This window comes from Perca fluviatilis, chromosome 18 (genome assembly GCF_010015445.1).
Source record: "Perca fluviatilis chromosome 18, GENO_Pfluv_1.0, whole genome shotgun sequence".
Lineage (NCBI taxonomy): Eukaryota > Metazoa > Chordata > Actinopteri > Perciformes > Percidae > Perca > Perca fluviatilis.
The window spans coordinates 29,437,962-29,510,050 of NC_053129.1; the positions used below are offsets into that span (position 1 = coordinate 29,437,962).

A 72,089-nucleotide genomic window follows, 5' to 3' on the forward strand; every position below is an offset into this window, starting at 1 on the left:
ACTGTTGAAAGGTTTCATTGTACATTTCCACTCCACACCAACTAGTTTGGGGTATCCCTTATTATGGCGAATATTCAGATGGAGACAGTTAATAGTGCTAGGGTGTAGAGGTGTCATTGGGATTGAACCATACACATTAAAGGTGCCTTGCCACACAAAACCGTTTACTTGCATTTTTTGAAACATGTTAGGTACATATTTGTTTGTGTTATGTCGTGAATGTGAAAATGAACTGCTACCTCCTCTGTCAGCTCTAGCCACTGAAAAGAAATAAGCGGAGAAATCAGGCCAATCACAAAAGCTGGTCAGTCTGACATCATGTTGCCTGAGCTCATTACTATTCATGAGCTCGCCGAGTTGCGCTGGGTAAAGGATGCTGATAGCCAGGCTCTCATTGGCTAGCTGTTAGCCAATCAGAGTCAAGCAGCTTAGCTCGTTGACTATTGACAACTGGCAGAAATCGAGCTGAGTCTTCCTGCGGGCTTTCTATATCACTCTAGAATGGCTTGAAACAAGGTAACCAAGGCATTTTTTCCACAAAAAATGTTACAGAGTCCATGGTAGGACTTCAGACATTACCACAAAGTAATGAAATACGTGTGGCAGGGCACCTTTAAAGACAATGTAATCTAACCTTTTCTACTAATTTTACACATCTAGGTTTACCCTAGACATCTAGACATGTTTTGACCTGCAAACCACCAATTAATGCTCATTGGATCTAAAGTAGTAGTTTCTCCATCTAATTAACAAAAGTTCATGAGAGGTCTTAATTAGCTACTTAGATCCCTTAAGCTTTAAAAAGGTTTCAAGAGAATCAACTTTAATTGCAACGTTTACTCAGGATCAAGACCTTTGTGGTGTCTACTTCCTTTGGAGTGATTACATTCATTTGAAGACAGGGAGATGCTTAATTTATATATATATATATATATATATATATATATATATATATATATATTCTATCTCTCCCTTATTCCTTCTAGTGTGAAGTCATATATGCCACAGGACATCAGCAGGTTAGGGCTAAAGTATGACTCTAAAACTGCAGGAATGAAACTAATTAGATGGGAGATCACTGGTTATTAAAACTTAAAGAGAGGGACAGTGTTTGAATCTTGAAGATGTTAAAAGGGATTAGGTGAGCTGGAAGGCTGAAGGGTAATGGTACACACACACAGATTCCAGCTCCCCAGGAGAGGGCAGTTGGATGGCTATACTGTCCTGACAGTAATCCTCAGATTAACTGGTTGTGGGGCACCACCACTCAGCCACCAGTCAGTCACCAGTCAGACAGCCAGTCGGCCAACTGGAACAAAAGCAGAAATGTATGCAAACCTGAACATGTGGGTCAGTCAGCCAAACAGAGAGCCGGCCAGACAGACAGACAGTCATTAAAGAAGACAGTCAACCAGCTTATAATAATGTTTTTAAAGGATCTCCTCTCTTTGACCCTTTGGCAACCGTCTCCTCAGTTTTTCCTCTAAATATCATTTAATGCCATTTATATTTCCCTTTTTCAATGGGAAATGTGTGTACCTTGTTGCTAATACTTCCAAACTGTGTGTTACTTTTAATGGACTATTTTCATTTGGATAGTAAAGCTCCAACTCCAGTGTAACCTTCTGAAAGATAAACTTCAAGCAGGTTTCGGGAACATGATGCATTTAGATTTAATTTCCGCCCAGATCCTGACACACTCGCAAATCTGCATTAACAAAGACGGGGATCTTTTTCCAGCACGTTAAAAACCATGTCTTGAATAAATTCAGGCTGTTTAGAGGCAGAAAGATAAGTTCATCTGGCCACTCAGTCAAAATGTATTGAATTTCTCTTACAATTAGTAAATAATATATTTTAAATACATGCATAATCATTACAATTTAACAATTCTGACCATTATGCCAACTGCATATATTCTTTCTACCTTAAACTTCATACTGTTAACTTTTGCACGTCCCCATGTCAGTATGTTGCACATTCCTGCACAAACTGTACAGCCTTTCCAATTTAAAAACACACACACACATACATACACATTCATATATATATATATATATATGTATATTTTTTTATGTTCTCTCTATTGTAAATGTTGTCTATTTTATATTATGTCTCTTGAGTTTTACATTCACTATGCACCAAAATGGCAAGACAAATTCCTGTGGGGGGCGAATTCTTTTATGTGACTATTTTGCAGTGGTGGAAGAAGTACTCAGATCTTTTACTAAAGATAAAAGTAGCACTACACACTGTAGAAATACTCTGTTTCAAGTAAAAGTCCTGCATTCAAAACTTTACTGGGTAGCTTTCAAATTTCCCCCAAGGATCAATAGTCTTACCTTACCTTCATCAGAATTGATTTGCTCATTACATTTTGTATTATTTTCCTCAAAAAGCTGTTTGTTTACATGTGTGTATGCATGTATATATACACTTTTTTATATATACACTTAAAGTATGTCTGTACATAGTAGTCAAATGTTTATGTCAACCTTGTTCAGGTCAAATTACTTGAATGTTCACACTTACTTGGCCATTAAAAATTATTCAAATTAGTCTAAATCTCCAAAGTAACTATAACTGAAGATTACCAAATAAATGCATTGAAATTAAAAGTACAATATTTGCCTCTGAAACGTAGTGACATATAGAAAATGGATGGATACATACAGTAAGTATAAGTACCACATAATTGTAAATACAGCACAGTACTTGAGTAAATGTACTTAGTTACTTTCCACCACTCCCTTTCAAAAACTGGATGGTCATTCAATCACTGCCGTGACAGCGTGTATATAAAAGTGCTTGCAACTTGAATGGAGTTTGGTTGAAAAGCTTGAAATAACTTGTTTTCATTATATTGTTTTCGTTAAATAATAGCAAACAGTGACCTCAGAGGAGGATTCAGAGCTTTACTGCTGTTACCGTGGCGATGGAGTCCAGGACATCGTCATGCTCACCACCGACTCGGTCTCCACGGTTACGTTCTGTCAGGCACCGAGAGGAGGGAGGCCAGGCATAATAATGGCATCGGGGGCACATGAGGGGAAAGATTTGAAAACACACACACACACACACACACACACAGAGCGTGGCACTATCTTTGTGGGGACCCGTCATTGACATATTGCATTCCCTAGCCCCTTACCTTATACATAATGCATTCCCTAGCTCCTTACCCTAACCTTAACCAACTAAATGCCTTACCCTAACCTAACCATAATCCTACAACCAAGTCTTAACCCTCAAACAGCCTTTTAAAGTTGTGGGGTCCAGCATTTTGGCCCCACAAAGCTGTCTGGACCCCACAAGTATACTGTATTCCCGGTTTTTGGACCCCACGACTATAGAATCACACACACACACACACACACACACACACACACACACACACACACACGCACACGCACACACGCGATTCACTGCTCGAGGAACTTTTTCTAAACCCAGTCTCTCTTTTCTCCATCTTAAGTTTTAAATAATAGACAGTGACACCTGTACATATTAAAATATATAAAGTATCATTACACTTTTGGGATAATTCTGAGTAGTTTAAAAACGTCACATGTTATGTAAATGCCAAATTAAAAGAGGTTTAGCTACTATTATTTAGCATAGCTTTTCTCTGGTGGCTCCCGGCCTCGGTGGCGTGTGACCACTTAAAAAAGGGTTTATGTTTTCTTTGGATCCCCGGGCACATGTTGCTATGGTATGTTCAGGTTGTGACCACTTTAACAAAACCTAATTCTTCACTCAAAGTTTGGTTAACTGGATTAACTTGAGTGGTCTAAAGGAATGAAATGATCCAGTAATTCACAACAAATGCAGTAAAGACGCATGAAAATAGACTATATTCTTTGGAAATGTGTTTTTCCTGCTTGTCCGCCTCACAACCCCTAACATTTATACTGCAGCACCTTGGTGGCTTCCTACTCCTTTCGGCCAAGAGCTTCTATATGCCAAAATCTAATAGGAACAAAACATGGCAAGTCTATTTCTGTTGCAGACCAACTTTTGGTGATTTGGGTGGATGGATTTTTTACAAAAAATAGGACTTTCCAGTGGAGCTTTAAGGGAGATGTGATCAACATTTGGGAAGGGAGGCACAGGGACAAAAGAGCTGGGAGGGTGGAGGGGGAGAGGAGGGGAACGAATGCTTGGAGTGGTGGCTAAGAAACAAGTGGAGTTACTGGAACGTTTGAACAGGAGAAGAATAAGATCAGGGGGCTGACGGTGGGAGGGAGTGAAATTGAAGTGCGAGGGTCAGATGAGGTTAGTCGCTGTTCCTTTGCCTCCCCTGCAGAGACGAGCCAGCCTGCACACGTTCTACTGTGACTTTCCATTTAGCAACTCTTACAGTGTTAGGTTTAGGAAAATGGCAGACCCAGAAATGCAGAGACAGCAGGGCAGTGGTGAGCTTAAGGATTTAATAAAATAAAAAGCAATATACAACAAAAGGAGTCCTGAAGACAAGCAGGCGAAAATAGTTCCAAAACGTTGAGGAAGCCAAAAGACCAGGAATTAGAGATGCACCGATAGACCGGCCGGTGACCGGAATTGGGCTGTTTTCACGTGCTAGGCCATGACCGGCAACATAAGTTCTACGAGTTACAGTTCTCAAGAACACACGCACACAACAGCACAGTCTCTTTTCCCTTTCTCTCAACTTTTCCGCTGTGTAAAGCGCGTGTCCGCGCTATTCTCGCACATGTAGGGAACCTTGTGAATTAACCTGCAACATGTCAGCTGTTTGGAAATTCTTCAGCGTGTGTGCAGAAGATAACAAGTTTGCAATATGCAACACATGCAAGGAAAAAGTAGGGCGTGGTGGGACGACACCAAAAACCAAAAAAATTTTAGTTGGATATTGGATGTGAAAAGAAGGAAACGGTTCTAACATTGCACTTTAGATGTGTGTGAATTTCCCACACCAGGAGTAATTTATATAGTTCTATTTTATAGTGATCCATTATCTGTTCAAATAATGTTCTATGTTCTGTAAACAATGTTCTATTAAAGAAAAGATAGAAAAATATATTTGTGTGTGCTGTGAAGTGGTTAGAAAAAATGAAATCGGAATCTGCTAAAATCGGTATCGGCCGGCCTAACTCAAAGAAAATCTTTATCGGCCTAGAAAGTTGTAATCGGTGCATCTCTACCAATATCTATAACAAAAAATCTGGAACACCAAGGCAAAGGGGGGTAGACTTACACACACTCACAATACAATACAATGATCTGACCACAGACAGAGACAACACAGAGACCAAATACACAAGGTAACGAGTCAACCATGACACTGGGTAGTTTAGACACATTCTTTGAATAAAGATCTTTTATTTAGTAGAAAAATAAATTGCAAAATTAAAATTGATACATTCTCACTGTGATATGTAACATGTCGTCTTCCATTTATTTATTCTTTAGAGAGTGAAAAACTGGCCGTTTTTCTGGCTGTACCTACCTCTGCACTAAAGAAAATGTTTCTTCTGGTTACTCAGTACTCACTGACTGTAGAGTCTGTAGGAGTTGCACTTTATTGGGTTGACTGCTGTATGTTAATTTAACCGTTTTGGGGTCAATTCTTCATGTAAACATTACTATTTTTAATCTGATCGGATTTAAATCCATCTTGTAATTTAACCCACCGCACATATTGAAATATGTTATATTACGGAAGTTAAAGACGCTCCCACCGCCATTTTTCTGCGGCTAAATATAAAATACTGTTCAGTACTTATGTTTAATCAACACCATCTGCTAGGGTTGGGCATCGTTTAGATTTTTTACAATTCTGATTCCAATTCTTCCTTTAGATTCCCATTCATATCGATACTCGGTTCCGATTCTTTGAGGGGTGGAGTTAAAATGGGTCACACGCTTATTTCACAAATAATAATATATATAATATTTTTTTCCAATGGTGATGTACAGCGAATGCAGAAGTGCCATTCACCCTGCTACGAGTTGATGAACTACTGTAACGATTTTGGAAGGTACAAAAGAATCTTTGGTTCGGCTTTAAATTTGGAACCGATGATCAGATTCAAAACGATTCCAACAAAGAAACAATTCGATTGGAATCGTAATTTTGGAAACGATTCCAAGGTGGAACCGGTTCTCGATGCCCAATCCTAGCATCCGCTCAAGTGATGGTCGACATTTGGCAGCAATTAGATCATTCCAGAGATTAGGTTTAAACCATTGGTGCTGGGAAAACAGAGACTAATGGGCTCAACTCAATCTGTGAACGGATTTCAAGTGAACTACTACACCTTAATCTGTTTTATAAAGCACACTGAGGAAGAGTATCCAGCTAAAAGCCATCACGCCTCAATGATTTCCTTAATAAAGTCGACACTCTCAAAACTAACACGCAGACGAGTTGGAGATTCTTTTTAATGCTTTGTATCAGTGCATTTTCTCTATTTTCAATTACTTATGGATAGGTTCCCATACCAAAATGTAATATTTTAGATGGAATATCCAGTAATAGTAACATACAAGTTATTGTATTGCCTTTCATCCCAGGATAAATAGGAGCACTGTGTGCCGTTTCCATCGTCATGACTCTGTATTACTGAACGTTCCTAAAGTTAAACTACAAATTTACCCTGAAATTGTGCAATTTATAGTCTGGATTGCACATGGAGGACTTTTAATACCAAAAAGTAATAATTCTCAGATTGAATATCACCCGATGAAGAACCATCTTGGAGAAAAAAAGTTAAAGTAAAATAGTTTAATTTATAATTGGTGGCGGCAGAAACAGTCCATTGTATTTCCCTTTTTATGATTCCAGTATTCAAGTAAAAAATGTATCATTTAAAACATTTTAAAAAGCTCAATGTGACTCCCGAGACACATATCTCGGGAACACTCGAAACGCTGGAAGGCAGATGAGTTAGAGGACTTTTTATACTTTAAATGCTGCTCAATTAAGATATTTATAAGACTTCTGTCAAGTGTATTGAATATTTATCAATTACTAGAGATGTTCCGATACCAGGACAGGTTCAAATCTGGGTGGGGAAAGTGAAAGAGCAGCGCTTGTCTCTCCCTCATTACCACCACTGAGGTGCCCTTGAGCAAGGCCCTTAACCCCCGCTCCAGTGGAGCTGCTCAGTGGCCAGCACATCAGACTGTGGTTGTACTGGGCAGCTTCCAGGTATGAATGTGGAACTGTGTGAATGTGATCAGGGCAAAGGAGAAGTTTCCTCTCAGTGAACCTTCCCTGAATAAATAAAGGTTAAAAAAAAAAAAAAAAAACTTGTGTTGTCTTTGGGTCAAATTTGATCCGTTGTCTAAATGTCTATATCAGAAATATGGGTTTCTTTTTAACTACCTCATTTGGATTACCCAAAAAATAACACAGATGATCCCATACAACGCAAGTACAACAAAAGATCGGATCTCTACTTTCATTGAATTTTGGGTGCATTTTTTGAAAAAAAGTATGAAAACAAAAAAAAAAAGTTTGATACAGTATCCAGGCTGAACGTTGACCCTTCTGTGACTATCCTTCCTTTAATATTAGTCTAAATAATTCATAATTTCTGCTTTTTTAACTCAAGAATTAGGTATAATTTCCTATAAACAAGGTTTTTTATTGACCATGAATTCCAAGTAAGTAATAAGCGTAAAACTTATGAGTTGAGTTATGAGTTAGTGTTGGTGGTGTTTATACATGGTAGAGAAAAGAAGCATTAAACGTAAAAAAAAAGCGCCAAAAAACATTGAATAAAAGCGCCGAAAGTGTCAAAAAAACAGACAAAAATGTCAGAAAAAGTGTTGATTTTCAGTTTTGACCGGGAGCACGATGCATGGTCGAATGGCAACACAAGGGTTAAAAAAAACTCCAATACTGCCTAAAATGCTGGTATTGGAAAGAACTGGAGTTCAAGCACAGATCCGATACCATGTAATTTAGCCCTGAATATTTATGTTATGTTCTTTTTCCGTTATAATTGACTGTCAAAACTGGGAAAAAAGAAGGTTATGTAGCATTCATTGCTTGTGTTTGTTCATGTTTCACAAAAAGTTCATCCTAAACTAGTCCACAAAGCAAAAGACAGAAATCATATCACATCCATACAGGGATGGTAGTATACAGCCTTTTCCTGTTCACAGTCCGTGATGGGAGTGCCACTTTTGTGAATGAATGACGTCAATCAAGAGCTGGACCTGATTGGTCCTGGTTAGTCAACCAAACTATTTAAGGCTATGGTTGGGGTGAATGTGTGAATTTACCTGATGAAGGTCTGAGACTGAAACGTTGTATTTTTCTTCTAAATAAATTATTGCTTGCGTAATGGTCAGTGTGCGGGATTTTCTCAAAAAAAATAAAAATAAAAAAAGTATATAGTTAACATAACTATATACTTTTTTTTTTAAGAAAAATATATGACACACTGGTATTGGATCAGTACTCGGTATCGGCCGATACTCAAGTTCAGGTATTGGAATCGGTAAGTGAAAAATGGTATCGGACCATCTCTAGAAATGACTGATTCACTGTGAAATTGTGCAATTTGTAATCTGGACTGCATGTGGAAAACTTTCAATACCAGAAAGTAAAATGTAAGTTGAAGTTAAAATCGTAACAGTAAAAAGGTAGATTCATATTTGGGAGCAGCAGAATCAGTGCATGTCATTCCCCTTTTCATAACTCAAGCAGAGTCCAAAAATAAAATGATTCTAAAAATCATAGACTAAATGGGACTCCTGAGACAAAGCCCTCATTTTTTGGTCCCTCTCCCTGCTACCATTCTGCCTTAGCGACACATTTGGAGTAGGACAGTTGGTCCAGGCAGAGCACAGCACACACCTGGCTGAGCTTACAGTCACCTTCGCAGGTGATGCTGCTGTTGTAGTTGACCATGAAGTGGCTGAAATACAAGTCGAAGGCTTTGGTCTGCGGCAGCCTGAAGCTCAGGCCCAGCTGGAGCAAGCTCTGTGGCTGCAGGTCAGTCAGTCCAAAAGCCTCGGTCATGATATATTCAAGCCTCCAGTCAGATCTTTGTTTCTCGTTGGCTTCCGTCAGGTTCAAATAGTACTGCCAGATATCCTTCAGAGATAGAGAAAAGCCCCGACAGAGGGGGAGAGAGAGAAAAAGTCTTTAGAGTCTTTTTTTTTTTTGAATGCCAGAAACCGTTTTTGTGCGCTGATTGACACCGTGATTAATCACCAAGAGGGACTTCTTTCTTTAAAGTATTCAAAGTGCTGCACGTTTTGAGGTTGCACTTGAATTTGATCAGAATGCTTTCAAACCCAATCATCTGTCTTCTGTATTTTTTCAAACTTTTTGAAAAGGTTTCATTGGAAAATAAAAATGAGGGAGGAATTTATGATCTACAGTCTGCTTTTAATGAAGCTTTTACAATTCCTAATCCTAATATGGCCATGACAGTGTCCACATATTTTTGGGGACTTTTGGGGCTGTTTTTATTATATGTTGGGCTGCTTTGTCCCCTTAGTTCCAATATAAAATGTTTTCATGTTAAAGTGAGCTGGTTGTGCAGCAGCAGAGCTCCTTACCAGCAGCGCGTAGTCCCCGGTGTTGTACAAGTACATGCGGAAAGCCGGGTTGTTAGAGTAGGGCTCCAAAACATACTTGATTGGTGTGACAGCCGGTGACACGAAAAGAGAATTCACTGGTTTACCTACAGAACAAAAAAAACAAACACAAATACCACATCATAACTAACTGAATCCTGAATATCCATATCTGTACATGTTGTTCATATTACATAGCCATTTTTATTCTGCTCTTATAAGGTAACTGCTAATACACTGCACATATTTATATTTATATATTCATATTTTATAATTTATATAACTCTAAACCACCTTCTGTAAACCAACTGTATACTACTGTCTACACTGCACTGTATTTCTTGTCCTGTCTATGCACCACCTGTCTATACTTTTTATATCGCATTGCACTCTTCTGCTTTTTTTGCACTTCTGGTTGGACGCAAACTGCATTTCGTTGTCTTTGTACTTGTACTCTGCACAATGTCAAAGTTGAATCTAATCTAATCTAATTTGGTTGCACAGAATACTGAATGCACTCAGGTTGTAAGCATGTGTGTGTCTGGGATCCCTTTTCTAACTTCTTTTACAAAGTCTGTCAGCAGATCTGTACGTGTTCTCACTCATTCCTCGTAGACTGGATGGGTGCTATAGTTTCTAGAAGCTGTAGTTGTACTACTAATATATGTGCATGTAACCGACCACAAGTACAAAAAGAGCTTGTTTCATATGTTTCAGTCTGGTTTTTAAGAAATATATTTAACTGAAAATACTCTGGTGGAGGTTGTAAATGATCTCAGAATCAATTAGTGTACTCCAAACCTTAAGCACGGCTTGTTTCTGTTTTGCCCATCAGAACTGCAACTTCTCTTGACTCAATCAAAAAGCTTTTTAAGCTTATCAAGCTCAGAGATTTATAGATGGAAGATATAATAAATATATATATATATATATATATATATATATAAAAATCAGCGTCATGTTTTTAGTTTTGTTGCTTTTTGGTTTACACTCACTAACGACCTCAGCAATGCAAACTGCTTCTGCTGATTGAGTGTCTGTGTAGCTTTAAGGTAGAGCTGTGCATTGTGCTTTATACATAATGATCCTACTATTATCTTCATTTAATCTGCGACTCCGTATCAAAAGGGTTGGTGCTTTAAAGAAAGAAGTTTTTTTTCCTCTTCATCAGAATGATACCTTTTGTCTTTCTAACTTTCTGTTTAGGATGTACATCTGCCTTCATTTTCTATCTATCTATCTATCTATCTATCTATCTATCTATCTATCTATCTATCTATCTATCTATCTATCTATCTATCTATCTACTTTTGGAAGCGTTGTGTCCAATTTGTGGTTGTAGGTCAAGCGCACATGATCAAAGTTAACTTTATTAACAGGAAATAAGTTGTACCCTGTTGGTCCAACAGCACCATGATGCTGTCACGGTGGGTGTGGCCATAGAAGTGTCCCGCGATGACATGACTGAACTCCCTGAAGATGGCGACCAGCCGCTCGTTGTAGCTCTCTCTTACAGCAGTGGTGTTCCTGGCAAAGGGCAGGTACCCCACTGGCACATGAGCTATGATGTACACCTGGAGCAGGGACAAAGACACATTCAAATCCCAGCTCAGTGCAAACTGAACTCAGAGAATAGGGCTCAGTGATTTCGAGAAAATCAGACTATTGGTGCTTTCACAAAATATTTACAAAATGAGATTTGTGATAAATAATCTCAGTAATGTGGATATAATGACTAAGTGGGTAAAGGCAAATAAAACAACTGCGAGAACAGTCTGGAAAGTTCAGATAATGATCACTTTACTGTAATGCAGCCTGTAAAACCAGGAAACGTGTCATAATACGATATCCAAAATCTAAGACGATATCCAGCCTCATATCACAATATCGATTTATGTTGATATATTATATTTATATTGATATATTGCCCAGCCCTACTGGCAAACAGTTTTTTTTTCCCTATACTGTTTGTACGATTGTTTAACTTTTTGATTCATGTGCAAAGAATAACCTTTGGTTTCAATCATCAGTCCCTCCAGGATTTCGCGGCCTTTTTTTGAGATTGTTGCGGCCCAAAATTCCTGATTTTGCGGGAGCTTTTGTGAAAAAAATGGAATAAAAGTTGCGATGTCTTTTGTATTTTTGTTGCAATGAAGACGCGAGAGACAGTCAAAAAAATGTTTTGTGTACTTCTTTAAAAATAAAAGGAAACTTATTTCGGGGAGAATAAAATTACTCTGGGCCGAGTTTTTTTAATGGCTGGTGGATTTAAGACAAAAAATTATAATTTATTGAATGAATCAAATTTGAACATATGTGTCAGTGGCTTGTTGATCTTTACATTGTTAGTTAATTTCTTAACCTGGGCTGGGACACACATTCATACGGTTTGATAAAGTACTTATCGGACTTAACTTATCATTGCACTTACAATAACGAGTAGCTGTCCTCAACTGAGGTCATTGTGTACGTCTCATCTCCGGTTTTTCCTGCATGCACCGTGTGTGTCTGTGTGTGTTTGGGCGCGTCAGTCACGGGGGGAACTGAGCAGCAGCCCCGCCCGCTGCAGAGAGCCGACAGGATTGAAACAGCAGCAGCTTCCAGTGACTTTAGAGTGAAAAAACGTTACAGCGTACATTGATGTTAAAATGTATACAGGTTGGCAGGACGGTCTTTCGCTGTACATTTTGTTGGTAAATGTGAGACGTTCGAGTTACACACGTCTCGTCTTCATATTAGAAACAAGGAAATTACGTTACATCAACCCGTTCTCACTCCAGCCTTGTCAGTGGCTCTCCGCCATGAATTGTTGCGATCGCGACGTTGCGAAATCCTGGAGGGACTGACTCATGTCCAATGTACCAAGCTATAGTAATTAGTTTGGCAATGATACTGTACACAGACTTTAAGGCAAGTTCTCAAAAGTCAGGTTTCAACTGCCAAAGATAAAAAAAAAAGGACCCCCTCCCCCCCCGCAGCGCCTTCTTTTTTTTCCCCCCCCCCAAACCGTCCAGCAGGGTCCGCCGCGTTTCTTGTGCGACTTTATGCGTGGGCCGTATTAAGTAGTGTTGAGACTAAGCACCCGCAAACCAGGCTTTACCAGCTGGGAGTAGAAACCACCTGCAGGAACCGGACAAAGACGCTTACTTGAATAGAGCGCAATGGTTTCAAAGAAAATGAAAAGAAATATGAAGAACTTGCATTATAACGTAAACCCAACGAACATATTCTGCAGGCTTGAAATGCGATAATGTGACAGAAACCCCTTCGCAGCGGCTGACCCACTAACATGTTACCTTGTGAGAGTGTGAGCAGAGCTTCGGTCTGCAGCCAGGGTTTCCACAGCAGGGCAGCAGCTTTGTAGATGGCGTTAGTGGAGCTCGGCATCTGGTCCTGAAACAACGATGCAGCAACACTTAGCCTGGGCATGAATGCACGTTGTTATGCAGCAGCGCTTTACGTAACAGCATGTCATTACAAACATGAAATAAAGTCTCACATACAATGATGGTTATGATTAAATAAATCCCTTAAATTACTATTCCTAAAGAAACACACTGTATTATATTCATCTACAAAGCCTTGCTTAAAAAATTGACTGTATACTTAAGGATAAGTAGGGCGCAAAATGAACCTAGGGGTTAATAACACATTTGTACCAAGTCGACTGTTCTATGGAATATGTTTTCATGCTAATCGAATGTTTTTGCGCAAACCGCTAATTAGCTTATAATGCTAGTTGTCGGGGCACGGGTAAAGTAAAAAGAAATAGCTATTTCTATACCACTAACAAGGCTCAAAATAGCATCACACTTCCACGGTAGCATAATGAGGGTCCCTACATGTAAACCGAAGCATTGAGAACTTTGTAAGTGTACACACAGTTTATTAAAAAGGCAGATTAGAAAGACAGTACCGTTGACGTATACAAGCAGGCGGCATCTTGGGAAAACAGTCACAATCAGTCGAACGACAAATGCCATGCCTGAGCTATGTTACTGGTTGCACGGTGTTCATTGTTCGACTTCTCGTTATATATATATATATATATATATATACACATATATACATACACATACATATACATATATATATATATATATATATATATATATATATATATATATATATATATATATATATATATATATATATATATATATATATATATATATATATATATATATACATACATACATACATATATATATATATATATATATATATATATATATATATATATATATATATTATATATATATATATATATATATATATATACATACATACATATATACATAATACAATATTATAATACAAAATAACCAAAGTTTGGACACACCTTCTCATTCAATGCGTTTCCTTTTTATTTTCATGACTATTTACATTGTAGATTCTCACTGAAGGCATCAAAACTATGAATGAACACATATGGAATTATGTACTTAACAAAAAAATGTGAAATAATTGAAAACATGTCTTATATTTTAGATTCTTCAAAGTAGCCACCTAGGGAGCGGTGGATTTTTGCAAATCGCACTACAGGCTGTAGGTGGTGCCAGAGGAGCCGTATTGTTTTTAATTACCTGCTTCATGTAGTTCTACTGGAACATAGGGTCAGTTTCAGACAGAAAGTTAGTTTTAGAAGGCTTACCTACTGCATCTTTAATCAACAATGAAAAACTTGAGTTGCGACCCTACTTGAGGCTCAACAGAAATATCCTAAATACTAGCCTCTTAAATAAATGCTCAAATTAAAATATATTCATGAATACTGAAACAAAATGTCACCCCGGCCCCTAAATAAGTCAAACTGATTTAGAATTTAAAAAAAAAAATCTAAAAAAGCTTCCCTCTACTTCTGTAAAAGACTGGTGGTTCAGAGTGAGAAGTAATGAGAAGGTTACACTTTCAGTTCCACTGTGATATGCTAACACCCTACAATCATTTCTCCTGTGATCTAAAGTTACCTGTGGCCAGTAGTCATGGTTACCCAGAGCAGGATAGACTGTCAGGTTGGGGAAGTGTTGTCTGATGGTCTGGGTCATGTTACTGATCACCTGGATCACCGTGTCCGTAGAGAGCTCGCCCGCGGGGACGTGAGGTGGACTGTCACTGGTGGAAGGGGGAGGGGGGGGAGACAAGAGCCACGGTCATTCACCCAGATTCTAATCCAAAAGCCACATTCAAACAAACATTCAATGCTAAGGTTTTGGATCTATGCTTGTTTGTTTACTTTCAGTGGTTTAACTTTTCTTCCCCTTTTTTTTTTTTTTAAAAAGAGTCCTCTTTTTTTGTTATATTTCTTTTTTATTGTCTTAACCAGCATCCACACAGGTCCTTTCTCTCATTTGTAGTGTGGGCACCTGTGCTTCTGTTAAATCCTTTCTAACCCTTGTGCTGTCTTCCCGTCGACCACCTTTTTGCTTTTCTCGGTCAAAATTTAAAATTTTTCAACGTTTTGGTCGTCTTTTTTGACACTTTTGTCACCTTTAGCCATGTTTATTTGTCACTAATTCCAATGTTTTTTTGTCACTTTTTTAGTTTTTGTGGTTTTTACCCCCGCGTTTAAAAGGATAATTCCGGCGTAAAATGAACCTAGGGGTTAATAACATATGTGTACCGAGTCGAACATTCTCTGGGATCTGTTTTCATGCTAATCGAATGCGTCTCTAGCTTTTAACAAGCTACCGCAAACCGGTGGTTAGCTGCTAACGCTAGCTTTCGGGGCAGAGGGTAAATCACTGTTTTCTACCACTAACAAGGCTCAAAATAGCACCACACTTCCACGAACGCCGTGCAACCAGTAACCAGTAACGTAGCTCAAAAACAGCGTTTGTGATTCAACTGCTCATGACTGTTTTCTAAGATGCTTCGGTTTACCTGTAGGGACCGTCATTATGCTACCGTTGAAGTGTGGTGCTATTTTGAGCCTTGTTAGTGGTAGAAAATAGTGATTTACCCTACACCGGAATTGTCCTTTAAGAAGCTTTTTCTGACATTTTTGTCACTTTTTTCAACGTTCTTTTATAAAAAAAATTTTTTTTCAAAAGCTATAAAATTAAATAAAACATCAAAATTCAACAAAAATATTAAACTGATCATTTATTTTACTTATGAAGAGCGTTGTAGGGAGCCATCCACGTTAATCTTTTTTGAAAATTTGGTTGAAAGAAAACCCACATTTCTGATGTTGAAACTTTTAGAAAATGGGTCAAATTTGACCCGAGGACAACAGGAGGGTTAAACTCTTGAGGTGATAAAGAACTATAATTTACCAAAAACACCTGGCTTTATGTTGCTGCCCTTTACGTAACGAGCTGGGTCGTGACAAAAGCCACAAAACAGGAACTTTTATTTTTATGCTTTCTAGGTTTTACTGACTTGATTTGAATTCATGATTTTGGTTTTTTCAACCACCAAAATCATTGAGTTGACAAGAAAATATAAAGACAAATGTGTACAATGAGGATAGTGACTACTAGGTCTTATCTTTGTACTTTCCATAATGTTGTCAGACACTTAGAATATTAATATGACTCTGTCAGTGGCAAAACGAGCACTTTTGTGAAGGTAAATACATCCTGCACAATTGCCCTTTTACATTGTAGCTTGTTTTGCTGCTGCCGACTGCAGCGATCTCCCTAATACTGAATCGATGTCAAAGATTGTTGTTCCCATCAGTCACTTAGGCACAAAAATATAGGAAAATAGGGTTGAAAAACGGTAGTTACCCTTTAAAGTGATGGTTCGGAATAATTCACCCTAGGGTCCTTTGCACCATGACCTCGAGCCAAACACCCCCCCAGAAGCTTTTTTCACCTGGGTCTAACATTGGGAGAGTTAGCTAGAGTAGCGTTATCAGCTGAATAGCTTAGCGCAGGGGGTAATGGATCCACGTTTGTATCTTGTAAGTTACCCCACTAATAATGCCCAAAATGATACCAAACGTCTACAGTAGTACAAATAGGTTATGCTCTCATAAAACGATGGATTGGAAAGTTTGTAAGTACACCAGAAGTTTATGTAAATAACACTTGCCTGCTGGCTTCTGCTCTCTGCTGTTGTTGTTGCTGCTGTAAGACGAGTGCTTAGGGACGTCTACAAAATTACAACACCGAAAAGAGATGCAACAAAAATATTTTTTAATTTAACTTTTTTTTTTAAAGTAAGTGCTGTAGTATAAACTAGCAGGAGACAAGTTATAATTGAGGTAAGTTTGGAGACATTACCTTATTTAATCATTAAATTAATACATATTTTTGTTGTATCTCTTTTCGGTGTAGCAATTTGTAGACGGCCCTAAGCACTCGTCTAACTGCAGGTAGCAGCAACAGCAACAGAGAGCAGAAGAGAGCTGTCGCAAACAACTGTGTATCAAACACAACAAACTTATCCAATCCATCGTTTATATTACATAACTCTATTTGTACTGTAGAAGACGTTGGTATTTTCAGGCATTATTAGTGGGGTCATTTACAAGATACAAACGTGGGTCCATTAGCCCCTGCGCTAAGCTATTCAGCTGATAACGCTACTCTACGCTAACTCTCCCAATGTTCGACCCAGGTGAAAAAAGCTTCTGGGGGAGTGTTTGGCTCGAGGTCATGGTGCAAACGACCCTAGGGTGAGTTACTCTGAACCATCACTTTAAGTATGACTTTAAATGTGAAGTGGTTGCAGTAAGTGAAGCAGTCAGCATAACAATTAGTAATCAAGGAAAACCCTGATTTCTCAACCCTGCTGTATCTCCTGTCTGTCCAGTCATACTTGTACACTGTCTAGCTGTACACTATTGCAGACATAGTGGGAATTCCACTGTACAATGGATTTCCCCTTTAAGTAAAGAAGCAAACTCGTGCTACAAAGCCCAATAACAATAGAATAAAGCACAAATCTGCTTGCAAAGTAACTTAAACCTGGAAAAGACTCCCTGGGGGTGGAGGATTAAGTGGCAAGGCGTTCTCTTAAGCATGTTTAATAAGTATGAATTTCTGGCTAAGCTGCTGATTAATGGAGGGCTGTGTGGAGGCAATGCTGCTGTGATTGATGTTTACAGTTTTTCCTATGGCATTATCACAGCGTAGTGAACATTAGTTTTCAGTTTCCTCAGGAGAACGCAGAGCTGGGGGTAAGCAGTTTTTGTTTGGCGTCACTGGATAAAATTCCCATTACAAACTTTCAGCATATTTTAATTCAAGAGGTCCAAGATCAAACTAGACGCTAGACTTGAGATATTTTGGTATTATGGACATCTGATGAATGAGAGTTTGATGGGAATGTGATTAGTTTTGCAGGTATTTGGTAACAAACCATGACACTGAATAAATTCAAATTTTGAACTGATGAAGCCGCTATAAGAAAAGTCAGAGGTTTATTAAAAAGTTATTACAATGCATTCTGTGGGAAACAATGTCTGATCCATCCTGTTTTTGTTTTTTTTAGACATGGCTAAAAAGAATTAGAAATAGGAAGTGAGGGCCATCTAGAGTGACTTTACTTCACAAAAACTTCCTCATTCCTCAAGTCTAAAAGCTCAAAGTAGTTTCACATAAAAGTACAGACAGCACACTCACTTAGTGGTGAGAGAACAGGATATGAAACTACTGTAAAGCCTCCGTATTGCTTCTATGAGCTTTTCTACGAGATGGCACCAGTGTCCCATCGAGGCAGAACAACAAAACCGTTATATCTCAAAGAAAACGAAAAGCAGTAAAATCCCAACATCCGTCATTATCACTCTCCCTTCCATCGGCGTACTGACCCGGTCCATATGATGAAGTCCTGTGGCTGTGTGAGCGGCGCCATGTGAGCGAAGGCTGACTGGATGAGGCGGTACGGAGAGTCACACAGGAAGTCCCCGAACATGCCGGCATGGGTTGCGGGGGCTCCTTTGGAGGAGTAGCAAACCTTGGTGGGGTCCGGGTTCAGGTGGTAGGTGGGGTCCAGGTGGAGGTCCGTGATGTGCCAGAACCTGCCTGGAGAGATGGGAGTGACAGTGAGCAAGATGAAAAGGGTGAAGGAGACAAAGACGGGTTAGACAGGTATCTACATAGGAGTGACATGACACTGTCATGAACGTGTCATAGACATTATAAACAAGTCATAAACGTTTATGACATAACGCTTCTTTTAGTAAGTGTCAATTCGGTTTTTTTCATGACAAGTTAGGGTTAGGGTTAGAGTTAGGGTTCATGTGTCATGACTGTGTTCAGGACAGTGTCATGTCACTCTTATGTAGATACCTTCAAGTGTTACCCAAAGACGAAAGCCTAAAATATACTTTTTTAGAAATGACAACACATGCAATATATACAAATATATATACAAATATATATACAAATATATATATATATATATATATGATGTCTCAATATGTGTGTGCATGGGTTATTTTTCAGTCCCTCCAGAAAAACGCGATTATGCGATCGCATAATTCAATGCATAATCAACCAAAGTCCGCATATTCATGCGGGGGCCGCATTTTTTCAAATATGCTGCACTTTTGCCGCATAAATTGCCGATTTCCGCGCAAAATATGCGGTGCTTGCATGATTTCATAATCCCCGCATTTTTGTTGCAAAAAAGTCACATATCTCTTAGCAGAAAGTTGAAAAATTTTTGTGTTTACTTCACACAAGAGCAGCCATTTTCACCTGTTGCCATGGGAACGTTATGAAGTGACGTAATTACGCGACGTGATCATCGAAAAGCAGGTGTTAGAGGTTGAATTTGACATGTACTTTGAGTCTCTTAAGTTGGTATCCAATAAGAAAGCTATCTTAATATCTGATGTCTACTCAAATTTCTTTAAGTGCTCCTGCTGTCTATATTATTAACGATTTTTGAAAGTCTGTCTCTTTTGTATCTTTTATTTCCCTCAGTTTAGACTATTACTTTTATTTTTACTTTAATATTATATATTTGTATATATTTTTGTATCTTATTTGTTTACTTATTGCGATGACTGAATATCTGTAAACACTTTTTGGAAATGAAGTTTAAAAAAAAGCAGGGTGTTGGGGGAAACACTTTTACTTCTCTTTTTCATCAAACTGCAGTATTTGCAAGTTCCCGCAATTTCATCATTTTTAAAAAAATGTGCCGCATAATCAAGGATTTTTGCCCGCAACAATCACAAAAAAACTCAGTAGTACTGATTTTTGACCAAAGACATGCAAATGTGTCTCAATTTCATAATGCATTTCTCTTTGTAGGCTTTTATCTAATGTATTATGGGGGTGCTAAATTCACGTCTTTTTTGCTTGTTGTGTTGTGAGGTAATGGCCTATTAGGAGTTCTCCTTGGTTTAGTTTTATGACTATTTCAGCCTTTTTTATGCTAGGTTACGAAACAAACTCCCAACCTGTTTTGCAACTGAAGTAAAAACCCCATCAAAAGGTGCTCTAAAGTGATGGGACGCGTTTGTTAGGCTACAACATTTTTTGTCACACCTCACTATCCGCTATCTGCCTGTCCCCTGAACACACTGTAAAAAAACGCGGTGTGGCTCAACCAGCTCCTTCTTGTCGGTTATTGTCTGGAACACTGTTTGTTATGTTTGGTGGTGCAGGTTGGCGCAGTTTGTTTTTGTTGCCGTTTGTGGAGCCTGGGCTGTCTACAGAGACCGTGTTTTTTTTTTTTACAGTGTGTTCAGGGGACAGGCAGCTAGCGGATAGTGAGGAGATGTTTGCTGTATGTGACGAAAAAGCTTGTAGCCTAAAAAACGCGTCACATCACTTAGAGCACCTTTAAATGTAGCCTATGTGAGGAGTGTGCGTTTCTGACCAAACTCCGTTGAAAAATCTGTCAATTCATATGTTTCTGATTACCTGCAAACAAAATGTTACTTTCAAAGCCATATTGAACACTTAACATGAATCCACAATTCCTTAGGGTCAATTCGGCGCGCATGGCATCCACCAAGCAGTACTAAACATAACAAAAGATCGACATTTATTAGCTGAATCACACAACTCCCAACCGCACTCGTTTCATGTTGTTCAATCCACTTAGCAGATAGACCAGAAGTGTTGACTCACGCTAGGCATTTTAGCCGGTGTAGTTATGTAAATTATGACAAGAGGCAGGAATAAATACATAACAGAAGTAAACTGGCAGAGTTCCACCTGTGTTCTTATTACCAAGGAGTCCACTCACCTGTGGCGGCCGACAGGTAGCTTCTCCCGGCGGGGGCCGCCGCAAGAGGAGCCGCGCCGCACAGCAGCAACACGAAACACAGAAGTTGTACCATGTTTATCGTGTTAAAACACGACAGTATGGTGCATCACATGGACTACATATGAGCTAAAGTAGCCGACCTTTGTAGTTCATTCTCCTCTGACATAAACAGGAAGTGCAGCGGTCATGTGACTTCCACTCTTTTGGAGCTCAGGGGGAGGAACTTATGAAAACAGAAGTGCAGTTTGAGCCGGACAGTTGATAAGATATAACAATAATAAGAGATATACTTTATCTATCCCACACTGGGGAAATTCCTGTGCTACAGCAGCTCAAAAGAAATGTACAAGAAAAATGTACACACATCATAACAAATACACATGAAGTAGACATAGGAGAAAAAATAAACAAAGTAATTTAAAATAGAAAAAATATGAGTTTTAATAATAATAGTAATAAAACAAACATATTTACACAATAAACACCCTTATATAAACAGACAGTATATAAACACAGATATACAGATGACTAGAAATGAAATATTGCACAGTTGGAGATAACAGTAATACATAATTTTACTTGATTCACATTTCCAAAGCTGGACTTTTACTTTATGGATGTTTTTACAGTGTGATATTGCTACTTTTAATGTAGTAAATGATCTGAATACATACTAATAATGAACCGATACTCTTCATGACTGAACAACACCCACCCAACCTTTTTGGCTCATGACCCCTTGATATCTAGGGTCGACATGTGGTCCCTCGTCACAGCTTATAGATTAGTGGACATGAGCAGTTCCACCAAAGGGGGGGGGGTTACTTATTGGATTGTTTCATTTTAACCCTCGTGTTGTCCTCGGGTCAAAATTGACCCGTTTTAAAAGTGTCTATAGTCTGATAGTTCCATACACGAAACAGGCTGTAATTATGCCTCAACATACGTTCCTCTGATCTTAACTATTAGCTAAAATAATTCATAATATCAGGAGTTTGTAACTAAAGAATTAGGCATTACTTAATACGAATTAGGTTTATTGACCATGTACTCTAAAAAGATAAGTGTAAAACTAGCTGTGATGAGTTGGAATAAAGTTAGCCAAGAAGATGTAGGCCTAACACAGAATTGGGTTATGATTTATACTTTATGCTTTATAAAACAGGCAAAACGGACCAGGTCGGGCACCTGGGTAACTCACCTGGTAGAGCAGGCGCCCATACATAGAGGTTTACTCCTCAACGCAGGGGCCGCAGGTTCGACTCTGCCATGCAGCCCTTTGCTGCATGTCATTCCCCCTTGCTCACCCTTTTCATGTCTTCATCTGTCCTATATAAATAAAGGCCTAAAATGCCCCAAAAATTATAAAACAAAAAACAGGCCGGGTCAATTTTGACCATGGTTGATGGAAAGACAACACAAGGGATAAGGATTTCAAGAAGGCCAAAGATGTAACCAGCCAAAAGGAAAACAGGAGAAAAAATCTAACACACTTAATAATATTTTTGTGCAACATAAATCTTCTTTTCTTTTCTGTCCGTTTAGTTATGACCCCTCAAATTTATGTTGGCACTTAAAGGGTCAGTTCACCCAAAATGGCCTATAGGGGTGTCTAGGCAAGCACTTTTGGTTTCATTTGTTTCAGATATTTAGATATTTCTCTCTGTTTCCACCCTCTGCATTGAAGGTGAATAATGAACAATTTATTGTGCTCACAAAAACGCTTTTTAAAAATTCAGCAGGAGCATCTCGCGCATAATCCACAGACAACGCTGCTGACAGATTTAATAGCGACTATTTCTTTGGTAGAAAGTAGTTTCAATAAAAAAAAAAAATCTTGACAGTGAGGTCTGTGGCTTAATCATTATTCAAAATTATGTGTTTGTCTTTATCGCTATAGTAGTGTCTCTGTGTGTGCTTATGTGTTGTTGATAGGTCCTAATGTGTGTCTATGCACTTTTACCTGTGTCTACTGTGTATGACACTTGTTATGTTTTTCTCATGCCATCAACCTGCCAGTTGTCCAGATCTGAAATAGTGGTTGTGTCATTTTACTTGTCTATGCCTGTGTCTTTTGTGTTTTATGTGTATTTGTTGTATTGTTGTAGTGTATCTATTGTTTTAAGCCATCAACCTGCTAGGGACTACAGATGAAAATTAGCCTGTATGGCTAAATCTGGCACATTTACATGTTGGACTTTGTACTCATGTTGATTAATGTGCGTTGTCCCTTTTAAATAAATAAATAAAAAATAAAAAATAACCTGGGCAGGTTAAACCAAAGGCTGGATACAAATAGATGTGAGTGATAAGATATTCTTGGGTAAACAGATCCTTCTATTACAGAAATCAAATACACGTACTGTCAAGGTATAACTCTCTAGCGAGGATTGAAGAGTGATTTGAGGCCTTAAAAATGAGATATAATCACATCAGAGACCAACTTTTCACTCTGAGGGGAATATTTGGCATATTGATGCAATTCCTCCAACTTGGTCCCAGAAAATAGTTCCACAAAGCCACCAGGTCTGAAGCTGGGGAGGGAAATTGTGTGGGCTTTGTTTCTTAAATTGACATCTCATATAGTGACACTCTACGGCCTCATGCAGAGAAAGTTTTTCAGTTCCCCTCCTAAAAGATAGAGATTCAGTGTCGGAAGGGTAAATAAAATTCTTTTGACCGAGACATATTTATTCTCTCGTCGACCACATTGAAAGATTGACCCAGTGGTGTAGTCTACATGATACGCAGGTATACGCAGTAGCCTATACCCACTAAGAAACCTCCGGGATTTCCATATACCTACTTAAAAATGCCCAATGACACGCAACAACATACTTTCCGTTATATTTTTTATCTATTTTGTTTTTCGTCTTCACATAGGCTAAATAAAGGGATTTCCATCGTAAATTGGTGCATAAAAGTGTATACGGAATACAGGAATACAGGAAATTAAGTCGTTGATGCTCAAAACTTCCCTGGGGGAGGAGAGCCTGACGCCCCCACAATGATATGCCCCCCCTCCCCCAAATGCAGATTCTGGCCAATATTTATATACAGTACAGTATACCCACTACAATACATTAGACTACACCACTGGATGGAACCATTACAAGATAATATCAAAACAAAAGAGAAGAGACCAACATTTACTCTCTGTGTTTTTATTTTATTTCATGTTTCACACAGGGTACCAAAAGACGATCCATCCATCACGACAGAAATGTTTTCATATATAAAAAAAAAAAATCTTACAAAACATGTGCAGCCTGCAGGCCGTGGACATGCGGAGGAGGATGAAGTGCAAAGAGAGGCATACAGTCAATAATAATTATAAAATCAACACTTCTTGGCCGGAGTGGGATGATGTCAGTCGGAGCGCTCATGCCTTCTCATAGCTACGCACCGCATGGACATCTTCAAAGGTCAAATTCTGCAGGGGGGAGAGAGACCACAGTTACCATGACAGCGAATTACATCTTCCCTAATCTAACATTTAACCAGCGGAAAACAAAGCGGCGCTTGAGTGGGGAATCTGGCGAGGCAGCTTTTTGGCAGCCGCCCCGTTGGTACTTTACTTTGTTTGATACAAGCAAGCTAATTTGACTATTACCGCGTGAAAAGGCATACTCATTCATCACAACAAAACAAAAGATAAACGGGTTCTTTGCTGCACTTTTAGAGCTTCAGAAAGACAATAAAAACTGTCCATAATGTGTGTTTTAGTACTAATTTATTTGCTACTCTACATCTGTGTTTTTGAATGTTTAAAGACTACTGGCAAAAGTTTTACATGCACAAATTATTCCTGAAAAATGCCGAACAATGTGCATTGCCCTCACAACTTGAAGACAGCAAAGTTAATTGCCCAATACACTACATTTTTTGCATTTCATTTCTTTTCATTTGAGATCTCCCATTGTCTGAATGGGAAAGACAACAGCTCTTATAGAACCAGTGCTTCCAGTGAAAGGATATTGATCTCTGAGCTTCTGAAAAATCATGAATACTTTATAAAAAAATTATATATATTATATTCCAATAATGCACAACAAAATTGTATCGTCACTTGCAGCTAACCAACAGGCATTTATTGCCACATGGCTACACAATCAAACTTTCATAGTTTAAGTGTCCGTTTCTATTTTGATATTAAATGTAATCCCTTTAAGGCATGTATGTAAGTTATGTACTGTATACTGCTGTCAAACAAGACAGGGATATGTGTGATCTGGGTGCATTTTTCGTACCATGATCATCTTGCCATCCTTGATTTCTCTGACCAGCTTGTTCTCCTTGCCGTCCCACTTCTGGACGTGGACCAACTTGTCTCCCTCCATAGTCACTGTGGACTGAAAGACAAAAAGAGAAGAATGTTTTTAAGTGAGGTGGACAATCAGTTCATTAAGATCCTGCCAAATGTTGGTCTATATCGGGACATCTCCAGATGTCAAGTCTCGTCACTGACCCACAAATAGAAAAAAAAGGAACACCCTCCCAACCCTGACTCAAAGTTTAATCAGAACTGCATTTTTAACGTTGTTTTTTTTAATTAAACCACTTCTAATATTGCAGGACACTTCTTGGACACCATTCAAGCACTCCTGGTGTCTGAAAGTGAGTGGTTTTAATGGGTTGTTCAGCATGATCTGGTTTCAATTACTGATATTTCTGTCGGCTTACTTTGCAGTTCCTGTCGTCGGCAGTGGCCTCGTCGAACTCCTCTCCCAGCTTGAAGGAGATCTCTGTGTTTTTGAAGGTGCTCTGGGTGCGAACCACCACCTTGTCACCCTCCTGGCTGATGATTATAGTCGGCTTGGTCACATTACCGACCTGCCGGGTGGCAAAGCCCACACCTGATCAGGGCACAGGGGGGGGGGAAACGTGGCTGTTAATGGTCTACACCTCTGAACATTTCATTTATCACACAGGCACACAAAAGACATTGGACAAGATGCACAGTTATTGTTCAAGCTTGATCTAATGCATCCATAAAAAGGAAAAGAAACAGGCTGTTACTCACCGAGTGCTTTCATGTACTCATCAAAATTCTCACTGTCGACCAGTTTCCAAGTGGCACAGAAGGCGTCGACCATGGTGAAGGTTTTCAGAGAGGCAAAAGTAATCTCCAAAGCAAACTGAGCAAGCTGCAGCTTTTGCAAGTTTCCCCCCTGGTGTTATCATTCCGCTTCTTATTATTATGCATGCAAGGGGGTGGCGCCAAGCGTCCCATTGGCTCAGGAGATTTACTCTGAGTTGTGATTGGCTATTTAAATTGGGTCACGGTCTCACGGACCCTTGGACAAAAAAAAAAAAAAGAGAAGCTAAATTAGCCCATTTGTATGCTTAATGATGTAATTACTCTCCTTCATGGGTGTCAGTCAGGTTTGGTGAGATTATGTGTGGTGCTGATTTATCTCAGAAAGACATTTTAAAAGTAAGAGAGAGCAAAGACCAGAAACCTAGACATTCATTTGCATTTCACCAACATAAAAGTTTGAATTAAACGTTAAAAGCGTATGTTTTTTTATCATAAACTTCGCAATTTTAATGTCGATAAGACTTTTATGAGTTTTATTGTTGTTTTATTGAAACTATTCTTTGTTATGCCTTTGTGAGCTGGTTTGGGTCCCTCACTCTTAAAAACAAAAACAGGCTGCAATACATTACTAAAGTGTGTGGAAAAAAATCCCAGAACTCTCTGACTGACTTAAAATCTCTATATGAGAGAAGGACCCTGAAGAAGGCCCAGTCAGTCCTGGCTGATATAAGCCCCCCCCCCTGAACAGCTACTTCATGTTGTTGCCGTCTGGCCGCAGATTCTGTCTGCCTAAATGCAGGACAAACAGACACAAACACTCTTTTGTTCCTGCTGCTATAGGTTTTGTTAATAATTCAATGTGAGATGTGGACTTCTGTGTAGTATGTATTTACTTGTGTCCTCCATCGATAGTGTCTGTATGGCTTATGTGTTGTTTATGTTGCACTTTATTTGCTGCAAAATTAATTGCCCCTCGGGGATAATAAAGACTCCTTGACCTTGACCTAAAAGGGAAAGATTCAACACCAAAGTTCCCTCTGAACTTACAGTTTTCTGTCTGAAAATGGACTTCAGAGAGTTGGTGGTGAAAGACACAGTTAGTGATCTTCAGGAGCTAATCCATATTAATGTTTGAAATTAATTTCCTCATCTTAATCCGCTGTTAGCTCTGTGTTAAAGACAGGCCTTCTTGTGTCTGGAACGTGTTCATGTTCTGCAGCGGCGCACCAGTGAAGCAGAATCAGTTTGTTTGACAGCCCTTTGTCCTGAACTGCATTAACAACCCCCCCCCCCCCACTCAAACTACAATTTCTTCATGCTCAACTCACACACTAATTATTATGTGTGTGTGTGTGTGTGTGTGTGTGTGTGTTCGCGTGTAGGTTCTGCTTTCTCAAACAATGGAAATGTATGCGACAGTCATATCTGCTTCAAAGTCTGAAGGAAGTTTGTTTTTGTCGTTGGAAGCATACTGACTTCCATTAGACAAGTTACAACTACGCTTTAATTATGCTCTCAGCAATATCATCATGTTTAGGTGACTAATATACATTTAAAGACACTGTATTGTTTCCTTTCTCCCCTCAAAGCCACATTTCTAGGACAAACAGACGGACAGGATGTTTAAGGGGAATCTAAGAGCTAAGAATTTTTTATTAGAATTTTTTAAAAGTCAAAAACTTTTTTGCAGAGGTGGAAATTGGAAATTGAAGTATTCTCAAATATTTTACTTGGTTACCAATTGACTTGTACTAACTGTGTTTTTCCATAACAAAGAGCCATATTATACTACTACTCTTTACTCTTTTTAGTTCCAGTTCAGAGATACACCCTGTGGTGCAAATGGGATTTAGTTCATATGCACTTTATTCATCCCTTTTTACCTTCCTCTACTTTATCTGATAAAAAGCGAAAATATTCTCCCCCAAGAGCAGGGGTACTCTATTCTTCACAGTCAACATTTAGATTGCAGGACTTGATTGGATAATGATTTCAGTCCTCTGAGTTTAGTCTGCGTGGGCAGTGTCAGCAGCATACAGTTTTACACCCACAGTGTTTGGAATAAGATTGTCAGCAATCACATATGAGTTTATGCAAGGGCCTAACTTTCAGTTCAACAATTAGGGGTTAAGATTTGTGTAGACGTTTGGGCAAAATGGAAATTTTGTGCATATCAAACACTTCATTTCCTGCATTCTGGTGAATTTTTCTGCAACAATGTGTGCCTTTTCCGCATTAAATTGCGATGGAAATGTCTTAATTTATGTAAAGGGAATTGTAATTAGATATTTGGGGGTGCACTGACCAGTTTTGATTATTGGGGGGGGGGTTGTAAATTACACATACTGTATGAGTGTATGTTTGGGTGTCTGATGCTGTGCAGCGTGAGCTCCACATGTTGTGAAGGGTCTCTGCTGCCGCTCTCTGGTGAGAAATAGAACAGTGTTGTGTTTGAAATAAAAGAGAGTTAAGCAAGAAACTGTCCAACAGAATTTGAATAGCTTGAGACCGTTTTTCTGCTCATAGAGAAACAAAAGTGAAAAAAAAATACATCTTGCTCAAAATGTGTTAACTGTACAAAGGCATACATTTGCAATCCTGTGGGATTAATCATTTATTCAGTAAAGCCTATAATCAGATTTACAGAACAATCAGCAATATTCACTTAAATGACATAACAACACAATAATTAATTGTGAAAAACATTCATTGTGCCCATGCAGGAACACAGTACTAAGAATAGAGAATATATCCAATATGTCTGCTTCCTTTTCTCACCCACTCTGCGCCTCTAGAGTCTCAACTCTGTCAATGGCTTTATGTATTATAATGAGCTGCTTATTATTAATTAAGCCAAGAAGGAAGGAACAGGGGTCATTATAGTAACCTAAAACACCTTAACCCTAAAACGAAAAAAAGCAATTAAACATATTTTTTGTAAACTGAAACTTAGAAAAAACAAAAACCTTCAAGAAAAACTTAAAGTAAACTGAATCTTTATTGTCAGGTTAAAAAGAAAAATGTTTTCTATTATTATTAAAGGTATATTTAGATAGGGACAGATACAAAAAACATAAATAAGTCTTCTGATGTATGTATCAGTGTTTTTAGCCAAAGCTAATTCTCGACACTTGTCCCTAGTAGGGCTTTTGGTTAAAAATTTAAATACAGATTTACATTATTTATAATACGAAAAGATGAAATAAAATGGAATGAAATGAAGAAGGAAAGAAAGTATACAGAGAGAGCACAGTGTAAAAACTAAATATGAGAGCAAGATTGTTCCCGAATTAGCCGCAATTTGGTATTTTTTTTGAAGGTGGCTAATGTTGGGATATATTTCAAGTGGTCTGGCAGAGTTCCATAATTGTGCCCCTTTTACTGAAAAGGCAGTTTGGGCAAATGATGTTCTACAAAAAGGGACACTTGCCTTTTTGCCTAAATTGCCTTTTAACATAGGCACTGCGTATGTCTCAGTCTGCCAGCCTAGAAATCTAGACGCAACCAACAGATCCCGTGTCTCTGGACGGAGACCAGTGAAGGATATTAGAAACACTTTTCCGGTGAGCGCTGAGCGTTACTGCGCAGCCTCCAACTGAAAGAGACGACGTTGATGTGACATGAGCAACCTGTCTGAAAGTGTGAAGTCTTCTGGTAGCTGTGCCAAGAGAAATCTCAATCATTCCCAATCTTACAGAGACGGAGAGGGTAGGTATATGTAAGGAGATAACATAGGCGCAGGCTAATTATTGCTAACTAACATGCTAGTTAACATTAGTAATTAAACCTAAACAGCTAATGGAAGTCCAAACTGCCTGTGAGCTTCTCCTGTACTATACGGTAATTCCTCTACTCTGCGACAGTAAGTCGCGTGGTTATGACAAAATCGTTAGCCTATTTTTACAAAAACGTCTGCTACGGAGCCATAACGTGAGGTACAAGGTAATGGAGCCTTTTATACATTGTCGTGTTTCTTTAGAAATAAACAACGGACAAATAGAGTCTTTAAACGCTTCAGATGTAAAGTTATTCTCTGTCAAAGTGACGCCAAAATGAATGCTAGTCAGTGGAATGCTAACAGAGGTGATATTGCTGTAGCATCAAAATGGCGCCATAGGAGTTTCGAGTTCTGAAACGAAGCTTACCCCCTTGGTTCAATGGTATCAGTATTTTGGATAGTCACCATGGAAACATTAATCATGTGACAAGATTGGCAGAACAGACAGCCAAGTGACAGTACTCTGATCCAATGGAAATCACAATAGTCAGATTGACAGCACTCTGGGGGGGGTGTCAATCATATTACGGAGGGGGTTGCAGTGCCCCCCCCCTAGCCCTGCCCCTGGATGGTGCTGTGCCATAACTGCTTTAAATCACACGCTAAAGTAGCACAAATATTAAACATTAAACATCATGGCTATTCTCCAATCATGTATTTTGCATGTACATGTTTACAGCTACATTCTTCTGAGACATTATACCCGACCATAATAAAAACAAACTAAAACCAAATATATAAGGAATACTAAACCTTTTTGGAAAAACTGAAGCTAAACTAAAACAAGCAAACACACTCTAAAATAATAACTAAACTGAAATGAAATCGAAAAGTCAAAACTAAAATAAAAACTAATCGGAAATTCAAAACTATAACATTGAAAGGAACAACATGACCAACTATTAAGATCAATCATTTCTAAATCTACAATCCAAACAATCATCATTGTTATAAAAATGCACGCACACACACACACACACACACACACACATCTTATTTCTTTGGCCTGCCTGCGTAGGTAGGGTCGAGGTTTCTGGGATGAGCAGAGGCTCCAGCAGAAGAGGAGGAGGTGTTCACAGTGCTGTAGGTCACTGCATCATCATTATCATCCTTATCGCGGCCCTGGAGGGAAACAGCACAACTCATGGTTCACACACACACACACACACACACACACACACACACACACACACACACACACATCATCTTACGCAACTTCCCGATTTTGCTGCCGTACAACAACTCAAATGTTAACTTTGCTGCAGCTTGTATATGCCGATTAGATCAGTGAAAAACTCTGTGGCATTTATTTTTATCTTTTATTTGATGTCACTGACTTTCTTTTCAACAGGGGATTTGAGTGAGGTTAACCCTCGTGTTGTCTTCCCATCGACCATGCAACTTTAGTTTCTCTGGGTCTAAATTTAAAATTAAAACAATTTGGTTGTCTTTTCGCGACACTTTTGTCCCTATCCCGATGTTTTTATCCATTTGTTCTGCACTTTTTGACGTTTTTGTCATTTTATCCAACATTTTTTGGAGCTTTTTGGACAATCTTTTCACTTTTTATAACGTTCTTTTAGCCTGTCATTTTTTTTACGATGCTATAAAATTGAATTAAACCAAATGTAATGAAAGTAATGAACAGACCGTTTATTTTACTTGTTAAACCGTTATTTATTTTTTTACAACTTGGTTGAAAGAAACCCAAATTTCTGATGTAGAAACCTTTTGAAAATGGGTCAGATTTGACACGTTCTTGATCAGCAATAGCACAGGAAGTTGAGCGTCTGAAGATTGATGGATAAGATAAATGGTTATGGTATTACAACATATTTTCTTTAGATGGTGTTCATGAGAAAACAGGCAGGAGTCATGGTGATGTTTGATTATGAAATATCTTGCGTACAGCTGACATAATGGAAATGTGAGGGGGGGGGGGTTATCATGAATATTGACAGCAAACTTCTTGTCTTTTGTCAACAATGATTATTGTTTAATAATTACAGCAAATTTCATGACAAACTTGTCTTGTCTGGACAACATAGACTGACATCAGACTCATAAATCATAAATATACATTGACTAGGATCATTAAAAGAAACATTACTAAAGCATACCTGGGTTCTTCTGTTGGTCTTCTTGAAGCTGACTGAGACGTAGGAAACGCCAGCTTCAGGATCAGCCTACGCAGAGGAGACGACATAATGTTGATTAAACTCTGGTCATTTTGGAGCGCTGTTTTTTGCATCCTTTGACCTTTGCTGCTGTACAACCATTTACTTTCTGTACAATAAAGTCAATAATTGCTTTCTTATTTTCTCTCAGGTCTTTCAGGTGATTATCAGTTTTAAAACTCACCGTGTTGTCATCCGTCTGGGTTTTGTTCCCTGAAAAGAATAAAAAGGAACGTTGGGTTTAGCTTCCTCAGTGAATATCCAGGTTTAACCAAACTTATTGTTCGTAAAAGTTTCATCGGTGAATGTCCATTACCTTTAGCTCTCTTCCATCTGAAGACCCCCACTGGGATTATTACTACTAATCCCACAAACACAATGATGAGCAGCCACCACCAGCCTGGAAAGAGAAGTAAGGGATAAACATGAGAAGAGGTGTTGTGATGATGAGCTATCTGTAATGCCCAGGGCACACACTACGCCTGAGTAGCTAGGTTTATGGTCGCCGCAGTGTCCTAATAGCGAGGTTTGCGTGCCAATAAAATGACACCATCACGCTATTCAAATCCACATAACGATAAATGCATTCATTTGCTTTTCTTTTGTTCGTCTTTCTGGAATTTAGTTGGTTGGAACACTGGAACATTGGTTGGAACAATGTTATTTTCTGATTGTTTCACAGTTGTTAAGTTTTGAAGCACAAATAAAAAACCTTCACCTCTGCGGAAAGGTGCCACATTGCCGGATTGTGCGTGAATGCAGTGCTTCATCCTGTCGCTCCATGTGTGTGTGTGCGTGTGTGTCAGTTAAACATACATACCGACCGAAAGCACACAGCAGAGGCAAAACACATAAGCAAATGCCGCTGCTTTGTATCATATTATGCTAAAGGTAAAGATTGCCATTTGAGGGGTGTGACAAAGCTTGACAGAGAATTTGATGTACATGCGCATGCTGTAACGGCTGGGGGGGTTACACTAAGGCCCAAAGGGTCTTTGCTGACGCCCAGAAACGTCCCGCACACAGAAAATAGGATAAGAAAAAAAAAATGTATACATTTAATTTTGCATCTGAATTTGAGCATGTTGAAAATATATTAGTTGAATCTTATACATTGTATTTTGCATCTGAATTTGGTTTATTTAATTTTTTAACGTTACATTTTTTATGCTAAATTTGTGAACATTGAAAAACTAAATGTGAAAATGAGTTGTTGAAAATTTGAAGAGTTAAATTCAGAGGCAAACAGTTCAGATACATAATTTAAATGCATAAATATTCAGTGCTAGAAATGCAATGCCTTTCCAATTTCAAAATCTGAAGAAACAGATTTACTTCCATAGAAATACAGGCAGAGGGCAGGGTGTCTGCAGATACAGACACCACCACACGCTATAAAGTCATAAGTATATATATATATATATATATATATACTATAAATGCTGCATATTATACCTTTAACGAACACAAGAACAAAATGAAACAAATTGTACAGGTAGAAAAAACATGACAGAATTAAGTGATATTAAAACTTCAGATCCAAAGAAATATTTAGTGTAATTATCCACAAAGCGATTTTAAACAGTTCATCATATTCTCACCTGGTTTCCATGAGGACTGAGGAGGGATGACGGGAAACAGCTGCACTTTTCCAGTTAAACTGTGTATCACCTCACATTTCAACGACTGGTAATACGTCTGATAAAAGTCAGATCTTGTAAATGTCACAGAGGCTGAACAGGTACTCGGTGATGTCTTCATGTCTTTGAAATCCTTCTTATCACCCTCATACAGCCACTCCACTTTGAAGTGTCTGCATTGTTCATATGTCGACACAGAGCAGTTGAACGTCACCGTTTCATTGTTCTGCTGTTCGGTCGCTGGTGAAGATGGAGATATTGTGAGAGAATAACAAATTTAATTAAAATGAACTTCATCACTGTAATCGTAGTTATTGTCATGTTTCCGTATATTGTTCTAACAAGACAGTTTGAAAACATTATGATGTAAATACTCACGGTTAACAACAGACAGATCAACAGTGTCTCCACCCTGTTGGTTCTCTCCTGATCTGAACTGTCTGCAAGTGTAACGACCAGCATCCTCCTCTGTGACATTCTTTATAACCAGAGAACAGTTCTCTGTAACATTCAGTCTGTCTGATCTAGCTTTGGTTTCTTCCTGAATCTGCCCGAGTTCTAACAGCGTCACTGTGTTTCCTGAACCACTGAAGAGCCAGGTAGTACGGTTATATTTATGCTGATCACATGTCACATTTTCACAAGACAAAGTGACTTCATCTCCAACTCTGACAGTAAAGGAGTGATATTCCCCAGCTGCTGCTGTTGAGAAAAAGAGATAGAAATGTGATAAATAAACTATAACATGAATGTTACGGTTATGTTCATAGTAAGTAAGTGTGACGACAGTTTTGGATAAGTCTTATTTTTGGTTTCCAGAGTTCACTAAACTCACCGCGTTACATCAAAACTTTCTCTTACCTCTAAACTGAAACAGAAGCATCAGAAATGAAGACATCATAATCCATCTGAACTGAGCCATCGTGCTTCTCTCTCGGTCTCACGCTCTTGACTGTCAAATTCTCTTAAGTACTGGCTTTCTATTTCCTGTGTTTACTTCCTTTAAATCAACTTAATCTCTCCTCTGTTTCCTGTTGATTTGATGTGTGATATTTGCTTATATTCTCTCTAAATGTCTTGTTGATATCAGAAGAGTGAAAAACCTTGTTCAATTAGTAATTTTTAAGTTTGATGCATTTCAATGCATGTCAAACGATGATTTTAGCACCCTCGTCTACCAGAGAGGACAAGTTAGCTGTTAGTAAGCTAATGTTAGTTATGTATTAGCAAGCTAAGGCACTTGCAAACATAGTACTATAGATTTCTGATTTATCCACATTTCAAAATAACACAAGTGTTACATACTGTGTACACAATGCTGCTTTAGCTTAACTTAGACTTATCACCTTATCACATGTTAACTAACGCTATACTCCATGCTCCACCCTCCCCCTTTAGCCATCTAACCATCACGAGCCAGGCAGCCTTTTTGACTGAGTGAGTACATTTTCATACTCTCTTACTTACCACTCATCTAAGTGAGAGTATTAGGGGCTGCTATGCAGGGTTCAACTTTAACTTTTTGTCCACCAGCTAAATTTATATCTATATATTTATATCTATATATAAGATATTTATAATGTCTATCTCAGTGAGACTAACCTGGTTAAATAAATAGAATGGTTAATGAATATTAAAATTGTAGTCTTTTTTTTTTTTTTTTTTTGACTGGCAATTCAAGCTACCAGCTACTTGCAAATTTTATGAGCATTTGGCTAGTAGATGGCGCTAATTTTGGTTGGTGTCCGTCCGATTGTGGTGGGCTGGTCTGGGTCTCAAAAGGCCAGGGCTGACTTTTTTTTACCCCAGTCCAGCCATGATTTCAGCAGCATACTGTATAACACCCTTGGCTTGGGAAAAATATGGTCAACAATCACATATGAGTATATGTGTGGGTGTCCTGGTGTCCACATGTTGTGAAGGGTGTCTGCTGCCATTCTCTGGTGAGAAACAGAAGTGTTGTGTTTCAAATAAAAGAAAGTTCAACAGAGTTTAATTTGATTGAGACAGTTTTTCCGCCCATAGACAGAAAAAATCATCTCACTAAAATATGCATTAAACCATACAAATAAATACATGTGCAATCTTCTAGGACAAATCATTTATTCAATAAAGCAAAACGTAATATTAGGCTCGTTCGAGATGAACTGCGCCTCGCCTGTAAAGTAGACGAGAGCAGGCGGGAGCAGCCAGGGGCGGTGACAAAAGTCTGCTCGCAAGTCGGACAGTTTTCCAGCTGATTCCAGCAGCCTTCAGGCTGAACAGGAAGTGACAGAAACAGTGGTGGTCCGATTGCGATTTAATAAAATGTTATCAGACCCATATATCAGCTGCTACACAGTCTCCAGCTGTTTTTACTATGACAGAGTAGCTGTCAAAATGCTCTACATGCGATCTGTTGCTGATTTTAATTAACAACACACTGTAGATGATCAGTAATCTGAACAGATTTAGTCTCTCTGACTTCTGAACGTAACTATCAGTCACACAACATGTGTTCTGTACAGAATAAGCCTTTAAATCAGACAAATCACAGTTAAAATACCTCCGATTCAAAATCAATAAAAAGTGTATATATAAAACGTCATCATGTTGAGTCGATTCTAAACCAATCAGCTGTTCGATCAGCTGAGAGGCCGGCGTTTCCCAGCATGCACTGGGTCCGCCTGGGTCCGCCTTGCTCTTGCAGTTGGTGAAAAGCAACTGCGCTGCCTGCGTCTCAGAACTGCGGCCGAGAGCTTGGTCTCGTGAGATTATCGTTGCCCACGTGTGCATGACGTCGGAGCAAGTCGGGATCAAGTCGGACACAAATCTAACCGGCATGCATTGGGCGCCGATCGCTGGTGATCGATTCTGCGCAGATCTGGCTCATCTCGAACGAGCCTAATAACAATCAGATTTACCGAAAGAAAGGAATATTCATTTAAATGATATAAAAAAACAAACATGAATATATTTTGCCAAACAGTACAGGTAAGCTTGTACTGTGGTCTGTGTTGTGAAGTGAGATAGAGTGAGAGAGAAATACAAAACAATGGAAACCTGAATGGTTTATATGCAATTTATATTATCAGCCACATAAAAAGGCAAGATTGCTAAAGATTCCATTTAAGCTCAATGAAGCCAAACACAATGTCTAATATTATCACTATGTCTGTCTCAGTTGTGTGTATTCCTGCTCATTCTGCCTCTCCGTTCCCCTCTTCAGCCACATTTCCACTTTTAACAAGAGCCTTTAGAATAATTCTTTACCTGTCCACCAGATGCCCTCGCCCTTTTCTCCTTTCAGCCCACATTGTGCCACTCCCATCTGTCCTGCAATCACCTCAACTCTCCTCACCTGAGCTTTACCGTTTATCTCCCACCTGCACCTCATTTAGTCATCACAGCAGCAGTTGATGGAGAGGTGAACAGTGCAGGAACTCTGTGTGTGTGTGTGTTCTTGTACTTGTTACATATTAAGGACCACAACAACATTTTAACCGACAGAGTGAGGACATTTTTTTTTTGTAATTTAAATTTTTATTTGCGAACATGACAAATAACAGCTCATATGGTACAGTTCACACAGGACAAATAAGATGAGGAGGTCAGTCAGTGAAATAATATTCCAGCCAAAGCATAAGATATCCTGGTCACATGGAGTGTAAAAGATAAAAAAAATTAAAAATTAAATAAAAAAAATAAAGCACAAACTAAGCAGACAGAAAAGTGAGTACATTTTGGCTGGTCCTCACATTTCAGAGGCCTGTTTGTGGGTTAGGACTTGGTTGTGAGGTTCAGGTCAGAATTAGGTTTAGGATAGGGTTAGACATTTAGTTGTTGCTGATTAAACACAGAAAAATACATCTCACTAAAAATGTGTTGAACATACAAAGAAATGCAATTGTGTGGGACTAATTATTTATTCAATAAAGCAAAGCACAAAATAAGATTTACAGAACAAAAGCAATATTCACTTAAATGGTATAACAATACAGATGATAATTACTTGTACCAAACCTTCATTGTGCCCATGCTGGGTCAGAGTACTAAGAATACAGAATATATGTCTGCCTCTTTTTCTCACCCTCTCCACTCTCTCACTGGCTACATGTGTTATAGAGCTGGTGCTGGATTCTCACTTTGCTGCAATTAAGACAAGAAAAGAAACAATGTGACCAACCTTTAGGATCAATCTTATTATAACTCTGCTTGCTTTGATTTTACATTTCTAAATATATGATCCAAACAGTCATCGTTGTTATAAAACACAACATGTTATTCTTTTTGTTTGTTGACTGTAGCGTAGAATTCGCTGGGATCAGCACAAGCTGGAGCAGAAGAGGAGGAGGCTTTCATAACGCTGTATGTCACTGCATCATCATCATCATCATCAACATGGGTCTGGAGGGAAAAGTACAACTCGTAAATGACAAATCATCCTAACATAACTTCCTGATTTTGCTGCAATGTAACAACTGAAATATTCACTTTGCTGCAGCTTTAATCTGCGGATTAGATTATGAAATATCTTGTGTGTGAAGTTGACATGTTGGTCTGATTTTGGCGCTGATGTATCAAAAAGGAGGGGGGGGGGGCACCAACAAAACGACGCCATTCATCATGTGGTGATCCTAAATATTCACATCAAACTTGTCTTGAAAAGTTTGGAACACAGATGTTGACATCAGAATCATTAATATCTGTTTCAAGGATTAAAAAGATTACTAATCCATTAACACCAACACTATAATATATTAGACAGCTGACCTGGGCTCTCCTGTTGGTCTTCTTGGTGTAGCTGATGGAGGCGTAGGAAACACCACCTTCAGGATCAGCCTGCACAGAGGAGACAACATAAAGGCTGATCAGTAACATGTGGTTTAATACTGATTAACTTGTCTATTTGAGTCCCTTACATTATAGCTGCCAAACATCATCATCATCTGTGCAATGTATTCCAATACAACAGTCCCACAACAAATACTGCCAATATAAGATGAGTTGATTCAGCTCTGTAGGCATTGTGGAGGCTGTTTGTTGTTTGTGTAGCTCACTTTTCTTTTTCCCCTCACAATGCATCCTTTGACCTTTGCACAACCTCTGACCTCTATAAAGTCATGACTGTATAAAAGTCTGATTATTCAGTTTTACTCACTATGTCGTCATCCGTCTGTGTTGTTTCCCCTGGAAGGAATAAAAAAAGAGAGTTGAGTTCAGCTTCCTCAGTGAAAATCCAGGTTAATCGAAACTTCTTGCTTTTAAAATTTCATCTGTGAATGTCTTCACCTTTAGCTCTACTCCATCTGAGGACAGCCACAGTGATTATTAAGAGAGCTGCACCAGCCACAAACACAACGATCAGCAGCCACCACCACCAGTCTGAAGAGAGAAGTTACAGAGTTGATGAGCTACTTGTTAGCGTGTTCTTGTGCTGTCTTTATATCTCTCTATATCTGAATGAACAAAGAGTCTTTTGCCTGCATGTCTTTTCTAACTGTAAATGTAGTTCTGTTCTGTTCAGTCACTACCTTCTGGTTTTCTTCCATCATCATTTTCAGATGTTGAGTTGTTTGTCTCTTCTGATGTCCATTTATTTCCTGTTGATTGTGGTTTGATTGTTGCCGGAAATGTTGTAGTCGTTGTTGTTGCTGCATCATCACCTTAACGGATACGTTAACAAAACTGTACAGCATATCATGACCAAGAATGATGAAATGCAAAAAGCTTAAATTTAAACATATTCACTGTAATTATCATATCATCATATTCTCACCTGGTTTCTCTCCTGAGGACTGAAGATCATCTTCGTCATCTCCAGCTCTGACAGCGGAGGTGGAATATGGCACAGCTGTTTCTGTTTAGAAAGAGAGAGATAAATGTGATAAACTGAAATATTAATGATTATGTTTATAGTTGGTGTAATAATTTTAGTTTGCAAATGTGTCTCATTTTCGGTTTCCAAGAGTTCACTAAACTCACCACGTTACAACACAACTTGTATTCTCTTACCTATAAAGTGAAACAGCAGCATCAGAAGTAAAGACATTATAATCCATCTGAACTGAGCCATCGTGCTTCTCTCTCGGTCTCACACTCTCGACTGTCAAAGTCTCTGACGTGCTGCTTCTTAAAAATGAAGATAGCATCTACTTCCTGCAGACACTTCCTTATATTGACTTCTTCTATACTATGTCTGTTGAACTTATGTATAATATTAGCATTTATTCTCTTGTGGACATCAAAAGATAAGAGAACTTTGTGGAATTTGTAGAACATTTTGTTTTTAAGTTTAATGCATTTGGCTTTCTTATAGAGGGATTTAGTTGCAACGTATTAATCAGAGAAATGACAGGAGAAAAAGATTGAGAATCTACAGGCAGATTCCTCAAAATCTGCCTAAATTTCTGACATGTTTGGGGCTGTGCCGCTGTAGTAGCTGCTTCAACACCAGCATTACCTGAAGTAGAGGAAGGAGGAGAGGTGGCTGGCTATACAGAGAAGCAGAAACAACTTCATGACAGGGAAGAAGCCGAGGAGGAGGAGAGTGACCATGACAGGGCCATGGGAGCGAGTGAGGAAAAGATGGAAGAGAGAGTAGATGACGATGTGGTAAGGAGGCAAATTAACTGTCAGGAAGGGAGGGAGACTGTGTGTGTGTGTGTGTGTGTGTGTGTGTGTGTGTGTGCTTATGCGCACCTCACGTTATAACAATAACAAGCAGTTTTGCTGTAACATTAATGTTTTAGTTAGTTACTGTTTTTTAAAATTGTTGGTTTTGTTTTTTAGTGTAAAGTCTTATGTGATCTATAAAATCAGTGTTGATACAAGCATCAGTGTTCCTTAAATGGCTTAATTAGCTTCTCTTGTATTGGTGCTCTTTTCCAGGGCATATACTGTACTACTCTCAGCTTTATTGTAGCTTTTGGGAAGAGTTATGGTTATTGTACTCGAAAGTGTACAAATAACACGGGTTTACAACAGTGCAATGTGTACGCCAAAGTAAAATTCTTCGTGCATTACATACGCGGAGCGCTCCAATTGAAGTAAGGGAGACCGGTGCGTTTTATATGCACGCAGCTCGCGTCGCCACGTTGTGTGTTATCGCGAGAACAGCGTCACGCACAAAAAGATAAATATGGTTGGGTTTAGAAAAATAATGCAGGGAAAAGCTTTAGTAACACAAGAAAGTCACAAAAACACGCTAATAAACGGTTGGGTTTAGGGAAGAAACATTGGGGAAGGCTTAACAAAAAAACACAACAAAGTCGCAAAAAAGCGCCACGCGTAAACACGCTAATAAACGGCCTAAAAAAAAAAAAAAACGCATGCTGAAAATCGCCAAACACGGGGCGCGAACCCCAGTCTCCTGGGTGAAAGTCCTGTGTTTCACCCATCCACCATACCAACCAACCTCCTTACGTGGTCCCACGTCCCTTTATACTAGAAACGCAGCAGTTTCCATTACTGTAATTGGAGCGCTCCACGTATCTACTGTACGCACAATTTTACTTTAGCGTACACATTGCACGTATTTTCACAGGTATAAACCCGTGTTATTTGTACGCTTTTGAGTGAGAGTGGGCTGTTAGCAGACACTTTTATCCAAAGCGACAAAATATGAATCTTACAATAGTTAAAATTAACAGTAAACTGTTTTTAAAGTTGCTAAGCCAGTATTAAGCAAAATAGTAATAATAGCAATAATTGCAATACAATATCAAATATCTGTCTATCAATATATGCACTATTAGGCCCCTGTGGAGCAGACTAAGCTTTTGTCCTTAATGGCATTTTTTCCCCCTTACATTACTTTTACTTTTATACTTTAAGTAGTTTTGAAATCAGTACTTTTACACTTTTACTTGAGTAAAAAGCTTGAGTTGATACTTCAACTTCTACAGAAGTCTTTTCAAACCCGAGTATCTATACTTCTACTTGAGTAATGAATGTGAATACTTTTGACACCTCTGGACACTGACGTATTTCACACCTGAAAAGAAGAAGAAGATGACTGAGGAAGTTGAGCGTGTGAAGATTGTTGGTTAAGATAAATGTTTGCAGGAATGCAGCTTGTTTTCTTCAGATGTTGTTTATTAGAAACCAGACAGGATTCATGGTGATGTTTGACAGCACACATGAACACACAGGTGAAGAGTCAAACTCCTCGCCCAGCAGGATTTCACTCTTTTGTGTCCGTGGTGTAATATGGTGATACTGTAGCAGCTGAAAGAACACACAGAAGATGAGGTTTTAGTAGTGAGAGACATTTTGGTTTGTGGTTGTTGTTTTCAGTCCAAGCTTAAATGGCCCCCCCGCACCTAGATCTCTCCTTTTCCCTTGCTCTTCCTCTCCTCTGCTCTTCCTCTCCTGTTCCTCTCCTCTCCTCTTCCTCTCCTGCTCCTCTCCTATGCTCTTCCTCTCCTCTGATCTTCCTCTAATCTGATCTTCCTCTCCTCTCCTCACACCGGTAGCCTGACTCTGTCCCTCCGTTGCGGGGCAGCGGGCCCCTCCCGCATCACTCTCTCTCTGTCACCTGACTGCAGCTGGATCTCTCTCCTCTCTGTCTCATCCTCTCTGACGGAGCTACCAAACTCAACTGTTTCTGTCAAAGAGAACGTGTTGTGTCAGGCATTTATACGAGCTAATGGACGTTAACGTTAGAGCTGGCCTGTTAGGTAACGTTACAAGGCTCGTAAACGTTGGCTGCGCTGTTTCTTACCTTGCTCTACGTTGACAGTTCCAGCTTCACCGTCACCACCTTTTTTTTTTTAGATTTGTTTAGAAAATCTCTAAGGCCTCTATTTTCTTCTTCTCTTTTCCTTCCTTTTCTGAGCACCGGACTTGTGCTGACCGGACGTTTTGAGCGTACTGAACTTCAAATCTACTGACAACAACATCAAATTTTGATAAGTGGCCAAACCATTTTTGTGTTGGGGGTGGGAGGGTTCTTGATCACTATTTCAAGGACAATTAGGAAGAAAAGAAATAAAAAGCTTTTATGTAACTCAAATATTACATATTTTTTTCCACAAATAGACCTATTTAAAATATTTTTTTAAATTATTCCATAATTTAATGAGGGCCCAGTTCTGGGCCCCCCCCTACTCTGGGCCCGGGACAACAGACACGTTTGTCTGTCTGACACCTGTTGGTTCCTCATTCTGTCTTTAAAGTTTTTCTTTTTCTTTCTGAGAACTGAAGAGGGAAGTGTTTTGCTGAGATCTGGGTACCCCCAAAATTATGACCAGATAATCATCAGAAACATGAATGATGAACACATTAATGAGTATCTAACTGAACTGTCTTTAATCACTTGAAGGTAGAGCATCGAGTCCCCACAATCCCACTTCTAAACACATGTAGCAGCAGGCCTGTTCATGTTGTTTTGAAATTGTTTGTGTAACTAAAGAAGTTATTATTTTAGATGTATTTATATGTTACATCGACAAATGTTAGCGCCCAGTGCAAACAGAGGTGTTTAATCCAACATAGGGAAGGTGTCATGCACACCAGGAAATGGACCCACAAATGCTTTACTCAGGTAAGTAGAAGTTCAATGATTTTATTAGAGTCCTAATAAAACTACAGGCAACAGTGTCCAAGAAGTGACAGGCAAAGGGGAATCCAAAACACAAGCAGTAGTCAAAAATCCAATGGAATCAGGAACTCAGGAAAAAGGAAAAACCACTTGAAGGCTGCACACATGGAAAACAGACGACCTGGCTCAGGAGTAAGGGGAAGACTGAACTTAAATACACAAGACAGGGAGTACAATGAGATGCAGGTGCAACACATAGGGCGGGGACAGGTAATCACACCGGAGGGAAAGCAGAAGACAGGAAGTAAAACCAGATATAACATGGAAGAGCAGAGAGACTACAAAATACAACAATCGTGGCAGAAGGTTTACTACAAGAGCTAGCGCAAGCAAGCTTGTGTTGTGGTCTGTTTGCTGAAGAGTGAGAGAGAAAAATACAAAACACTTGTAAAACTGAACATTATTACTTTTATTTGCAAGTTTATATTATTATCAGCCATAACAAAGACATGATTGTTACAGATTCCATTAAGAATTAAAGCTCATGAAATCCAAACACTTACTGTAGTCCAATATGTTTAAATTACAGTCAATCAAAATCACTTCTTCTGTACACTGAGGGACAAAAAGTGACACAAACTGCTGCAGCTTCAAAAAGAACCAGCAAATTTTAAACTCAGATACATTTCACAAACAGAAGAAAATTTTGATTCAAGATTAGATTAAGCTTTAAGTGCAAAAAGCAGTGTAATGTACATATATATTATACTGAATAAACTGTAATGGGTGGATATGAATATGCTAAGCTATACACAGTAAGAACATCTGCAGCAGTTACAGTCGGCAGTGCAGGTATAAGTATAAAACATATAGAGTGCAGGTGTAAGTACAAGTAATGTTAATATAAGATATAATATACAGAATAAACAGCTGGGGGATACAATTCAATTAAATTTTATTTATAGTATCAAATCATAACAAAAGTTATCTCGAGACACTTTACAGATAGAGTAGGTCTAGACCACACTCTATAATTTACAAAGCCCCAAAAATTCCAATAATTCCCCCAAGAGCAAGCAGTGGCTATTGCGACAGTGGCGAGGAGAAACTCCCTTTTAGGAAGAAACCTCGGCAGACCCAGACTCTTGGTAGGCGGTGTCTGACGGTGCCGGTTGGGGTTATGATGAACAGTGGCGTAATAGTCACAGTAAAGATAATGGAACAGTGACTACAATGATAGTCGTAGTAGTTCATGTCATAGCTGGGCACAGCAGGGCGTTACAGGATGTAACGTGGCACAGCAGAGCATGGGTGACGCAGTGGACGCAGCAGGACGTAGCCGGACAATGCAGGGAATCGAAGAAACATAAGGACTCCGGGGAGTTAACTCCCCAGAGCTAGGTTAGTAACAAGTTTTTCTGGGACAGGATGCACATAAAAGGAAAAGAGAGAGCAGCTCATTGTGTCATAAGAAGGAAGGAACTTCCCCGGCAGTATAAAATAATAATAGAATGACTAAGAGAGGGAGGTTAAAGAGAGATGCCTGGTAGGGCTAGAACTCTCACCAACCGGATCGGGCTGTACTGGCCTGCCTCCCTCTACTCTCACTATATTATTGAATATATGATAGGTAAATCTAATGACTATAAAGAGAAGCAGAGAAAAGCAGGGGTGCTGTGTCTGCAGCTATACACCCTGCCCCGCCGGCCTAGGCGTACACTGCAACTCCTCACTCCTTAACTATAAGCTTTATCAAAGAGGAGAGTTTTAAGTTTAGTCTTATATGTGGTGACGGTGTCTGCCCCCTGAACCCAGATTGGGAGCTGGTTCCACAGGAGAGGAGCCTGGTAGCTGAAGGCTCTGGCTCCCATTCTACTTTTAGAGACTCTAGGAACGACAAGTAACTCTGCATTCTGGGAGCGCAGTGCTCTAGTGGGACAATAAGGTATTAAGAGCTCCTCAATATATGAAGGTGCTTGACCATTTAGAGCTTTGTAGGTCAGGCGAAGGATTTTAAAGTCAATCCTGGATTTTATAGGAAGCCAATGCAGAGAAGCTAATACAGGAGAAATAAGATCTCTTTTCTTAGTTTTTGTCAGAACATGTGCTGCAGCATTCTGGATCAGCTGGAGAGTCTTAAGGGTTTTATTTGAGCATCCTGATAATAGGGAATTACAATAGTCCAGCCTGGAAGTAACGAATGCATGGACTAGTTTTTCAGCATCGTTTTGAGACAGGATGTTCCTAATTTTAGCAATGTTACGTGTGAAAAAAAGCTGTTCTAGAGGTTTGTTTTATGTGGGTGTTAAAGGATATATCCTGATCGAAAATACCATCTGGGCAATACCATCTGGGCAATACCATCCAGAGTAATTATATCTTCGGATAATGAGGTTCGGAGGTGTTTAGGGCCCAGCACAACAACTTCAGTTTTGTTTGAGTTTAACATCAGAAAATTGTAGGCTATTCATGAATTTATATCTTTAATGCATGCTTGAAGTTTAGCTAACTGACTGTTAATTGAGTGTTTCCTAATAATATTACCAATAGGAAGCATATATAAGGAGAATAGAATTGGTCCAAGCACTGAGCCTTGTGGAACGCAATGGCTAACTTTAACGTACCTGGAGGATTTATTGTTAACATTAACAAATTGAGATCGGTCAGAGAAATAGGATTTAAACCAGCTTAGAGCAATTCCTTTAATGCCAACTAAATGTTCCAATCTCTGTAACAGGATGGTATGGTCAATACAAATCCTGTTACAGAATACAAATACAAATAACTTTTTATAGACTATAGATCAGATATATGGACATCAGCATAAATGTGTACCAGTATGTGAGAGCAATATTTAAGGAAGCTTAATAAGAAATAAAAGAACATAACAAGTGATCTGTTTCAGATGAAATGTGGGTTCCGGATTGATTTAATCATCCAAAATCTTAAAATTATTTCATGATTCTTTTGTTATGTACTTGTATAAAATATGTTGAGATATGTAACAGCAGTGGACTCTGTGGTGAGTTGATGTTGTTGATCAGTGGAGTCAGACAGAGGAAGAAGCCTCAGCATTGTTTTCATAGTTCACCGTATCTTCATCTTCATCATTATGCTCCTGTGAAAATGGAGCAAATGAATGTTGAAACACAGATCAGCTCCAGAGGAACAGCTGGGCTTTAGTGCCTTGCACAAGAGAAACAGAGTGATGGTTATTGGAGCAGATGAGAGCATGACTCATCACTTTTCCTAACACACACTCTCAGAGTGAGTTCCCACTTAACTGACATTTAAAAGTAAATAACAAAAATCACAAACACTGATTTTGCTCTGTAAAGTTATAATTGTTTAAACATTTAAATATTGGCTGTTTAAACTCACAATGTTTTCTTCCATTTTGGTCCATGAAAGACAAAAAGACAAAAGAGATTCAACTTTAGCTTCAACAATAAAATCCAGGTTTGTCACACTTTTTGTTCATTAAAGTGCGTTGGTGAGAATGTGGTTAACAACAGCAGCAGACCTGTCCAGGTTTTACGCCCTGAATTATGACCAGATAATCATCAGAAACATTAATGATGAATGCATTAATGAGTGTCTGACTAAATTGTCTTTAATCACTTGAAGGTAGAGCATCAAATCCCCACAATCCCACTTCTAAACACATGTAACGCAGGCCTGTTCATGTTGTTTTGAAATGTTTTATAGACTAATGAGGAAGATGTTTTATCCGAGTGTGTGTGACGTCACCACTTCAGGGTTTTTCATGCTCTGCACACCGTCCTTTAATGTTAATATACTAATTCAGAGTCATATTACATTATTATTATTTAGACAAATGTTAGACCCCAGCGCAAAAAGAGGTGTTCAACCCAACAGAGGTCAGCTGAGCCCAGGCAAGCTTGTACTGTGGTCTGTGTTGTGAAGAGAGAGAGAGAAATACAAAACACTTGTAAACCTGAATGTTTTATTTGCAATTTATATTATTATCAGCCACATACAAGGCAAGATTGTTACAGATTACATTTAAGCTCAGTGAAGCCAAACACAATGTCTAATATTATCACAATGTCTGATTCAGTTGTGTGTATTCCTGCTCATTCTGCCTCTCTGTTCCCCTCTTCAGCCACATTTCCACTTTTAACAAGAGCCTTTAGAATCATTCTTTACCTGTCCACCAGATGCCCTCACACTTTTCTCCTTTCATCCCACATCGTGCCCCAAAACCTTTTACCCAACAGAGTGAGGACATTTTTTTTAAAGGGAGACATTTTGGCTGGTCCTCACATTTCAGAGGCCTGTTTGAGGGTTAGGACTTGGTTGTGAGGTTCAGGTCAGAATTAGGTTTAGGATAGGATTAGGCATTTAGTTGTTGCTGGTTAAACACAGAAAAATACATCTCACTAAAAATGTGTTAAACCATACAAAGAAATGCATTTGCAATATTGTGGGACTAATCATGTATTGAATAAAGCAAAGCATAAAACAATAAGATTAACTGAACAAAAGCAATATTCACTTTATTGGTATAACAATACAGACAATATTTAATTATACCAAACCTTCATTCTGCCCATGCTGGGTCAGAGTACTAAGAATACAGAATATATGTCTGCCTCTAGAGGGAGTCTCTACTCTCTCACTGGCTACATGTGTTATAGAGCTGGTGCTGGATTCTCACTTTGCTGCAATTAAGACAAGAAAAGAAACAATGTGACCAACTTTTAGGATCAATCTTATAATAACTCTGCTTGCTTTGACCTTGACATTTCTAAATCTATGATCCAAACAGTCATTGTTATAAAACACAACATCTTATTGTTTTGGTTTGTTGACGGTAGCGTAGAGGTCGCTGGGATCAGCACAGGCTGCAGCAGAAGAGGAGGAGGCTTTCATAACACTATATGTCACTGCATCATCATCATCATCATCAACATGGGTCTGGAGGGAAAAGTACAACTCATAAATGACATGATCATCCTAACACAACTTCTTGATTTTGCTGCAATTTAACAACTGAAATATTCACTTTGCTGCAGCTTTAATCAGCGGATCAGATTATGAAATATCTTGTGTGTGAAGTTTACATGTTGGTCTGATTGTAGCGCTGCTGTATCAAAAAGGAGGGGGGGCACCGACAAAACGACGCCATTCATCATGCGGTGATCCTAACTATTCACATCAAACTTGTCTTGAAAAGTTTGGAACACAGATGTTGACATCAGAATCATTAATATCTGTTTCAAGGATTAAAAAGATTACTAATCCATTAACACCAACACTATAATATATTAGACAGCTGACCTGGGCTCTCCTGTTGGTCTTCTTGGTGTAGCTGATGGAGGCGTAGGAAACACCACCTTCAGGATCAGCCTGCACAGAGGAGACAACATAAAGGCTGATCAGTAACAAGTGGATTAATACAGATTAACTTGTCTATTTGAGTCCCTTCAATTCTATTTGCTGTGTAGCTTTTATTAGCTGCCAAACATCATCATTATCTGTGCAATGTAATCCAATACAACAATCCCACAACAAATACTGCCAATATAAGATGAGTTGATTCAGCTCTGTGGGCATTGTGGAGTTTGTTGTTTGAGTTGCTCACTTTTCTTTTTCCCTCACAATTCATCCTTTGACTTTGCTGCTGAACAATTGTAATTCCTGTACAATAGAGTCAACAATGTATGTATTTTGTTTCTCTTTCAGGTGTAGAACTATACAATATAAAGTCACAATTTTATCAAACTTTGAGTATTCAGTTTTAAAACTCACCATGTCCTTATTTGTAATTTGTTTTTTCCCTGGAGAGAAAAAAAGAGAGTTTGGTTTAGCTTCCTCAGTGAAAATCCAGGTTTATCGAAATTTCTTGTTTTTCAAAAGTTTCACCTGTGAATCAGTGTTCGAATTATACCGTGAGCTTTGGGGGGGTACAGCTATTTCGACTGGTGACGTCACTCTCCATTTTATATAGGCTTACACACATGAGAACCACTAATCTATATGTGAAATTCCCTCAATATTAGTGCAGATTCCCTCTTGTTAAGACATGCAAAAAGAGTACAATTGCACTAAATGATAAATCCCCTCATTAACCTCTCCCCGTGTCAGTATATCTATAGAACTCCTGCTACGGTGTGTGATTGTAGGCCTAATGTTTTTAAACTAAACAGCAGCGATGGTCGTAGCTGCTGAGTGGAAGGGAGCCCTCCAGTTAAACCATAGCGATCTTGCTACTCAATGTTTTTCAAAGGTTGGCTTGAAATATTAGACAAATGTACGGCCACCGCTTGTAAACCCATTCGTATATCTGGCATTTGCAGCCTACGCCGTGCATTTGTTTTAGTTCGTCAGTATTTCCACCATATTTGTGTATTGATGATATACACGGCAATCAAAACCATAGGCAGAGATTAAAGTTGATTAAACCACTTACTCTTAATTTCGCTGACACACCAGCGCCTGCGCCCGTACCTGGTACGTATGTTTTGACAGCTAGTGAAGTGTTATCAAAGAACCATAGCAAAGAACACAGTCTGAACGTACCAGAGAAATGGTACAGCCCAATGGGGAGTGAGGGATTGAAAATTGTATTTCATTAGATTATTTCCTCAATTGTTGGTATGTGATGGTAATACTGCATTTAAATAAATACTATTTTCAATAGGCTAACATTATATTTTATTACATTCTTTTCAGTACCCTAAAAACTATTATTTTCATCCCTTTTGGGAGGGTCCAAGTCTCATCTAGGGGGGGTCAGACCAACCCATTACCCCCCGTAATTCGAACAGTGCTATGAATGTCTTCACCTTTAGCGCTCCTCCATCTGAGGACAGCCACAGTGATTATTAAGAGAGCTGCAACAGCCACAACGATCAGCAGCCCCCACTTCCACCTCCAGCCTGAAAAGAGAAGTTAGAAGTGTTAAATATAGTCATATGTTATGATGACGAGCTACTTGTTAGCGTGTTCTCGAGCTGTCTTTATATCTCTGAGATCTGAATGAACAAAGAGTCTTTTGCCTGCATGTCTTTTGTAACTGTAAATGTAGTTCTGTTCTGTTCAGTCACTACATTCTGGTTTCTGTTTTGTTTGATTGTTGTTTTCAGATGTTGAGTTGTTTGTCTCTTCTGATGTCCATTTATTTCCTGTTGTTGATTGTGGTTTCATTGTTGCTGGAAATATTGTAGTCATGGTTGTATCTGTTATTGTTGCTGCATCATCATCATCTTAACAGATACATTAACAAAACTGTACAGTATATCATGACAAGGAATGATGAAATACAAAAAGCTTGTATTTATAAATGTAAACATATTCACTGTAATTATCATATCATCATGTTCTCACCTGGTTTCTCTCCTGAGGAATCCTCTGTCACTTCACACTTCAATAACTCGTAATACTCTGACTTCTGATTAAGGTGAGATGTTGTAAATGTCGCAGTGGCTGAACAGGAATGCTGTGTTGTCTTCACGTCATTCTTATCACCCTCATACAGCCACTTCACTGAGTGTCTACACCCTGAATTATATCCCAACACAGAGCAGTTTAAGGTCACTATATCATCGTTCTTCTCTTCAGTCGCTGGTGAAGATAGAAATATTGTGAGAGAAAGACAACAAGAGTAAAATTAACTTCATCACTGTAATCATAATTATTATAAAACTTCAGTATATTGTTCTAACAAGACAATTTGAAAAGATGATGATGTAAATACTCACTGGTAACAACAGACAGATCAACAGTGTCTCCACCCTGTTGTTTCTCTCCTGATCTGAACTGTCTGCAGGTGTAACGACCAACATCCTCATCTGTGACATTCTTTATAACCAGAGAACAGTTCTCTCTAACACTCAGTCTGTCTGATTTAGCTTCGGCTTCTTTATTTATTTTCCCATGTTCAAACAGTGTCATTATGGTTCTTATGCCACTGAAGGCCCAGCTAATACTGCCACACTTCTCCTGATCATCTATTACATGTCCACAAGACAAAGTGATTCCATCTCCAGCTCTGACAGTAAATTTGGAATATTTCCCAGCTGTTTCTGTTTAGAAAGAAGAGATAAATGTGATCAACTGAAATATTAATATGACTGTTACGTTTATATTTAGTGTAATAATAATTTTAGTTTGCAAATGTGTCTAATTTTCGTTTTCCAAGAGCTCGTTACAACAAAACTTGTATTCTCTTACCTCTGAACTGAAACAGCAGCATCAGAAATGAAGACATTATAATCCATCTGAACTGAGCCATCGTGCTTCTCTCTCGGTCTCACGCTCTCAACTGTCAAAGTCTCTGACATGCTGCTTCTTAAAAATGAATATAGCAACTACTTTCTGTGGTCACTTCCTTATATTGACTTCTTCTTTACTCTGTCAGCTGAATGTATGTATAATATTATCATTTATTCTCTTGGGGACATCAAAAGATAAGAGAACTTTGTAGAATATGTAGAACTTTTTGTTTTAAGTTTAATGCATTTGGCTTTCTTATAGAGGGATTTTGATTGAGGGTAAAAGTTGCAACGTATTAATCAGCAACAGAAAAGAGGAAGTTGAGCGTGAATCAATTGTTAGCAGACATTTTGACCCATTTGAACTCTTCTACGTGCTTCTCTGTGTCTCTGCTTCTTCTCTCTCTCGTTCTTATGCTCATAACGGTTTCTAAAATAGAGAGAGAGATGCTGCATCTACTTCCTGTAATTAGGATGATGTCACTTCCTCATAATGACTTTTAGGGTTAGGGGTAGGCTGTCTGAAACCAAAAAGGTTGTTACAGTTTTCACTTTTCCATTTTCAAAAAGTAGTTTTCTCTCAGAGGAAAGTTAAATGTTTCTGCGTTCATTGATCCAATCTAACGCTGCAACAATTGTTGTATAAATGTATTAATCTCATGTTGAGTCTGGTGTTCACACTGTGTCCAGTCCCAGGGTGGATTTGTGACACTGACATGTTTCACACCTGAAAAGAAGAAGAAGACGACTGAGGAAGTTGAGCATGTGAAGATTGTTGGTTAAGATAAATGTTTGCAGTAATGCAGCTTGTTTTCTTCAGATGGTGTTTATTAGAAACCAGACAGGATTCATGGTGATGTTTGACAGCACACATGAACACACAGGTGAAGAGTCAAACTCCTCGCCCAGCAGGATTTCACTCTTGATGTCCGTGGTGTAATATGGTGATACTGTAGCAGCTGAAAGAACACACAGAAGATGAGGTTTTAGTTGTGAGAGACAATTTGGTTTGTGGTTGTTGTTTTACTGTCTGAGAGCTGTTGGTTCCTCATTCTGTCTTTAAAGTTTTTTTTTTTGTTCTTTCTTTAAACTGAAGGAGAAGTATTTTGCTGAGATGTGGTTAATAGCAGCAGCAGAGCTCTGCAGGTTTTACCCCCCAAATTATGACCAGATAATAATCAGAAACATGAATGATAAACACTCTCTTTAATCACTTGAAGGTAGAGCATCAAGTCCCCACAATCCCACTTCTAAACACATGTAGCAGCACTGCCCTACAAAGCAAAAAGGCAGTAACTGCATTTTTGGTCAAAAATGAGTTATTATCATTTTCATGACATTCAAGGCATCCTTTGTTATGTGACAAAACATCTTATCTCAAATGTGTGTCGTTTTGGAGAAAAATGGTAGTCGTTTGTACAGTAACTGCAAAAAGCCCTAGTGAAACAAAGCAAGAGTACAGTAACATCCATTACTGTATTCTTGTTATGTTTTACCTAACAAAAACTAATTGTGTTACTGTGCAGTGAAGTTACTGTTTCCATGGTGAACACACACAGCTGATTTCTTAACATTTGCGATTTCACCCTTCTAACTTCACACAAATGTATTTATTAAATTAAACATTTAGAGGCTAGGCTATCACAATATAAACACCTGTCAGCCGCCAGGGCGGGACTTCCTCTCAGAGGTCCATTCAGATAGCATTATGCTAACAGGCGATGTTTTAAATAGCTTTGCTTACCTGCCCCTGATCCTCCCTGCTCCTAGCTGTAACTTTATCCTCTGTAACTTCACATCATCGCCGATGCCATGTCATCATTTTGTTGTTCATGTCACAAAGTTATAATCCAACCAGCGGTGGAAAAATATTCAAATACTGTTTAGAGAAGTTAGCGAGTTGTGAGCAAAACTGACATCTTCTCTTTACTGTAAGCATCCATGCTTTCAACAAAAACAAACTTCTGCAGAGTGAGCCAGCAGGTATTTACGCCCCCCTTAGCTCTCAGGCTCAAACACATTGGTTCCTGTTCCTAAGCATTTATTTTTTGCACGGTTTCTTCTTCTGAATATAAAATTATATATTTAATTTGGATTCCCCTTAATTATATTAACCTAAAATGGTCAAATTAATTTTTTCATTGTAGCCGGGTGGTGAATTTGAACACCATCACATTTATTTCTGGTTTGTTTCAGTATGTATTTTGCGTTCAAAAAATGAAAGAAATGTGCATATGTTTGTTTGTTTGCTGGCAGAGGATACATTTTTAGTTAGTTATTCCAGCCACTAGGTGGCGGTGTCACACGCCAAGAGTTGCACGGTGCCTCTTGGTCGCTCTCTTTTTCCTTTCGGGCCGATCAGGGAAACAGCACGGTGGAGAATCCTGAGTACATTGTGTGAAATAAAAGGGTAAATATTGCAACTGGTTAAAAACATGTATAAAATGATATCTGTATTCATCTTTTAACTGGATGATATGTTATAGTTGAGACTGACTTTGGATGGATGTCGATGGATTTTATGTGTAGCGGCTGACGCCAGTGTTTCCATGTGTTAGCAAGGTATTGTTAGCATGCATAAAGCCTCACCTATGCTAGTTTATATGGTTATTGGTAAAGTACAACAACTGTTTGTGTTTTTTTTTGTATTTAGACATCAGAGTGACAAGTGTGTGACGTTGTGCGCTCCCTGGTGAAGCCCGTTTTTCAGAGTCTGCATTCTGGGAAATGTAAGTGCTTTCTAAGTCAAACTGTACATTTAAGAATCAACTGGAGTTTATTGTGAAGGTATATTCATATTGTTTTATTTTTGTTTTCTGTCAGTGTCCTTAGCCACTGCTGTATGTTTTGGATAATTTTGTGTTAATTATTTTATTTATTTTTTTGGTTTAGGCCTTTCTGCCAAATTTAAAATACTGCCAATGTTACAGAAATAAACTAACCCTGAAGAAGTTATTGTGTCCTGTGTGGGTCTTAGTTCAGCAGGCTACACAATTTTAATGTTTTGGTATATCCATGTTCAGGAAAACAAATGGTTCCAATTATTTCAAATACAGTGTATCTAACACACCCAGAGCCCAAGTTGTTGCAAAATAGTTTTTGGAGAATCTGTAGTTACTGCCTTTTCCCTTGGTATGGTGCCACGTTTTTGGTAAGTAATACAAAGCAAGAATACAGTAACTGCAAAATAGGGGTAAAATATCAAATTAAATATGAGGATTGATATGTACAAAGAATAAGCTAATATAAAGTAACAAAAACAGCCACATGTCCAATAATCTACCTACAACTACTTATCTGGATGACAGGATAACTTTAAAGTCATTTCAGTTGTGCACTCTGCGTAGTTACTGCCTTTTTGCTTTGTAGGGCAGAGCAGGCCTGTTCATGTTGTTTTGAAATTGTTTGTGTAACTAAATTAGTGATTATTTTAGATACATTTATACGTTATATTTACAAATGTTAGAGCCCAGTGCAAACAGAGGTGTTTAACCCAACAGAGGGAAGGTACTACGAGAGCTGAGACAAAAAAAGGTCAGCTGAGCAGAGGCAAGCTGTGTTGTGGTCTGTTTGCTGAAGAGTGAGAGAGAGAACTACAAAACACTTGTAAAACTGAACATTTAATACTTTTATTTGCAAATGTATATTATCAGCCATAACAAAGAAGGGATTGTTACAGATTCCATTAAGACTCAAAGCTCAATAAATCCAAACACTTACTGTAGTCCAATATGTTTAAATTAAAGTCAATCAAAATTGTTGCGGTCATGGACATTTCGGTTGCCTGTTTTTATATTTCCGTTGCTGTTTTCTGTTTTGTATATTTATTCTGTATTTTTCTGTTCCCTGTCTTGTAGATTTATCCTGTTTTGTGTATTCTGTGGACTGTGTTTTTTGTTGTGTATATTTCTGTTCCCTGTTTGAATTGTGTGTTTCTGTTTCCTGTTTTATTTTACATTTAAGCTCATTAAAGCCAAACACAGTGTCTAACATTGTCATGGTGTCAGTTGTGTGTATTCCTGCTCATCCTGCCTCTCTGTCCCCCTCTTCAGCCACATTTCCACTTTTTACAAGAGCTTTTAGCCCTTGTGTTGTCCTTCGGGTCCCGGTGACCTGAATGACAACACAAGGGTTATGTACTTCCGTTTACTTTGTTGAGAATTGCTCTCTAAACCCTGTCTCTTGTAAAGTAAGTAATTAAAGTTTATTTGTAGAGCACATTTAAACACAGCTTAAGCTGACCAAAATGCCATACAAAAAAACACTAAGGTGCTGTATTAACCCTTGTTTTGTCCTTCGGGTCACCGGGACGCAATTCGTTACCTGTCCACCAGATACCCTCGCCTTTTTCTCCTTTCATCCCACATCGTGCCACTCCCATCTGTCCTGCAATCACCTCAACTCTCCTCACCTGAGATTTCCCGTTTATCTCCCACCTGCACCTCATTTAGTCATCACAGCAGCAGATGATAGAGAGACAATACACTGCAGGAAGTGTGTGTGTGTGTGTGTGTGTGTGTGTGTGTGTGTGTGTGTGTGTGTGTGTGTGTGTGTGTGTGTGTGTGTGTGTGTGTGTGTGTGTGTGTGTGTGTGTGTGTGTGTGTCTGTCTGTTTGAGGGTTAGGACTTGGTTGTGAGGTTCAGGTCAGAATTAGGTTTAGGATAGGGTTAGACTTTCAGTTGTTTCTGGTTAAACACAGAAAAAAACATCTCACTTAAAGGTACAATATGTAACATTTCTGCTTTAAAATGTCTAAAAATGACGATACCTATGTTATATATTTTTATGAGTTGTGTTCTTACACTATCCCAAATGTTTCCACCAAATGTCAAACCCAGAGAAATCTGTTATTTTATTTTCAGACATGGCACATTTCTTTTAGTCGCCCGTCAGTGGCGTCATATAACCTTTCACCCTCCAGTTACTCTAACTTCCGTCAGAACACTGGCACCAAGATGATATGTTCAGGAGTAATTATAAATCATACAATGTCACAGAAAAAAAAAATACTTGTAACCGTAATACTGCTTTTTTATGCCATACAGCATCATTTTGTGATTAATTACATCCCACTTTTTATCACAGTAATACAACAGAGACCTTATCTATTTTGTAAATTCAATATCGATACCAGCTTAACGTTACTACAATATGCTAACGTTGATGCTAGTGCTTTGTGGGTAACATTATGAGGTTACAACATCATTCAACACGCTAAGTTATTTTTAGTATGACTGTTTCGACCACAGCTAACAGGACTGAGCTAACCCACGAATAACTTCACTAGTAACGGTAACGTTAGCTGTATAGATAGACGATTAATCTAATGCTAATTTAGCCAGCTAGCACACCCCGGTCTGTCTGCCTCACTCCCCCGGCGCAGAGAGACTCAGTCGGGATGACAGCTGACAACAGCCCCGGGACATATAGCTAGCTAGTTATTGTTAGCCCCCAGTCAGCTATCAGCCAGCTACTTTCAATACAGCAACCCCCCCGGCCAGAACTTATCTCCAGTGCCTGGTGCTTACGACGCTAACGGCAGTTTAATTAAACGTCGGGAAACAGACTAAATCAGACCAGGCACCGAGTCACAACAGCGGCCATCCATAGCGGTAGCTACATGTCCGTAGCGCTATCGGTGTATGTGCCGAATTTCTCCCCCCTTCGCGTTTAGCTGTCTTTACGGTTAGCTAAATTAACCCGACAAAAGGTGAGTTAAGCACCAAAACGAAAAGTTAAGATTACTGAAAAGTGAAGGGGAGATAATTCCGGGCAGCTGGGAGATGTTCTGCTGCTGCACAACAGGCATCGAACATCCTGGCTCGCTGTCGTGGAGATTCCCTCGGCAATCCCCACCCACACCCGTCTCTCAGCCTCGTAGCTAGCTAGCGTTACAACAAACCCCGTCCGCCCCGGTGTTGAAACCATCCAAAAGGTGACATTGATATGTGAAATATTTTGTGTTTTAGCTGCTGGCTACTGTTAGCTTGCTGGCTCACTAGCTAACTGGTCAGCTACAAATAAAAATCTAATCAAGAAAAACATAATTATGTTGGGGAAACTGCAGCTATTTTATTACAATAACATGAATAAACTTGAATGGGTAAACTCGTCCATGAAATGATGCATTCTAATCATTGACATAATTGGCAGCGAAGGTTTAACACTAAAAACTCCCATAATTCCACGCAACTTCCCAAAAGTCCAGTTTTACCGTCCATTGTTTTGGTTGAGAGCAAGGGGGTAAGCTTCGCTTCAGAACTCGAGCCATCTATGGCGCCATTTTGTGGCTACCTGGCCATCACCTCCCGTTAGCATTCCGCTGACCGCCATTTTTTTTTTACGTCACTTGACAGTGAATAACTTTACATCTGAAGCGTTTAAAGACTCTATTTGTCCGTTGTTTATTTCAAAAGAAACACGACAATGTATAAAAGGCTCCATTACTTTGTACCTCATGTTATGGCTCCGTGCAGACGTTTTTGTAAAAATAGGCTAACGATTGTGTCATAACCACGAGACTTACTGTCGCACAGTAGAGGAATTACCATATAGTACAGGAGAAGCTCGCAGGCAGTTTTGACTTACGTTAGCTGTTTAGGTTTAATTACTAATGTTAACTAGCATGTTAGTTAGCAATAATTAGCCTGTGCTTATGTTATCTCCTTACATATACCTACACTCTCCATCTCTGTAAGATTGGGAATGATTGAGATTTCTCTCGGCACAGCTACCAGAAGACTTCACACTATCAGACACGTTGCTCACGTAACATTTATGTTGTCTCTGTCAGTTGGAGGCTGCGCAGTAAAGCAAGAGATCACCGGAAAAGTGCTTCCAATAGCCTTCACTGGTCTCCGTCCAGAGCAACGAGGTCTATTGGTCCATTTTATTTATGTCAATGGTTGAGAGACCCCTAGTGGCAGAAAGTTACATATTGTACGTTTAAAATGTGTTGAACATACAAATACATTTGCAATATTGTGTGACTAATCATTTATTTAACACAGCAAATCATAAAACAATAAGATGCACTGAACAAAAGCAATATTCACTTAAATGGTATAACAATACAGACAATATTTAATTGTACAAAACCTTCATGGTGCCCATGCAGGGTCAGAGTACTAAGAATACAGAATATATGTCTGCCTCTTTTTCTCACCCTCTCCACCTCTAGAGGGAGTCTCTACTCTCTCACTGGCTACATGTGTTATAGAGCTGGTGCTGGATTCTCACTTTGCTGCAATTAAGAAAAGAAAAGAAACCATGTGACCAACTTTTAGGATCAATCTTATAATAACTCTGCTTGCTTTGACCTTACATTTCTAAATCTATGATCCAAACAGTCATCACTTTTATAAAAACACATCTTATTTTTTTGTTTTGTTGGCAGTAGCGTAGAAGTCGCTGGGATCAGCACAGGCTGCAGCAGCAGAAGAGGAGGCTTTCATAACGCTGTAGGTCACTGCATCATCATCATCATCAACATGGGTCTGGAGGGAAAAGTACAACTCATAAATGACACATCATCTTAACACAACTTCCTGATTTTGTTGCCAACCATACGCGGAGTTTGCGGGGAGGAGGGTGGGGGGGCAGGGGGAGAACTGCCAGATATTTTATAAATATTTAAAATAACACAAAACAACTAAATGGTGGTAGGTAATATATCTGATTTCATATAGGCCTACTGCTTTAGTAAAAAAAAAAAAGAAATTTTCAGGGTTCTGGCTCTCATCTGAGACCACTGTCGACACATATGCAGGACGCAAAAAACAAAAATTACTGTTCCACTAGTCTGGACATCCTGCCATGCCAACGTTGCAATAAAGCCTAAATGCCTAAATGCCATGTATATACACATTTGATGTAAGCTTTCTAATTCATTGTGTGTTTTCTGTAGATTTGTACTTTTATACGTTTATTTCACTTTGTTTAAACGGCGAAGTGGAGAGGCCTCGTTCACCTGTTTGGAGCTGGCTGGTGAATGTGACGCTCGTATAGGCCTTGCTGGATACACCGGGACCCTTTTTGTGGATCTACTGATCGCTGTGGATTACTTTTTTTTGTGTCATGGGATTATGGCAATATACAGATCTTTTTTTTCTTAACGTGTCTTAACGTTTGGAGAGGTATCTCAACAGAATGAAAGTCATACCCTGATTGTTCACTGTTACATTTTAGTTGAATTTAAGTGTAGGGGCATTCCGCCATCGTCTGTCTATTGCGTTCCAAGACAGCCGTGCCGTGATTGGATTTCATAAGGGCGAATTGTTAAATTGTTACAATGTAATTTAAAATCTGCATTAAAAATGAACATATGTTTATTTAGCATGTTTGTTTTGTCCTTATGTGCTTGTGCTGTGCTCCCCAAGTGGTAGGCCAGGTCTCAGCTGCTACAATGAGTTTTTTTGTTGTTTTTTTCGAATGTCAAACTCCGCTTATGCTGCCAACAACTGTAATATTGTCTTTGCTGCAGCTTTAATCTGCTAATAAGATTATGAAATATCTTGTGTTGCTCTGATGGTGGTGCTGCTGTATCTAATAGGGGGCACCGACAAAACTCCGCCATTCATCATGTTGTTATCATGAAAATTCACAGCAAACTTGTCTTGGACCACAGAGGCTGACATCAGAATCATGAATCATAAATATCTGCTTTATGGATTAAAAAGATTACTAATCCATTAACACCAACACACTATAGTAAATTAGACAGCTGACCTGGGCTCTGCTGTTGGTCTTCTTAGTGTAACTGATGGAGGCGTAGGAAACACCACCTTCAGGATCAGCCTACACAGAGGAGACGACATAAAGGCTGATCAGTAACATGTGGATTAATACTGATTAACTTGTCTATTTGATTCCCTTTGATTCTAGTTGCTGTGTAGCTTTTATAAGTGGCCAAACATCATCATTATCTGTGCAATGTAATCCAATACAACAGTCTCACAACAAATACTGCCAATATAAGATGAGTTGATTCAACTCTGTGGGCATTGTGGAAGCTGTTTTCTTTTTTCCCCTTACAATTCATCCTTTGACCTTTTACACAACCTCTGCCTTTCTGTACAATAGAGTCAACAATGCATAATGTTTTTGGCTTTCAGGTGTACAACTAACTAATATAAAGTCACGATTGTAATACAGTTTGATTATTTTTTACTCACTATGTTGTCATCCGTTTGTGTCGTTTCCCCTGGAAAGAATAAAAAAAGAGAGTTGAGTTCAGCTTCCTCAGTGAAAATCCAAGTTTATCAAAACTTCTTGCTTATAAAAGTTTCATCTGTGAATGTCTTCACCTTTAGCTCTCCTCCATCTGAGGACAGCCACAGTGATTATTAAGAGAGCTGCACCAGCCACAAACACAACGATCAGCAGCCCCCACCTCCCGTCTGAAGAGAGAAGTTAGAAGTGTTAAATATAGTCAGAGGTGTTATGATGACGAGCTACTTGTTAGCATGTTCTTGTGCTGTCTTTATATCTCTGAGATCTGAATGAACAAAGAGTATTTTGCCTGCATGTCTTTCTAACTGTAAATGCTGTTCTGTTCAGTCACTACCTTCCAGTTTTCTTCCATCATCAGATGTTGAGTTGTTTGTCTCTTCTGATGTCCATTTATTCCCTGTTGTTGATTGTGGTTTCATTGTTGCTGGAAATATTGTAGTCGTTATTGTTTCTGTTGTTGGTGATGATGATGATATTGTTGGTGTTGGTGGTGGTAGTGGTGTTCCTGCATCATCACCATCATAACGGATACATCAGTGTTTCCTTTAGGGACCGTTCGGTATTTATGGAATGGACCACCGGAGGAAAATATGGGGAGGGACATGTCTTTTTATTCTTTGCTGAGGGGAGGGTCATCCAACAAGTTTTAGTCCAGAGGGGGGGGGTTACCCAACTGTTGTATTCATAGAAACACTTCAAATTGGCTTATTTGGTGCATGTTTTTCCATGTAGCTCTTAGTCTCGGCCCTCCTTCGCTACCAGATGGGTCTGACCCATGAGTTTGCTGTGGGACAGGGGGAGCACTGCCCCCCTGGTGGCTGAAACGGGTAATTGCATTGTTTAAAAAATGAGTGGAATAATAAAACGTCTGGCATGACCAGATATTTTATAAATATCTTAGCTAAATAACACAAAACAACTAAATGGTGGTAGGTAATACATCTAATTCCATATAGGTACTGCTTTAGTAAAAAAAATGTCCTGTCTGACGATGGAGCAGCAGGACGTAAAAAACGAAAATGACTGTTTCTAGTCTGGACATCTTACCGTGCCAAGGTTGCAATAAAGGTTTCCTAAATGCCACATTTGATGTCAGCTTACTAATTGATTGCGGGTTTCATAGGCACCGATTTATGTTTTCCTCCGTGGGTGCTCTTTAAAAAAAAAAGAAGTCAAAAAATGTTTGCGTTCACAACCTTAGGAAATGGACAGCAGCCGACACGAACACACACACACACCTATTAACTTGATAACAAAGCCGTAAAGTAGGCTATCTTTCAACTCAGGACAGCGCCACTTCTCACAAATACAGATAGGATTGGAGATGAAAAGTTGAACTGACACGTAATCGCGATCAGCTTCGTGGGAAATTAAGAATCAATGCCACCGATATAACCGATCGCACTATGACATTATTTAGTTATTAGTTATTATAGTTATTCATTTTAAATGAATGTTGCCTAGTGGCAGTCTGGCACACCTGGGTGCTCAGTATTTTCCGTGGGTGCTCGAGCTCCGGAGCACCTACGGTATCGGTCCCTATGGCAGGTTTTGTGTAGATTTGGACTTACGTTTATTCCACTTTTTTTAAACGGCAATAGGCTAAGCATTCTGTAGCAAATAACAATTACCCACTATTAATTACATTATTTTAATAAATAATTATTAGCGTGTCCGCGCTATTCTCCGACATGTACTCTAACAATGCAGCCCTATTTCTGATACCGTGGGGTGCAGAAATGTTGCCGTGGGGGGCCACCATGGTCAAATCAACATAGAGGAAACACTGATGATACATTAACAAAAGTGTAGGCTACAGTATATCATGACCAGGAATAATAAATTTAAACATATTCAGTGTAATTATCCAAGTGATTTTAAACAGCTCATCATGTTCTCACCTGGTTTCTCTCCTGAGGACTGAGGAGGGATGAAGGGAAACAGCTGCACTTCTTTACTGTGAGTATCTGTCACTTCACACTTCAATAACTCGTTATACTTTGACTTCTGATTAAGGTGAGATGTTGTAAATGTTGCAGTGGCTGAACAGGAATGCTGTGTTGTCTTCACATCATTCTAATCACCCTCATACAGCCACTTCACTGAGTGATGACACCAAGATCCCAACACAGAGCAGTTCAAGGTGACCGTATCATTGTTCTTCTGTTGAGTCACTGGTGAAGACAGAGATATTTTGAGAAAAAGACAACAAGAGTAAAATTAACTTAATGACTGAAATCATAATGATTGTAATATTTCAGTATTGTGTTCTAACAGGAAAGTTTGAAAGCATCCTGATTTAAATACTCACTGGTGACAACAGACAGATCATTCTCAGTGTCTTCATGTTGTTGTCCTGATCTGAACTGTCTGCAGCTGTAACAACCAACATCCTCCTCTGTGACATTCTTTATAACCAGAGAACATTTCTCTGTAAAACTCAGTCTGGTTTAGCTTTGGCTTCGTATTGTATTTCCCCGTGTTCAAACAGCGTCACTGTGTTTCCTGAAACACTGAAGACCCAGGTAGAAATGTCACACTCATCCTGATCATCTAAAACATTCTCACAGGATAAAGTGACTTCATCTTACTCTCTGACATTGGAGGAGTAATATTCCCAGCTGCTGCTGTTGAGAAAGAGAGGTAAAAGTGATGAACTGAAACATGAATATGTCTGCATAAGAGCAGGTATATGCACACATAGAAATCAAAGGGGGTTGAGCACCTGTCCCTCTTCTTCCTCGAGGAAAATGCCCTTTTTTCAGGATGCTTTTTACATTTGTGTTGGCTTGTGTGGAGGTGAGTGGTGATGAACAAAAGACTAAGCATCCAGTGCCTCGACATTGCAGCTAATTAGCCAAAAGACAAAAACAGATATGGTTAACTTGTCTTGCTAACATGTATAAGCTCCTAGCTTATGTTATAAGTTAGCTAGGTTTAGCTAAGCCATCATGGCCATACAGGCTAATGGTATGTACTTAATGGAGACACTACAGGTGAACACAGTAAAATATGTGTCTTAAAATGTCATCACAATCACCACAATCATATTAAATTAGGGGTTTACTAATTAAAATGCACACATTTGCATTTCCTACATTTGACAAGGCACTGCAGGCAGATAGGATTAACAAAATAACTGAAACATATCAGGACACAACTTCCCCAGTTAATGACTTAAATTAAAGAGTCTTTTTCCCTGAAATGTTAGGTTTACATATGCAAATTAACTTGTATGAAATCTACAGATGCAGCCTAAAAGAAATACTATCTTAATGTGTATTTTGGAAGTTGTATTTCCATTAGAGTAAAACAAAACATGGAAGCAAAATAGAACAAAATTTCAGAATTGACTACAACATGGAAAAGAAACTGTCCTGCTTTTAACAGTAACATCATAATCATCATTTTGATTGTAGACTCCTTATCTAATAATAACAATGTTTTTTCATTATTGCTGAAAAAATTCAACAATAATGTTGGGGTTTTCCTGTAAAATTAACAAAATAGCAACAACAGCCTTATTCACTTTAGTGAAACTATGTCACTCTCCTTGGTGCTGACAGTTATTATAATCATATACTTGAAACTATAGTAGCATAGAAAACATGCACATTGTGGCAGAGATTCCTTTGCTGCTGGCTGCTCTTGTGATAAACCTAGTGAATACTAAGGAAGGCCATGGTCTCTGTGTGAACTCATTATTATGTCAAAATCTGTTGGGTTTTAAACAATTGATTGAGTGTGAGGGAAATAAAATGAATTGGCAAGGAAGTCAGAGCTGTGTTACTATATTAAACATTTTGTTTAAATTTTAAATAATTATTCATTATTTGGCCATTATTTGACATTTCAAAATGTCTGTGCACCTCCCTGCTCTTATGTATATAGTTTGAGTGAAAATCATTTTGGAGAAGTTTGCAAATGTCTTATTCTTAGTTTCCAAGAGTTCACTAAACTCACCACATCACAACAACACTTGTTTTCTCTTACCTGTAAAGTGAAACAGCAGCATCAGAAATGAAGACATTATAATCCATCTGAACTGAGCTATCGTGCTTCTCTCTCGGTCTCACGCTCTCGGCTGTCAAAGTCTCTAATGTGCTGCTTCTTAAAAATTAATATAGCATCTACTTCCTGTGGTCACTTCCTTATATTGACTTCATCTATGCTCTGTCTGTTAAATGTATGTATATGTTCTTTAAAGGGTTTTTTTTGTTCTTTTTTTGAACTGAAGAGGGAAGTCTTTTGCTGAGATGTGGTTAACAACAGCAGCAGAGCTCTGCAGGTTTTACCCCCCAAAACTATGACCAGATAATCATCAGAAACATTAATGATGAACACATTAATGAGTGTCTGACTAAACTGTCTTTAATTACTTGAAGGTAGAGCATCAAGTCCCCACAATCCCTGTTCATGTTGTTTTGAAATGTGTAATTAGACTAATGATATAGACTAACTACTTCAGGGTTTTTCATGCTCTTCACACAGTCCTTAAATGATAATAATATCACTCAGAGTCATATTACAGCTCCAGGGAAGAGGTCATTTGCATTAACACATTTGTGCATTTTCTGGTCACGTTACATGCATTTATAAGTTATTTAGACAAATGTTAGAGCTCAGCGCAAAAAGTATGGAGCTAGAACAGTGACAGTAACCTGTGGTATTGAAAATAAAAATTGGCATTGAAACAACAAATATTGGCACTGAAAAATGTTGAACTGAAATATAAAACCCAAACATTACAAAGTTAAAATCTCACAATCCTATTATTTTATTTCACTTTGACATTTGTTTGCATTATAATAGGTTTTTCAATGTCAATCTACATTTTTTGTTTACGCTGTCAGGATTTTTACAATGTCACTGGTTTTCAGTTTCAACTCTCTGTCACTGTTTTGGCGTAGGGAGGAGGGGCCTGAGGGGAGGGACAAAGTGGGCGTGGTTTACATGTAATTTGCATATAATTTGCATACTGTGAGAGACCATACCTCCACAGGCATCCTCACAGATTACCCGTATCTGCAATGGATTCCACAAGTTTACCTGGAACCTCCAAATCTCAAGTAAGTCTGTTTATTTCTGCCATTTTTTTCACGTAGAAGCAGGCTGGTTTAGTGTTAAATTTAAATGTAGGCTGTGCTGTTTTGGCAGAGGTTAGAACTGTTAGAACATCCATGGTTAGCACACGTCAGCTAACTTGTCGCTAATTGTAGCTAAGTCTCCCGTTGAACAAGCGCTAACGCTAGCTAATACCACATCAACTAGCCCACTTGGGGGTTTAAAGTGATATTAATGGTGCACTGATGTTTCAGTCTTTAACAGGACGCCTGCTAGATCCCTTCAACAGTCTGTATTTATTTTGTATCCACTATATATTTGTACCACGCCTCCAGAGGGACCTTGACACTTTACCAGACTTCTCCAGGACCCTGTGCAGCTTCAAAATGTTCAATTAAACCTTGTTTTAAATTTTGTTTTGGATATTTATTATGGCCATATGTGCATAACAAATAGAATGCACACCCAAAGTGTGCATTTTATTTACAAAATAATTGTTTTGTGAAGTATTTTAAAAGCAACTGCAGTCTTTTAACATTACTTGTGAATTACAGGATATTAAAGAACTTTTCTTGGAGGGGGACGGTGACGGAATAGTCTGCCAGTGGAGTACTTTTACCACCCATCCAGTGCCCTCTGAGGCCACAGACTATGGCAGAACTGAGGGCAGCCATTAACCCTGTGACCAACTCCTAGGACAATGGCAGATAGCTTTGCAAGACTGCACTTAACTATGTGATTCTTCTATGTGATCACACATAAACATGACAGGATAACACAGGAAAACCATTTTGTTGTTATTTTAAAATGACAAATACCATTACTACATTATATGTAATACTGATTTTAATCCTTAACAGTTTTTGAAATGACATGCATTTACAGTATGTACTCCAGCAAAACAGTTAAATGAGTACCTTTTCAATGAATAACAAATAAATATATTCAAGTAAGAATTTGACTCTATATTTCATAACAAATTACAGTAAATGCAATGATAATGCATGAGGGTTAATGTGTACCGGCCTATGCAAAGAAAAGAGTACAAGTCTACGGTGGCCGGGAAGTGCAATGCAACATTACAAAGAATGAAACACTTTTACAAAGCTCGAGACAAATTTACATTTTGGAAAACAAATTTACATTTTGCAAAACAAATTTACATTTTGGAAAACAAAATAACATTTTAGAAAACAAATTTACATTTTGGAAAACAAATTTACATTTTGGAAAACAAATTTACATTTTGGAAAAAAAAATAACATTTTAGAAAACAAATTTACATTTTGGAAAACAAAATAACATTTTCGAAAACAAATTTACATTTTAGAAAACAAATTTACATTTTAGAAAACAAATTTACATTTTGGAAAACAAAATAACATTTTACAAAACAAATTTACATTTTCGAAAACAAATTTACATTTTAGAAAACAAATTAACAAGATGCAAAACACTTTTACCAGTCCCGAAACAAATTTACAAATGACAGATTCTTCACGGAAAGGGAATGTACCACATACCGGAAGTGATGAGGTGTTGTTGGTGAGCGCGATCAATTTGTGTTGTTGTGAGTGAGTATATGGCGTGAATGAAGTTTATGGTGACTTTACGTGTGGTCGGTGTTTGGAGTTTTTATATGAGCGGACCTTACGCGAAACATTGGAAAAACAGGGAACGTATCGACGCCGCGGCCGGATCGAAGCGCTACAGCAGGGGGCAGCTGAGTCCGTCTGCAGCTGCAGGACCTGGAGCTCACTGCCCATTCCTGGGAGCCAAAACGACACCCACGCAGCTGGAGACCCAGGCCGTATTGCTGGGCCCGGTGGAGGGAAGGGAAGCCCGGGAGAATCAGATCCAGGACTGAACGGAGCCGGACTGTCACAGCCTGCTGAAGTTTAAATCACAGGTTTCCTAAAGGGAGTCTGGCGGGACTCGGACTGTGGACCGAAAACCACGACTTAAAGTCTCGTTAAATAAATAAATACATGCAGAAATAAATTAATCATTAGTGGGGGAGTGAGCCTGGACATTTCAGTCTGTTTAAACTTCACTTTGAAGCAGAACCTCTTAGTTCAGAAGGGTGAAGTTTCCGTTTGTACTCATCTGTGAACTGATTATAATAAATATTCTTTGTATTAACACATTAATTAGTCTCTTTGTCTTTTTGTTTAAAAAACAAGAACATCGCATGAGATTTTGACGATTTATAGTGATTTTATTTCCCGTTAGACCTTTGCCTACATTGACGCGTGATGCATTAAGGAGGACGCCCATAGACAGTATATAAGGGAGTGCCTCCCCTGTTCCAAGATGGCGGCTCTATTGGCACGATTCGATCCATAACTGCCGTAGTCAAGGCGACATATATACAACACCTCATCACTTCCGGTATGTGGTACATTCCCTTTCCGTGAAGAATCTGTCATTTGTAAATTTGTTTCGGGACTGGTAAAAGTGTTTTGCATCTTGTTAATTTGTTTTCTAAAATGTAAATTTGTTTTCGAAAATGTAAATTTGTTTTCTAAAATGTAAATTTGTTTTCTAAAATGTTATTTTGTTTTCCAAAATGTAAATTTGTTTTCTAAAATGTAAATTTGTTTTCTAAAATGTTATTTTGTTTTCCCAAAATGTAAATTTGTTTTCTAAAATGTTATTTTGTTTTCCAAAATGTAAATTTGTTTTCGAAAATGTCATTTTGTTTTCCAAAATGTAAATTTGTTTTCTAAAATGTTATTTTGTTTTCCAAAATGTAAATTTGTTTTCCAAAATGTAAAAGTGTTTCATTCTTTGTAATGTTGCATTGCACTTCCCGGCCACCGTACAAGTCCCATTTCATGACTTCAAACAGTGTAAGTGTAAAACACAGTGTAAAAGTGTAAATAGTCAAAATCCACAGGCTGACGTTGCAGAACTTCCTGAAGCCTTCTCAGCAGTCTCTCCATAAACTGCCTCCCAGTTGAAGGTGCCTGTAATTATACACAACTTAGTGAAATCGGATGAGAAATGTAAAGGTTATGCCTTAAAGCCAGAAATACCACAGACATACTAGTTTTTGTTTACAGACAAGTTTATACATTTATGTCCAAGTAAACCTTAAACCGATAATATCAGTTAAACAGTTATAAAATATTGTACTGGACTGGTTTACATGATAATGTTAACTGTTATGTTCAGCTAAGGCAGTTTTTCAGTAACTGTGTTTTTTCCAGTTTTAGGAGATGTCAGTGAACCCGTTCTGCCTGCGTGATTTGCCTAGAAACCTGTCAGTCAGCAGCAATACTTGTGATTGGAGGATAGTTATGGGGGAGGGGCGTTAACGTTCCGTGCCAGTGCCAGTGTTAGCGGCAGGTAGAGAGAGCGGAGCTCGTTCTCTTAAGACCTCCATAATGAGAGATGCAAGCAAGTCAAGCCTCGTGAGCCAGCAATAACACCTTAGGACCAGCCTTAGGATTCCTAAAGGACAGGAATTACTGTTATTATAAATACTAGATTATAGAAGATAGATTGACATCCCCGGCGGGAGACTTAGCTACAATTAGCCACAAGTTAGCTGACGTGTGCTAACCATGGATGTATTAAGAGAACAGTTCTAACCTCTGCCAAAACAGCACAGCTTAGGCCTACATTTAAAGTTAACACTAAACCAGCCTGCTTCTACGTGAAAAAAATGGCAGAAATAAACAGACTTACTTAGATTTGGAGGTTCCAGGAGAACTTGTGGAAGCCATTGCAGATATCTGGTTATAACACATGGATCTATGAGGATTAGACCTGTTCGAGTCGTGATTCACTCGGATCTTTAACCCGAGTCTTTAAATTGACTCGAGAATCACGGGTCTCTAGCATCATTAACCCGGTTCAGTTGAGTCCTACTACAATTCAATCTAAAATGATAACAGCGGCACACAAAAACCTCTTGCAACATTAGCTTCTACTATTCCTAGCCATCTTAGTTTTAAAAAGTTTTATAACTTACAATTTCGTAGTAAACAGCAACTCCACAAGTCAACTCAAGCGCCTGAGTGAGCAGAGAGACAGTCCCGACCCGCAGACTCAGAGCCGGAAGCTCGCAGACCGTGGGTTTCACTCGAGAACTCACGAGCCCTCGATGACTCGTGAGTTGTTGGTGATTCATGAGTTGTCGATGACTCATGAGTTGTTGATGACTTGTGAGTTCTCGCGGGAGTCAGTAAATCCCGCGAATCAACTGAATCAGCCAGCTACGTTGTCATGAGTGGATCTGATTCAGACGAGCGAGCAGCGAGCGAGCGAGTGCAGCTTCTCCTCGAGCTCAGGGTAAAGCAAATCAACAACAAAAGCCATTCTTTCACTTCTGAAATAACATACAATGTTCTGCACGTAGCCTAGCTAGGCCTACTGTAGGTTTGGTGTATAAATGTAGTATGTTAAATGCAATCAGGTTAAGCAGACAGTCCGAAACATTACAAGCTCGGCTTGGCTCGGGTCGCAGACAACTCATGAGTTGTCGACAACTCACGAGCCCTCGATGACTCATGAGTTGTTGATGACTCGTGAGCTCTCGCGGGAGTCAGTAAATCCCGTGAATCAACTGAATCAGCCGGCTACGTTCTCATGAGTGGATCTGATTCAGACGAGCGAGCATGGGGAGCGAGTGAGGTCTCTCCTCGAGCTCAGAGTAAAGCAAATCAACAACAAAAGCCATTCTTTCACTTCTGAAATAACATTCAATGTTCTGCACGTAGCCTAGCTAGGCCTACTGTAGGTTTGGTGTATAAATGTAGTATATTAAAATACAATTAGGTCGAGCAGACAGTCCGAAACATTGTAAGCTCGCCTCGCCGACAACACGTTTTTTTTACTTCACAAAACTTTATTATTCAAGTACAGATGCACATACACATTGAAAGCCTTAAATTTAGTATTATAAAATACATGAAAAAGGGGCGCATGGAATTTACATTAAAGAGGTTGTAAGTCATTGTAAATGTTCAGAGTCCAGATGGCTTTCTTATTTGTCAGTCCTATTAAAGTTACAAAATATAATTACATGTAATTTTTAAAAGAATATTCGGTTTTCTTTCAGACCATTTACATTTAATGGATATAAAATTAAAAGATTCTAAATGAAAACATGGCAATTTATCCAAATCAAAAGCTCGCCTTTGATGTAGCATACAATACAAAACTGACTCAAGTGATTCAAGTGAATCGCACAACCCAGATCAGTTTGGTGAATGACTCAGAATAACCTGAATCCTAAAAAGGAATCGAGTTTGCCAGGCCTAATGAGGATGCCTGTGGAGCTGCAGTCTCTCCCAGTAGCCTATGCAAATTACCTGTAAACCACGCCCTCTTTGTCCCTCCCCTCAGGCCCCTCCTCCCTACGCCAAAACAGTGACAGAAAGTTGAAACTGAAAACCAGTGACATTGTAAAAATCCTGACAGTGTAAAAAAAAACGACTGTTACTGAAAAAAGTCAGACATCAAGAAAAAATGTAGATTGACATTAAAAAACCTATTATAATGCAAAAAACGTCAAAGTGAAATAAAATAATAGCATTGTGAGATTACTTTTTGATGTTTGTGTTTTATATTTCAGTTCAACATTTTTCAGTGCCAATATTTGTTGTTTCAATGCCAATTTTTATTTTCAATACCACAGGTTACTGTCACTGTTCTAGTTACATAAAAAAGAGGTGTTCAACCCAACAGAGGTCAGCTGAGCACAGGCAAGCTTGTACTGTGGTCTGTGTCTGATTATTATTAGCCACATAAAATGCAAGATTGTTACAGATTGCATTTAAGCTCAATGAAGCCAAACACAATGTCTAATATTGTCACGGTGTCTGCATCAGTTGTGTGTATTCCTGCTCATTCTGCCTCTTCGTTCCCCTCTTCAGCCACATTTCCACTTTTAACAAGAGCCTTTAGAATCATTCTTTACCTGTCCACCTATTGGCCTTAGACGTTTCTCCTTTCATCCCGCATCGTGCCACAAGAACTTTATAACCAACAGAGTGAGGACATTTTATTTTTAAAGGGGGGACACTTTGGCTGGTCCTCACATTTCAGAGACGTGTTTGAGGGTTAGGACTTGGTTGTGAGGTTCAGGTCAGAATTAGGTTTAGGTTAGGGTTAGACATTTAGTTGTTGCTGGTTAAACACAGATAAATACATCTCACTAAAAATGTGTTGAACATACAGTAAGAAGAAATGCATTTGCAATATTGTCGGACTAACCATTTATTGAATAAAGCAAAGCATAAAACAATAAGATTTACTGAACAAAAGCAATATTCACTTAAATGGTATAATAATATAGATAATATTTAATTGTACAAAACCTTCATTGTGCCCATGCTGGGTCAGAGTACTAAGAATACAGAATATATGTCTGCCTCTTTTTCTCACCCTCTCCACCTCTAGAGGGAGTCTCTACTCTCTCACTGGGTACATGTGTTATAGAGCTGGTGCTGGGTTCTCACTTTGCTGCAATTAAGACAAGAATAGAAACAATGTGACCAACTTTTAGGATCAATCTTATTATAACTCTGCTTGCTTTGACCTTACATTTATAAATCTGTGATCCAAACAGTCATTACTTTTATAGAAACACAACATCTAATTTTTTTGGTTTGACTGTAGGCTGCTCAGTAACAAGTGGATTAATA

At 38.7% G+C, this 72,089-nt stretch overlaps 4 protein-coding genes across 4 annotated transcripts; all 4 read right to left on the minus strand.

Moving 5' to 3' along the window:
• Positions 1–8,370: 8,370 nt before the first annotated feature.
• On the minus strand, positions 8,371–20,918 carry smpdl3a (sphingomyelin phosphodiesterase acid like 3A). The gene is given in 9 exon segments (XM_039782472.1): positions 8,371–9,070; positions 9,541–9,665; positions 10,952–11,132; positions 12,520–12,600; positions 12,602–12,678; positions 12,855–12,951; positions 14,529–14,673; positions 18,323–18,536; positions 20,719–20,918. Coding segments are annotated over 9 exon segments (1,320 nt in total). The 5' UTR covers positions 20,813–20,918; the 3' UTR covers positions 8,371–8,764.
• Positions 20,919–23,965: 3,047 nt separating this feature from the next.
• Positions 23,966–25,922, minus strand: LOC120546848 (fatty acid-binding protein, brain). Its single transcript, XM_039782087.1, has 4 exons — positions 25,763–25,922; positions 25,423–25,595; positions 24,990–25,091; positions 23,966–24,172 (listed from the first exon to the last, which is right to left on the minus strand). Exons 1-4 carry the CDS (start codon positions 25,833–25,835, stop codon positions 24,122–24,124), a joined length of 399 nt encoding a protein of 132 aa, XP_039638021.1. The 5' UTR covers positions 25,836–25,922; the 3' UTR covers positions 23,966–24,121.
• A 4,508-nt stretch (positions 25,923–30,430) lies between these two features.
• Positions 30,431–34,299, minus strand: LOC120546849. The gene is made up of 7 exons (XM_039782088.1): positions 34,237–34,299; positions 33,754–34,077; positions 33,337–33,615; positions 32,052–32,135; positions 31,920–31,948; positions 31,679–31,744; positions 30,431–30,680 (listed from the first exon to the last, which is right to left on the minus strand). Exons 1-7 carry the CDS (start codon positions 34,295–34,297, stop codon positions 30,552–30,554), a joined length of 972 nt encoding a protein of 323 aa, XP_039638022.1. The 5' UTR covers positions 34,298–34,299; the 3' UTR covers positions 30,431–30,551.
• A 13,040-nt stretch (positions 34,300–47,339) lies between these two features.
• Positions 47,340–51,170, minus strand: LOC120546853. Its single transcript, XM_039782092.1, has 7 exons — positions 51,098–51,170; positions 50,626–50,949; positions 50,252–50,488; positions 49,711–49,803; positions 48,674–48,702; positions 48,203–48,271; positions 47,340–47,839 (listed from the first exon to the last, which is right to left on the minus strand). The coding sequence occupies exons 1-7, from the start codon at positions 51,156–51,158 to the stop codon at positions 47,714–47,716; spliced, it is 939 nt and encodes a 312-aa protein (XP_039638026.1). The 5' UTR covers positions 51,159–51,170; the 3' UTR covers positions 47,340–47,713.
• Positions 51,171–72,089: the final 20,919 nt, after the last annotated feature.

What these genes read in the sequence shown, in the direction of transcription:
- LOC120546848 (XM_039782087.1), bottom strand. Translation starts at nt 25,835, where the DNA reads ATGGTCGACGCCTTCTGTGCCACTTGGAAACTGGTCGACAGTGAGAAT. An exon ending in CCGACGACAGGAACTGCAAA is followed by an intron (nt 25,092 to 25,422) that starts GTAAGCCGACAG and finishes TTTGTCTTTCAG; the next exon opens with TCCACAGTGACTATGGAGGG. An exon ending in AGGATGGCAAGATGATCATG is followed by an intron (nt 24,173 to 24,989) that starts GTACGAAAAATG and finishes TCCCCCCTGCAG; the next exon opens with AATTTGACCTTTGAAGATGT.
- LOC120546849 (XM_039782088.1), bottom strand. Translation starts at nt 34,297, where the DNA reads ATGGCTCAGTTCAGATGGATTATGATGTCTTCATTTCTGATGCTTCTG. An exon ending in GCTTCTGTTTCAGTTTAGAG is followed by an intron (nt 34,078 to 34,236) that starts GTAAGAGAAAGT and finishes TTTTCTCAACAG; the next exon opens with CAGCAGCTGGGGAATATCAC. An exon ending in AGACCAACAGAAGAACCCAG is followed by an intron (nt 30,681 to 31,678) that starts GTATGCTTTAGT and finishes GTTTCCCTCCAG; the next exon opens with GGCCGCGATAAGGATGATAA.
- LOC120546853 (XM_039782092.1), bottom strand. Translation starts at nt 51,158, where the DNA reads ATGGCTCAGTTCAGATGGATTATAATGTCTTCATTTCTGATGCTGCTG. An exon ending in GCTGCTGTTTCAGTTCAGAG is followed by an intron (nt 50,950 to 51,097) that starts GTAAGAGAATAC and finishes CTTTCTAAACAG; the next exon opens with AAACAGCTGGGAAATATTCC. An exon ending in TGATCTGTCTGTTGTTACCA is followed by an intron (nt 50,489 to 50,625) that starts GTGAGTATTTAC and finishes TATCTTCACCAG; the next exon opens with CGACTGAAGAGAAGAACGAT.